At 33.8% G+C, this 72,089-nt stretch overlaps 1 pseudogene; it reads right to left on the bottom strand.

The window, feature by feature from the left end:
• Nucleotides 1-22,774: 22,774 nt before the first annotated feature.
• Nucleotides 22,775-32,627, bottom strand: LOC142620603 (uncharacterized; annotated as a pseudogene).
• Between the last annotated feature and the right edge of the window lie 39,462 nt (nt 32,628-72,089).

The raw sequence follows: 72,089 nt of genomic DNA, 5'->3' as shown, positions 1-72,089 counted from the left end.
ACAGTCAAATGCAAGATCAACCAACATAGGATTAGTAGAAAAAAAGACATCACCAAACCAAACATTTGCAAGCATTTGACAAAAAAGGTAGTAGGAGAAAAGCAGTCATCACCAACAAAACATATTTGCAAAGGTTTCACAGTAAGAATGTGCTTACACAAATAAAATCGAGTCAAGCCTTATAATTTGATAGTTGAGGAAAAAGGGATTTGAACCCTAGATGTCTCTATTCAAAACATCATAAGGTACAATTGAGATACAACTACAAGGATGTTGGCCAAAGCCAAGTTCAACAATTGAGCAAACATTTTAGAAGTCTAAACTGAAAGTTGAGAATGGTAATAGAAAGAGTCAAGGATGAGCTTTGAAAACAAACATAACCCAACTATATATGTTGAGCCTAGACTAGAATGATGAAAATGTTGTCACCTAACTATGACTGTACTTAAAAACTGGGCCATAGAAAGAGGAAAAACATACCTCAAGGATATTGTTATTAATTTTGTCGCACATATGAGGGTTTGGAGGTATAAACATTAGTCTAATCTCATGAAGGTCAACATAAGCTGTCCACAAGAGAAAAAACATGATGCAGCGGATGAGAGGATACCACTAATATAATATTAAACTGTAGTAAAATTTTAGAAGATACATAGCTTTTTCCCACGGTTCAAAACAAAGGAATTGAGAAAATCATAGAAAAAGTGTATTTATATAGATATGTAGATGATAAAGTGGATGGTCTGAAGAGCATAAAGAGCAACAAGGAAATGGCAAAACTTACCCAATGGCTTGCCTTCCTTTGCAGCAGCTTCAGTAGCAGCACCGGTAAGTTTTACAAATCGTAGAGGCTTCTGGTCTCCTGAGGCTATAACATCAAAATTGAAGCCAATACAACAAATATAAATAATTCCATAATTTGATTTTGGCACTGATGATTAACAAACCAATGAACCAACAACAACAATAACACTGACCCTCAGCTTCGTGAGAACGGCGATGAAGATCTTCAAGTTCATTTACCTCCACGTCTTCATTAAAAAAAAATAATAAATAAAATATAATTGATGAAAGTCAAAAAAAAAAAAGAAAAGGAATTGAAAAAAAAAAGTGTGTGTATGTATGATGAGTATGAATGAACATGCATATATGGGAAAAGTATGTAATCTGAAGAGCGTGTATAATAACAAGGGAAGAGTACCCAATGTGTCGCTGTTTCTTGCCCAAAGACCACGAAAACCATAACCAAAACCAAAACCTGAATCTGAAGAGAAGCCTCTGCTCCCTGTATGTAAATTCAACATTTTTTATATGTACGTAAATAGAGACAAACCATACCATGAAACACACGCACAACGATAATAATAATAATGATAATCAATTCATAGTACACTGAGGACAGAATTTCAATTTCATAATGAGGGTCGAGAGACCAAATATCAATAAACCAACCAAATAAATTGAAATAAAGAAACAAACCGCTGGATCTAGAACCGCGAGACATGATGATGATCTAGAGTTCAGATAATCGCTTTTTGCTTCCTTTCTTGGTTTTGAGACGCTGAGTACGAGTGTGACTGTGACGATGAACAAAACAAACTAGTATTTTATTACTTTTTTTTTTTTTAATAATGAAAACAAACATTATATATATAGCCTCTAAGTACGCGTTTACTTATAGGCTTTTCTAGTTTTTTTAGTAAAATTTAATAATTTGCATTAATTATTAAATTTAATATTCGGTACAAACGCATAACACTTATCGCATTTCTAGATTTTTTTTGTGATTAAAAAATATAGTAATCTCAAATTATAATTGATGCAAAATTATTGAATTTTACCCCAAAAAATAGTAACTTTTTAGTTTCTAAATTTTTTTTTTAAAAAAAAATTTTAACGTGGGTTTACAAAAAAAAATATATATATTTCGGTGAATTAAAAAAATAAAGAAAGATAAAAGTTTAAATGTGAAGTTTGTTTCTGAATAAGTGGGTTAGTGAGAGAGTGACTCTATTTTTTAGGCAATATTTTAGTAGGAGTTAAAGGTGTATTTTTATTTTGTTGTTCTTTAGTTTTGTCTCTACTTAAACTTAGGGAAATAAGAATATTTTGGACAAAAAGAATCCGGTCCAAACAAGAGAAGCCCCTTAAATAATCTACTAGCCTCATCCCACGCGCTTCACGCGTGAGATGAGGCTTTTTTTTTTAATGGTAGTAGCTAAAAAAAAATCTATGCTTTTTATTATATATATATATAATTTTTATTTTGAGAATATAATTTATAAGTGAATGAATAAATTTGAAAATCAATAGGAAAATGACCCTATTTTTTAGGCAATATTTTAGTGGAAGTTAGGGTTATATTTTTACCAGATTGTTCTTTAGTTTTGTCCTTACTTAAATATAAGAATGTAAGAGTATTTTAGAACAAAAACAATCCAAATTTTCCTTTAGTTATATATATATATATATATATATATATATATATATAGATTTGTTTTTGGATAAATGCGGGGTGTTTAACTTATTTTTCTATTTTTTAAAAAATAAATGTATAGTTACTTTGAAGAAGTAGGTTAATGGAAGAGTGTTCCTATTTTGTAGGCAATATTTTAGTGCAAGTTAGACATGTATTGTTACCAAACTATCTTTTAGCTCTGCCTCTACTTAAATCTAGGGGTGTAGGGGTATTTTGGAACCAAAAAAAATCTGGTCCAAACAGGTGCAGCCACTTAAATAGTAACTAGCCTCTGAGCACGCGCTCACGTGCATGCTCAGAGGCTCTTCTATTTTTTGGATAAGGGTTAATTTAGAGCATCTATTATAATTTGGGATTACTACATTTTTCAATCACAAAAAAAAACCTAGGGATGTAATGAAAAATAATTTTACCACACATAATACTCATCACACCTCTAGGTTTTTTTTTTTTGTGATTGAAAAATGTAGTAATCCCAAATTATAATAGATGCTCTAAATTAACCCTTATCCAAAAAATAGAAGAGCCTCTGAGCACACGCGTGGGCGCATGCTTAGAGGCTAGTATTCTGTAATTACTATCTATTTTTGCTAATTTTGTTTACGTAGTAATCAATGTGTTATTAATTGGAAGATGATGCTATAATTTAGTATTAACCTATAGGGGAGGAAAAAAAGATCCATTGAATAAATCTTATAAATAGTGCATATAATGAAAATGCATAATGAAATCATAACAATAAAACTACTTACAAAATGCATGTGATGACCTTTACAAAAGCTATTATGAAAAGTTGATGGATCAATGTAGAAAAGTAAAATATTTACATCAGATAAAACTGTAAAATAATTCACTACATTTGAAACATGGAATATGCGAACTTATTAATATTATGCCGGCTACGGTGGAGAAGTTGGTGGAGCAATGTTATTTGTTCCACATTCTAATTGCTTTTCAGCAGCATTTGCCATGAACCTATGATACAAAATGTGTGTGTTTGTGTTATTAATAGAGACTTTAAAACGTACACAATAATGATAAGTACAATAAACATGAAGTATAAACTTGTGAAATGAATTTGAAAATCAATAGGAGAGTAACCATATTTTTTAGGCTAAACGTGGGGTTGCTTGGTTGTTTAACTCGTTTTTCTATTAAAAAAAATGTATAGTTACTTTAAAGAAGTGGGTTAGTAGAAGAGTGTTCCTATTTTGTAGGCAATATTTTAGTGCAAGTTAGATATATCTATACTACTATTTAAGCAGCTGCACCTGTTTGGACCGTATTTTTTTTTTATTCCAAAATACCGTTACACCCCTATGTTTAAGTAGAGACAGAACTAAAGGATAGTTTGGTAAAAATACATGTCTAACTTGTACTAAAATATTGCCTACAAAATAGGAACATTCTTCCACTAATCCACTTCTTCAAAGTAACTATATATTTTTTTTTTTTTTAAATAGAAAAATAAGTTAAACACCTCACGTTTATCCAAAAACAAAATTAATGGACAATCCGGATTGTTTTTGTTCTAAAATACCCTTGCATACTTATGTTTAAGTAGAGAAAAAATTAAAGGACAATCCGATAAAAATAAAACCCTAACTTCCACTAAAACATTGCCTAAAAAATAGGATCACTTTCCTATTGATTTTCAAATTTATTTATCCACCTATAAATTATATTCTCAAAATAAAAATTATATATATAATAAAAAATATAGATTTTTTTTTTGCCACTACCACTAAAAAAAAAAAAGCCTCATCTCATGCGTGAAGCGCGTGGGATGAGGCTAGTATATTTTTACCAGACTATCCTTTAGTTTTGTCTCTACTTAAACCTAGGGGTATTTCAAGCCGAAGCTCTAATCTTGTGTGGGCTGGATCAATGTGCGTTATGCACCCAACAATTTTTCCAAAAAGTGTGTCAGTTTCCATTTAACACGCATGTATTCCATGTGGTGTGGTTTGAGAATCTCTACTCTATTTGCATGTCAAAAGAGAATGAAAGCCCTTTTAAATATACAAATGCATAAATCATCCATAAAAAAATCCCAGCAATAGGACTGCAAATACCCAAACCAATCATCCACAAAATCAAATCAACCCTCTCCTGCTTATCGGAAAAAGAAAAAAAAATAATAAAGCAATGCAAGAAATTAAATCAAATTGCTATATAGTTGGAGTCAGCAAGCCAACTGTCCAGAAAAGAAAGAAGCAAAAGAAAAAACTAAGAAAAATTAATAATAATAAAAAAAAAAACTTTCAAACCTAGAAAAAAAATGGTCCTTTGGCAGACTTGTGCAAACCCAAACCCAGAAATTACTATTGAAGCTGTCATCCAAACTTAGAAGAAGAAAAAAAAAACCACAATTGTTTGCTAAATAAACAAGAACCCACTCTCATTACACTTCTAAAAATATGTGTGTGACTTTTTTTTCTTTTTTTTTTGCCTTAGCATCATGGATTTAGGGTTCCTTTATTTATTTATTTTGATGAGTATTTGGGGTTCTTTTAGAGTACTTGGAATCTGGACAGATGATGGATTCAAAATGGGAGCTACGAGATTCCATTAGATTTAAATTTAAGACCATTTGGGACTTATATGGTACATTGGTAGGAATTAAACTTATATAGATAACTGCTTTGGAATACAAATGCAAGGCACTTGTTGCCATTTTAGTGAGAAAATTAAGATGTAATTTTTTTTTTGGAAGAAGTACAAAGTTGTGTATTTAAATTTAGAATAGCTATTTAACACTCCCTAGGCCAGCGATTTACCCCACTATGGACTCACCCATTGCGAACAATGACCTATTTGCTAAATGTAATATTTACTCAGTAAATATTATACTAAGAATGATAATAAATGTCATTATCTTCTAACAATAAACAACCTAGTTTTGATAAAACATTGTCACAATATATAAAATTTTGCAATGAATGATAATATATGCTACAATTGAAACTCTTAATCAAATGAAATACCTACAATCGTTTACAATGAAGATTTTGTTATCCATACTTCTTTCTTTATTATCATACTTTATGAGCATAACTAATACGATGTTTAACTTAAGTTTTAATATGAAAAGCCCTTTTAAACAAGAAAAATAAATTAAAAAAGAACAAGATAATGAAAGAAAATTTTTGGGACATAAAATTCAAAATACACGAAGAAATATTTTGGGACTTTAAAATTTCGTGGGGTGTATTTTATACATTGCACAATAGAATATTCTAGAAATCATAAAAATTTCATTAGGGTTTATCTAAGGGTGTAATATTAGGGGTATATGCTCCTTTATAAAATATAAAGGTGGAAAATTTTCAACTTTAAGTTAGGGAATGAATGAAACTAACCCAAACTTAAAAGGGTGAAAGTGCTTTTTTGTCTCTTTTTATTTGTGTGTAAAACTGTGTGTGTGTGTTTAAACATTAAAAAATGTGTTAAAAAAAATGTAGCTCTAGAAAATTGTGTATAAAACAATGAATTTTGGTTCAACAAAACTGACTAATCCAAATAAAATAAGTATAGCAATGCAAGGAAATTTCACGATATTTTTACAATATTTTTATTTTTAGCAATGATGGATCCTAGTCTAATATTTTATTATTTTATTTTAAAGTAATGTTATATTCATAATATTTTCACAATAAATCTTAGATGGTAAATTGTTACTGGTTCTAAACTGTGCATTTAAAAAAAAAAAAACACAAATACGCCAATTGAAGAAAATTGTGCTTGAAACAATGAATTTCGGCTTAGCAAATTTTCTAAACCAAAAAAGAAGCCTAGAAACACAACACAATATCAAACATTTTCACAGTATCTTTTATTTTCAACTGTGGTAGGTATTGGTTTGATATTTGATTTTTTTACGTTCACAATATTTTTCCAACAAATCTTAGATAATAAATTGCTACTAATTTTAAATTGGAATTGTAGGGGTATTGGGCCCAGTAATTTATGAAGGACGGCCCAACGAAGTCTTTTGGGCTAGAAACCCAAAACCGAAAACATCAAAATGATCGTGGAGTATTTAAATATCCCAAAACGTCCAAGGAGTAGATTTGTCCTCGGAATGTTAAGCCGAGGATACACAGTATACGTGGAGGACAATAGAAAGAGCGGTGGAATGTCTAAAGTAAAGCTGCTACCACCGCCCATACATTAAAAGCTCTGTAATTGATACGCTGACTGGAGAGATGGAAGGATGGGACCTGAGCATAGAGCTTGGAACTTGGTCCCTAATCCCAGCGGGTTTTAGGGAAGAATGGATGGGACAAGTATCCGAAAATCAGGATTGCAACCATAAAGTGGAAGATGATGAAGAGAAGGAGAGGAGTATAAATAGAAGAGAAGGCATACGAAGAAAAAAAGAGGCTTTTTGAGAAAGAAAAAGTGTATGATAATCAATACTTGTATCCAAACTTGAGAAATACTATTATAAATTATCCTCGGAAACAGTCCGAGGAGGAATTCTCAGTCTTACTCTTTGCAAACGATTCTTTGTTTTGTTCCATTGGGCCCAAAGCCCGTTCTTTTTGTAATTGTCTAAGCCTTCCTTGAAATCTAGATTACAAACCCATTCTCTACAAATTCATTGTGAAGAAAGGCCTTTCAAGCCCATTTCCTCCCAGTCGTGGTTTGGGAATTTGAATTGTGTCCTTACAATTGGCGCCGTCTGTGGGAATTTAGTCTTTAAGGAAGTTTAGGACATCATGGTAGGATCAGGACCACAACGCAGCGCGGAGTCCGTGGGCTCCCAGCATGAGGATCACTCCTTGCATCCTGATCACGGAGAGAACCGAGAAGGAAGTGTACATACTACACACACCATCAGAAGTGCAAGTCATTCGCAAGGAGGAAGCAGAGTTCCTTATGAAAGAAATGCCAGGGCCATGCAGAAGGAGATTGACGGCCTAAAGAGGATATTGCGCCACGAGAGGCGAAGGAGAACTCCTCCGGTCTCTGACCCCTCTTCGGAAGGATCCGAGAATGACAATTACGGGCAGAGATCCAGAACTCCCCCAGGTGAATTTTTCTCTTCCGAAGAAGACAATCTGCATGGGAGGCGTGGCAGGGACTACCCCCCTAGGGGCTTAGGAAATGACGCAATGGGCAGAGCGTTACACCAAATCTCCAGGTCACCCTTCACGCGCAGATTGGAAGAAGGGAGGTTACCTCGGTGCTTCACACAACCGGCCTTCACTCTTTACAATGGTCGGACGGATCCTGTGGAGCACGTTAGCCATTTCAACCAGAGAATGGCAGTGCATTCCAGGAATGAAACTTTGTTATGCAAGATTTTTCCTTCTAACCTGGGGCCCGTGGCCATGAGATGGTTTGACGGCTTAAGGGCAGGCTCCATTGATTCTTTCAAAGAGCTTACTAGAGCATTTGGTTCTCGCTTTATCACGTGCAGTAGAGTTCCTCGTCCATTGGATTCTTTACTATTCATGGCTATGAGGGAAGGGGAAACCCTGAAAACGTATTCGGACAGGTATTGGGAAATGTTCAACGAAATTGACGGAGACTTTGATGATGTAGCAATAAGGACCTTCAAGGTCGGCCTACCAACAGAGCATGACTTGAGGAAGTCCTTAACAAAGAAACCTGTCAGGAGCGTACCTCGACTGATGGATCGCATCGACGAGTACAAAAGGGTTGAAGAAGATCAGCAGCAGGGAAAAGGCAAGGCGAAGGTTATCCCACAAGAAAGAAGGGATTTCAGGTCGGACAGATACAACAATAGGCCTGCGCGGGATTTTTCCAGGCAGGCTGGTCACATACCCCCACAAGTGGTCAACACCGTCTTCAGGGAGCCAGTGCAGCAGCTGTTGGAGAAAATAAGGCATGAGCCTTTTTTCAAATGGCCAAATAAAATGGCAGGGGACCCTTTGAGACGCAACCAAAATCTCCATTTCCATTATCACCAGGAGAGGGGTCATACCACCGAGGATTGTCGCACTTTGTGGAATCATTTGGAACAGTTGGTTAAGGAGGGAAAGCTGAAGCAGTTCCTGTACCAACCCAATGGGCGAGGAAACCAATCAGGAGTGGCAAACCACGACGGCCCTTCGTCGAGACCTCCTCTAGGTACTATCAATGTCATTTTTGCAGCACCTGGAAGGACTGGCTCAGCTCCTTTCAGGGTAATGTCAGTAGCTCGAACATTAGCCGAAGAGTCACGGGATCAGCCGAAGAGGATTAAGGCAAGTATCTTGCCAGTCCTAAGTTTCTCTGAAGAGGACAAGATCGGGACCATCCAGCCTCATGATGATGCCTTAGTGGTAACCCTCAGAATAGGGAACTATGATGTGAAGAGGGTAATGGTTGATCAGGGCAGTGGCGCAGATATCATGTACCCTGACCTATTCAAAGGCTTGAATTTAAGGGTTGAAGATCTTATGGCATACGAATCACCCCTGATAAGCTTCGAAGGGAGAGCTGTCATTCCGAAGGGATAAATTAGACTGCCTGTGAGGTGGTAGACGTAGATTTCATCGTCGTCGATGCTTATTCTCCCTATACGGCCATTGTAGCGAGACCTTGGCTACATGCGTTAGGGGCTGTTTCCTCAACCTTGCATGTCAAAGTCAAATTTCATTCTGGGGACCAGGTGGTGGAGTTACTTGGGAGTCAATCTGTGGCACGACAGTGTGTCACGGCTGCAATTCTGCGTCGACCAGAACCAGACTCCTCGGCCTTGACTAACAAAGAAGCATAGCAATCAAAGTCTCTTGCCGTAGCCGAGGTAGATGAAGCGGTATGCGAAGAATTGGAGAAAATTCTCATACACAATGACCCTGAGAAGTTCTTCCAGGTTGGAGTTCAATTGCCACAGGAAGAGAAGACGGAGCTGATTTCATTTTTAAGGAAAAATATGGATGTATTTGCTTGGAACGCGTATGAGACCCCTGGGGTTGATCCGAGCTTCATATGTCATCATTTAAAGGTCAATCCAACTGTAGTACCGAGGAGGCAACCACCTCGGAGGTCCTCCAAAGAACATTCCGAAGCTGTGAAAGAGGAAGTGCTCAAACTCAAGAAGGCAGGTGCTATCAAAGAAGTGTTTTACCCTGAATGGTTAGCCCATACGGTGGTGGTGAGAAAGAAGAATGGGAAGTGGAGAGTTTGTGTAGACTTCACAGATTTAAACAAAGCTTGCCCGAAGGACTCATTCCCAATGCCTTGGATTGATCAATTGGTTGACGCTACTGTTGGACATCCTCGGATGAGTTTTCTTTATGCTTTCCAAGGTTATCACCAGATACCCTTAGCCGTTGAGGACCAGGAGAAGACTGCATTCGTCACTCCTACAGGAAATTATCATTATAAGGTAATGCCTTTTGGTTTGAAAAACGCAGGGGCTACCTACCAAAGGATGATGACGAGAATGTTTGAGGCACAGCTAGGAAAAACTATTGAGGTATACGTGGATGATATGGTGGTAAAGAGTAAAGAAGTTTCTGCACATCTGGAAGATCTGAGCAACACTTTTCAGAAGCTAAGAGAGTATAAATTGCGGCTCAACGCCTCTAAATGCTCTTTTGGTGTGGGATCGGGTAAGTTTCTAGGATATATGGTGACTCACCGGGGAATTGAAGTGAATCCTGCTCAGGTTAAGGCAATAAACAGCTTACACCCACCTCGGAATCCTAAAGAAGTACAAAGACTAACAGGTATGACTGCTGCTCTCAACCGATTTATATCTCGGTCCGCGGACAGGTGCAGACCTTTCTTTCAATTATTGAATAAATGGAAGGGTTTTGAATGGACCGAGGAGTGCGCGGTGGCTTTCCAACAGCTAAAAGAATATCTCTCGCGACCACCAGTTATGTCTCGACCAGAAGTTGACGAAATTCTGTTTGCATATATTGCAGTGGCTAACCATGCAGTTAGTTTGGTTCTTATCCGAGATGACAATAACATCTAGAGACCGGTTTATTATGTAAGCAAATCTCTGCATGAGGCCGAGCTGAGTTATTTGCCACTGGAGAAAGCTATCTTGGCGGTGGTACATGCTACACGTAGACTTCCCCATTACTTCCAGTCTCATACGGTTGTTGTTCTTACACAACTCCCTCTTAAATCAATTCTGCGAAGTGCAGATTATATGGGAAGAATTGCCAAATGGGGAACTGTCCTAGGAGCTTTCGATATCAAGTATATGCCTCGCACCTCTATAAAGGGACAGGTCATCGCGAACCTTGTGGCGGAATTTGCTGAGCCTTCGTTAGAAGACTATCAAGAAGGCATGGGAAAAAAGTCGATAGGCATGATTTCGTGTGAAGGGCCTCCATTATGGAAAGTCCATGTTGATGGAGCAGCAAATCAGAGGGGATCGGGTATAGGACTAGTTTTGATATCTCCAGAGGGAATTACTTTTGAGAAATCTTTGAGATTAGGGTTCTCGGCCACCAACAACGAAGCAGAGTATGAGGCCGTCCTCGCAGGGATGAACATGGTTCATAAAATGGGAGGAAAGACGGTGCAAATGTTCTCAGATTCACTGTTGGTGGTAGGCCAAGTGGAAGGGAAACTAGAAGCAAGGGATTCCAGAATGCGAGAATACCTAACCCAGGTCAGGTATATGCAGTCTAAATTTGAATCTTTTTTACTATTACATGTGTCCAGATGTCGCAATACTCATGCTGACTCATTAGCCACGCTCGCAACGTCCTCGACACAAAGTCTACCACAAATTATCCTTGTTGAAGATCTGTTGAAACCCACTGGGACGGACGGTAACTCCACTCAAATTCTTCAAATTAGGACAGGGCCTAGTTGGATGGATCAAATAGTAATGTTTCTCAGAAATGACATCCTGCCTGGAGAAAAGGCTGAAGCAGATAAAATTCGCAGGAAAGCCACTCGTTTCTGGTTATCGGAGGACCAGAAATTGTACAAACGTTCCTTTTCGGGACCATATTTGTTGTGTATACACCCCGAGGCAACGGAGCTACTTTTGGAAGAGTTACACGAAGGGATTTGTGGAAGTCACACAGGGGGAAGGTCTTTAGCTCACAGAGCCCTTACTCAGGGCTATTGGTGGCAAAATATGCAGAGAGAGGCGCAAGATTATGCAAAGAAGTGTGACCAATGTCAAAGGTTCGCTCCAAATATACATCAACCAGGGGGAGTCCTGAATCCTCTATCTAGCCCATGGCCTTTTGCTCAATTGGGCTTGGACATTGTTGGACCCTTCCCCAAAGCAACAGGAAACAGACGGTGGCTTCTCGTGGGAACAGATTATTTCACCAAGTGGGTTGAAGCCGAGCCATTATCAAATATCAGAGACGTGGAAGCAAAAAAGTTTGTATGGAAGAATATCGTTACCAGGTTCGGCATCCCTCATACTCTCATTTCAGATAATGGTTTACAATTTGATAGCAAAGCCTTTCGGAAATACTGCTGTGATCTGGGCATTACGAATAGATATTCCACTCCGCCTTACCCCCAAGGAAATAGGCAAGCCGAGGCTGTCAACAAAGTAATAGTGAGCGGACTCAAAAAGAGGTTGGGTGACGCCAAGGGGAGGTGGGTGGAAGAACTGCCACATGTCTTGTGGACGTATCAAACTACACCACGAAGATCCACAGGTGAAACACCCTTCGCCATGACTTATGGAGCCGAGGCAGTAATACCCTTAGAAACTGGGTTCCCAACCCTGAAGAAAAGCTCCTTCATTCCAGATAGCAATGATGATCTATTAATGAGAAACTTAGACTTAGTTGAGGAACGACGAGAAAACGCCATGGTTCAACTAGCTTATTATCAACATAAGCTCAAGCAGGGGTATGATTCTCATGTGAAACTTCGACCTCTTGGACCTGGTGACTTAGTACTAAGGAAAGTTTTGGGCACGACGAAGAATCCTGCGTGGGGAAAATTGGGGCCCAACTGGGAAGGACCTTATCATATCACTTCGGTCGCAGGAATAGGGGCCTACAATCTGGAAGACTTGGACGAACGTGTTGTACAACGTCCCTGGAATGTAAATAATCTACAAAGGTACTATTACTAAATAAAAGGCACTTCGGCCGTTTTTTGTTGTAAACTACATTACGTTCATTATCTTCGTTCGTCTAACTATCAAGCTGAAGCTTGGTATGCCTGGATCCTCGGACCACATACCTCGTCTAAATTGATATTCTTTACTAAGTGTTAAATAGAACCTAAGTTACGTCTGATCCTCGGATCATCTACTTTGGGAAAATTAACATTTCAATTTATTCGTCTAAGTATCAAGCTGAAGCTTGGTATGCCTGGATCCTCGGACCACATACCTCGTCTAAATTGATATTCTTTACTAAGTGTTAAATAGAACCTAAGTTACGTCTGATCCTCGGATCATCTACTTTGGGAAAATTAACATTTCAATTTGTTCGTCTAACTATCAAGCTGAAGCTTGGTATGCCTGGATCCTCGAACCACATACCTCGTCTAAATTGATATTCTTTACTAAGTGTTAAATAGAACCTAAGTTACGTCTGATCCTCGGATCATCTACTTTGGGAAAATTAACATTTCAATTTATTCGTCTAAGTATCAAGTTGAAGCTTGGTATGCCTGGATCCTCGGACCCCATACCTCGTCTAAATTGATATTCTTTACTAAGTGTTAAACAGAACCTAAGTTACGTCTGATCCTCGGATCATCTACTTTGGAAAAATTAACATTTCAATTTATTCGTCTAACTATCAAGCTGAAGCTTGGTATGCCTGAATCCTCGGACCACATACCTCGACTAAATTAATATTCTCTACCAAGTGTTAAGCAAAACCTAGGTTAGGCCTAGTCCTCGGATCATTTACTTGGGAAGAATTAACACTTCTTTTCTTTTTGTCGAAAAACATCAGATCTTTGCATGCCTAAATCAAAAGACCATATGCCTTATTTTTACATAGTTCAACTAGAGATCCAAAGTGAAGAATCAAATACTTAAAGTGCATCACTTAATACTGTTCCCGGCATAATTAAACCTTCCTGGAATATCAATTTCAATTCAAGTTATTGCTATTAACTTTGGTAAAGAACAAAAAGATGGTACTTATGGAATGATATGATCAAAACAAAGCAAAAAAGTAAGAATCATCTAAAACAACATTCGTGCTTATATTAGATTCCAAATAGTACTTTTGCAATCACACTTGGAAATTACATTTAGAGATAAAATAAAATAAAAATAAAAAGGAGAAAGGCAACAAAGCAATCATTGTTTCAGCTTGATCTTCAGAGGGCCTTTGGGGTCTTGAGGAGATGGAAACTGAACCGAGGACTCAACGGCAATTCCTTTGCCTTTGGGATCATCTATCAAGGTTATTGGATTAGCTTGATCACCCAACTCATCCTTCGAAGATTCTTGAAGGTCACTTGAGGGCTGTACATCTTCAAGCGCCTTTTCTTGTGCTGGATCAACTTGCTTAGGAGCATCTTCAGGAAGAGTTGAGTCTTCAGCCAAATCACCCCCCTTATCCTCAGATGATCCCAGGGCAGCTTCTTGGGCAGCTTCAGGAATGGTAGAAGCTCGAATTGCAGGAGGATAGTAGACACTCTCTGCTTTTCAAAGAATGGAAGAGGCATCAACCCCAACTTGGGAAAGTGCCTCATTCCACACTTGGAGGCAGTAATGCCTACATACCTCGGGAACCTGAGCCTTGAAAGTTTCGGTGACCTCCTTCACACCTATATCATAACCGTCTTGTTCAGCTTGGTCCCTTGAGATCTCGGCCTCTTCTTTTGCTTTCTCAGCCTTTTTCTTCTCCTCAAGGGCTTCCTCTTTGCCCTTGATGGCCTCCTCTTTGGCCATCTCAGACTTGTTCAGATCTTTCTTAAGATCCTCAACGAGCCTTCGTGCTGCTGAGAGGTTATCTTCGGCTTGACGAAGCATTAGGCACTGATCCTCGGCCTGTTTAGTCGTTGTTTTCAGATCAGCCTCTAAGCCCGCCTTATCACTCTCGGCCTTGGCCAATTTTGCTGTAACCTCCTGCAGTTTCTTCTTATGAAGGTCCGAGATCTTTTGGGCGGTTTCACGCCTGGACTCCTCGACCCTCAGAGACTTGTAGGAGCTGATGGCAATCTCTTCTGCCCTATGGGCAGATTGAACGGCCTACAAACAAAACATATCAAACTTAGACATATATATGTATACAAATATATATGTAATAAAAATAATAGCCAAGGTATTAGAGGAAAAAACTCACCATTGCTAGCTCCTTCTTCAAAGTCATAAAAACGGTGTGGTCCCTTTTCTTTCTAAGCTCAACCATGTCCTCGGGGAGTAACAGCGCCTGCTCCAAAGCATCTGCGACGCATGCAGCTGTCCCTTCATCGGAGTTTCTAATGGACGCGTCCACGGTGATGGCCTCGTCGTCCATGGACATGTCAGGAAGCCATATAGGGGCGCGCACGGCCACCTGTTGTTCGGTTCTTCTTTCCGACCTAGTCTGCATGGTGCGGGCCTGCTTTCCACCCTTTTCCACCTCGGGCTCCTTGGAAAGAGAGCCTTTTCCTGCCTCCACCACTTCCTTCCCTTTTGGCTGATCCCTTTTTCTTTTGAGATCAGCTATGTTGGTGCGTTGGGTTTGGGAGGATGGGGGAGGAGGAGGAAGCCTAGTTTCAGGGCCTTTGTCAGCACCCTTTTCTTGAGTCCGAGGGCGCACCTCTTTTGGAGGTTCTTGGACTCTGGGGCCCTTGTCAGCGCCCTCAAGAACATCTTTTAGGCTGGGCTTAATCTTACGCTGAATGCCCATGTTGTCAGGTTCTTGAGTAGTAGCCTTTGAGATTTGTGTAGAGGTACCGAGGATGGGAGTTGAATCTTCAGGAGAGTAGGGTTGATTAAAAACCTCAAACTCGTCCTCGGAATCTGATACCTCAACTATTTTTTCTTCTTCTTCCTTTACAGTAGAGTGGGAAGACGCGGCTTCACCAAAGGCTAATTTTGTGGAGAAAGGAACTGTGGGAATCCCAACTGGAACGAATTGTGGTGGTTGGATTGGTTGGGTGACTAAAGTACCTTGAGGAATGGTAGTCCCCTCCGGTAGCAAGAAACCCTCAACGGCAACACTAATCTGAGGAAGACGAGGATCGTGGGCTTTAATCACACACTTCGGCGCTTGAAAAGCTTTAGATATCGGAGTGTAGCCGAGGATCAGATGGGCCGCACGAAGTTGGCTGTCAGTATGCACGAAGATCTCAGCTTGTAGGATCCTATCCAACCGCCCGAAATCAACAAGATTAGGATGACGATCCGCTGCGTGTGGATCTGCAGAGTTATCCAAGTAAAAGTGGGTAAGAATAAGTAAAAAGACAAAATATAATAGTATGTAAAAGAAGCTTCACCTGGAGTCCCTTCCCTTGTCGGACAGGGGAGGCCGTCGTGCCAATTTCCTGATACGGTCAGGAAGTCATTTTTTAGGCCCTTATTTGATTCAGGCAGACATTGAATTAGCCTAACTTCGGGGTATCTAGACTTTAGGTAATATTCGTCTTTTTTGCTTAGATAATGGAGGTTATAAACCCAGTTCACGTCATGGTGAGTGAGCCCTAGGTTCATCTTCTCATTTAAGGCATCTATGGAACCTAGGATCCTAAAGACATTTGAGGCGCACTGGGTGGGAGCCAATCTAAAGGCCCTAAGATAACCCCTAGTCACAGTTCCCATGGGGATTTTCATTCCCCCTTCGATGAACGCAATCATCGGGATTACAACTTCCCCCGTTTTTCTTTTTGTATAATATTCTTCCTCGTTACAGTACCTAATGGATGCATCCGAGGAAATTTTGTACTTAACCTTAAACTGCTCTATTTTCTCGTTTGAATCCACCAGGGACGCAAATCTACCCATTTTCTTTTGAAAAAAGGGGGGGTGTGAAGAAAACTAACTACGCCGAGGATGAAAGATACAGTGAAAAAGAGAAGATGGGAAGGAAAAGAAATAAAAGAAACAAAAAGCTGATAAGGAGGGGAAAGAGTATTGAAGAACTTACTTTTAAAAAAAGAAGAAAGCACGTCACCTCGGACAGGGTACTTGATAGAAAGAGAGAGTACGGGGAGATGGAAAGTGTGGCAGGTACGTTATGAGGTTTCTGTAGTGTGAAGAATTTTGAAGAAAATTAGTATTTATATGTCAAAAGGTGTTTTGAAGCGGGCGAATTCCCGCCTCAACACAGGAATCGCTCTCGACCGTTGGATATGTGTCATATCAATGAAACGTGGGGGACATAGAAGCGCCAATAATTAATTCGGGGGCGTTTCGCATACCGAAGCATCGGGAACACGCGATGGGTAATTCAGAAGTTATTTCCGTCAGCAGTATTCCAGGATTCTGCAGGGTAAAAAGGTCTTCTAAGTCGAGATCCTATTTTCCTCCCGAGGTGAAAAAAATAAAGAATCTCGAGGGGCTATTGTAGGGGTATTGGGCCCAGTAATTTATGAAGGACGGCCTAACGAAGTCTTTTGGGCTAGAAACCCAAAACCGAAAACATCAAAATGATCGTGGAGTATTTAAATATCCCAAAACGTCCAAGGAGTAGATTTGTCCTCGGAATGTTAAGCCGAGGATACACAGTATACGTGGAGGACAATAGAAAGAGCGGTGGAATGTCTAAAGTAAAGCTGCTACCACCGCCCATACATTAAAAGCTCTGTAATTGATACGCTGACTGGAGAGATGGAAGGATGGGACCTGAGCATAGAGCTTGGAACTTGGTCCCTAATCCCAGCGGGCTTTAGGGAAGAATGGATGGGACAAGTATCCGAAAATCAGGATTGCAACCATAAAGTGGAAGATGATGAAGAGAATGAGAGGAGTATAAATAGAAGAGAAGGCATACGAAGAAAAAAAAGAGGCTTTTTGAGAAAGAAAAAGTGTATGATAATCAATACTTGTATCCAAACTTGAGAAATACTATTATAAATTATCCTCGGAAACAGTCCGAGGAGGAATTCTCAGTCTTACTCTTTGCAAACGATTCTTTGTTTTGTTCCATTGGGCCCAAAGCCCGTTCTTTTTGTAATTGTCTAAGCCTTCCTTGAAATCTAGATTACAAACCCATCCTCTACAAATTCATTGTGAAGAAAGGCCTTTCAAGCCCATTTCCTCCCAGTCGTGGTTTGGGAATTTGAATTGTGTCCTTACAGGAACCAACACTTTAAATTGTATATTAAAAACAAAAAAATAAGAAAACTACACATGAAAACTGTGCTTAAAATAATGAATTTTGACTCACTCAATTTGACTAGAATAAAAAAGAAGTCTAGGAGCACAAAAAAATATCATAACATTTCCACGATACTTTTATTTTTAGCAGTGATAGAACCTGATTTGATGTTTTATTATTTAATTCTAGAAAAATGTTACCCTTACAACATTTTCACAACAATTTTTTGATAACAAATTGTTACTGGTTTTAAATTGGTCTCATTACTGATATCATTTTTTTATCCATCAAAAATACTTTGCCACTTAGGATTTGTTTTGAAATTATTGTGAAAGTTTTTGAACTTGACATTTTATTTTATTTCGATCTATAAGGAATTGATTTATCAGCAATTGTGAAAATATTGTGAAAACAACAAGATATTATAACATTTTCACAATACATATGTTTTCAATTGTAGTTGGTCCCAATCTCATATTTTACTATTTTGTTTTAAATAATAAAGAATTAACACCTCAATAATCGTGAAAATATTGTAAAAAAATTTTGAGTCAATACAGCAATATTGTGTTGGCACATCCAAATATTTAAAAAGCCAGCTCAAGCAAAACGGTGAGTTTTGCCTCACTAAGTTGAATAAACCAACGACTATTGTAGATGGAGCCATTGGCTCTTTTTCATATAGTTAGTAGAATTCTATGACCTAAAACATTAAATTGCTTTAGTTTATTCTCCAAAAAAAAAAAAGCTTTAGTTTATGAGATGGACTTGAATACAATTTATCATAGTAATAAAATACAAATAAAGTTATTAAATGGTAAACATTAACAAAATTTTACTAAAAATATGTCTTAAAAAATTTATACAACTTTCAAATGATTTTTCACCATTTTCACAAGATTATTGGAAAATAATAAAGCATAAACAAGTGTAAAATATTTGTCTTTAGTAATCTTTCAAATAGAAATTGTCTAAAATTAAATCATTTTCAACATAAATTTATAAATTGTATATTCCCATGTAAGCATAATTCTTAAACAGGTAATAAAATTATCAAATAATAATAAATTAATCAAACAATAATAGATTAGGTGAGAGGCATTATGATAAATTGAAAAATTATACTCTAAACTAAAAATAAATAAAATAGATATGATGAAATAAACGTTAAAGGCGCTCAACGCAGTGGTTGGCGTGTCAGTATTCTTATTTTGAAAGAGGGGATCAGGTTTTATTCCTCTCATTTTTCACATCTTTTATTCACCTTCTCTCTCATTTCTCTCTCTCATACTCACTCTCTTTTATTTTATACTCGTACTATGTGTAGGCTTTAAGTCTATCACCTTCTACTCTTTCACCTTCTACTCTCTTCTCTTTCATACTCACACACTCTCTCTCTCTCTCTCATTTTTCACATCTTTTATTCACCTTCTCTCTCATTTTTTTTTTCTCTCATACTCACTCTCTTTTCTTTTGTACTCGTACTCTCTGTGTGTAAGCTTTAATCTATTACCTTCTACTCTCTTTTTTTATATACTCATACTCTCTCTGTGTAAGCTTTCTCTTATTTTTCTCTCATAGTTCAAGTCGTTTATCTTCTCTCTCAATTTGCTTTCTTAGTTGATACCCTTAGATCAAATATTACAAACACCAAAAGCTGCAACCCTCAAAACATTAGCTTCTCCTACATTCTCAACCTTAACCTAAAAAATGAAAAGATTCTCTCCTTACTCCGCCGGTGCAGTGTACAAAATACTTCATTTCCTTCAGGGATTTGAAGTATCCGTACAGACTTCTACAATGGTGAAAAGAGGGTCTATTACCATAGGAGTTAATGGAGAGGATTTAGTGGCTAGGAAAGTCACAAAAGAAGAGCTCAAATAGGGCTTTCAAGGTGGTGGTTATGAGAAGCTAGCCACCATCTCTTTGGTAATGGCATCCGTTCAATTGGTTGCCAATCTTACTGCCGTGGCTTCCTCCCTTGCTATTGATGGCCCGGAGGAGACCCTTTCATGTTTGATTCACATGGCAAAACTGCAAGATCCATCGATTAAACTGGTATTTTCTCATTTTATTTTTTCTTCTTACATTTTTTTTTCCTCAAAAAGCCTCATTTTTTAACTTTTTATTTTTACCGTGTAGGATAAGGAAGCTTCTGATTTGCTTCATGGGGTCTCCGAGCTAAAAAGGGATGTTATCCTAAGCTCTATGTTAACTCATGCCGGTGAAGTGCGCGATAATTTGAAGATGGAAGAGGAAAATGAAGAGAAATGTGGTGAAAGCAGGTGATGGAGATACAAAGAAAATGGGAGCTAGAGGTGGGGATGAGAATAAAGAAGATGGCAATGGCAATGGAAACAGTAATGGAAATGGCGGCCGTAGCTCAATTATATAGGGTATTTGGGAATCTGTAAAGGATTTTTTTTTTAAGAATACATAGGGCTTTCTGTTTTTCTTTTAACTATTCTGCTTTAAATCAATAGAAAGTTTAGATATTTTGAGTGCATGTATAGTTTTCTCCAGCTTCTATCTATGCTCTTCATTTTGTGGTAGAATGCAACTTAAAAGTGTGCAAAGATGCTCTTAAAGCTCTTGCAGCTCGGATACTTTTTAATTTTGCTAAAGTTCTTTTCCTGCTTAGATACTTTAATATGAGTTACTTTTTAATTTTGTGAAAGTTGTTTTCCTGCTTAGATACTTTAATATGAGCAAGTCTGTAATATGTTTTCCTGTAAATGTATGGTTATATTTGGATCAGTCCTGATGCTATTTTAGCAGTTCCTCAACTTTTTTTTTTTTTATAAATTTTATGAACGCAGTTCCACAACTTTAACCTTACTAAATGCTCTCATTAATCGTTCAAATTTTTAGTGCTATTAGCCTAGGTAATTACCATACTAGATTTGCCAATTGTTTTGGAAGAAGTTGAGTTGTAGTTTGAATAATTTCTTACACTATTTTAAACTAATAATAACATTGATTATCCTTTCAAAAAAAAAAAAGTGTTACAAAGTTTTCAACCTCTTTTTCAAATTTTGGGAATAAGATTTGCACATTGATTGGAAATAATAAATAGCGGAGGGTTGGAGGGGTGAAGTTATCTTTAGGAATTAAATTAGTAGTTTTTGAAGTGTCTTAAATCTTGATGATATTAATCCAAATTTCAGAATATATTATCCACTAAATAAAAAGAATATGAAAAGTGTCCACTTCTTACCCTAGCTTGTCAATTCTTTTTTGTTTCTCAAAAAAAGAAAAAAAAGAAAAAAGAAAGCTTGTATAAAAACCTGTATCTTTGAAAATTGGGGAATTATTGTATTGAATTTATATTATGGCAAAAAAAAATGTTGTTTTTTCTTTTTTGTCATTATCAACAAAATTGTTTTGAACATCATTAAGAAAAAAAAGAGTGCATATTTTTTCTAATTTTTCTTAAATAATGGTTTATTTTGAAATTGCTGATACTGCCTACATAAAAATGAATTTTTTATCAATGGAATTTGTTACGAGTATCCATCCTATGCCTATTATATCATTGTATTGTGTAGACTGTAGACTGCCCAGAAACAATAATGACACGCTGATGTAAGCATAGTGATTATTGTAGTAGTACTGGTAACTAAGTGGCTTTGGCTGCTCGCATAAGAACTTTTTTGTGTTTGCTTTTTCCTCAAGAAAATCAATCAATCAAATTTGATCATCAGTTGTCAAATAATGCCACCGGAGATAAGTTGGTTTAGTTCCATAAAATACATTTTTTTTAAAATTATCTGACTGTGTCTTTTCACTCTTTTAGATTGACAAGCTGTCACGTCAAATTTATTTATTATTAAAAGTAAAACATCCGTTTTTATATTTATCAAATTTAGGTTGTGTTTTATCATTCATATGATATCACACTGGTCAAAGTGGTTAGCGACTTTGCGTGGGTGGCATTCTAAAAAACCAAAAAGAAAAAAGACTTGCATGGGTGAGGGTCTTCAACAGTGCAATGCATTTCTAGAGATATTCTATATGGTAATGGGTTTTAAACAATAATTTTTAGTATTTAAATAATAATAACATTTTTAACACATATTTTGTATTTCTATAATACTCAAATACGTATTTTCATCACACTAAAAAATGAACAACAATACTTAAACATTACTACCAATCGGGCCCTAATAGTTTTTATTTTAAATTGTATATTTTTGTTCCTACATTTTGAGGCATATTTGATAGAAAGAAAATTTATTTTTTTGTTTTCAAACAATATAAAATTAATTTTCAAATAAAATATTTTTTTGAAAATAGTTTTCACTTTTCAAATAATATTTTTTACATTATAAGTGTTTGACTCAACATTTTTATTCTTGAAATTTATTATAAAAGAATTACAAAAATTAATGTGTAAAATATATAATTTACTTTTTTTTTGTGAGTAATAATAAGGGAATAATAGAGTTCATGTACCTCATTGTTATGATGGTTTATACTTTAGGGAAATTTCTATAAGTTAAGTTTCAAATAATTTAGTGAATTAGAGCTTTTATAAAGAAGCACCTCTCTTTTAGTCATTTAGCAGCAATTCCAATGGTTAATCTTTTAGGGAACCTTAATCTTGCTTACTAGTTAACACACCCAAATTTGCATTTGGGATGCTTTATATACTAATTTGACAAATCTTTTCCCCCCAAAAGTAGGCCTAGATAAAATAGAAAGGCCTTTTTACATTACATATTAGTAAGATCATTGCTAAGAGCCCAGTTTAGTGGCATTTCTGCGTTCCTTTACGAGGAGAACCAAGGCTCAAATCCCCTCTCTCATTACTGTAAATATCAAACAATAATACACACACACACACACACTAATGAGACCACCTACATGACAAGTAGACGATAAGCCCTTGTTTTGTTAGCATGTTAAAATTCTTTAAGCTACAATATTATTTACAATTAAGTTAGAAACAATTTTATGACAGAACGAAAGGAGGAATAAAAGAAAAATGAGAAGAAAAAAAGAAGGGGAGGGAGAGTTTGGGGGGAGGAATATGCATAAAAATGTAAAAAGAACAAGGCTTTTCATATTCAAAAATAAAAATCATAAACAACAAAAAAAGGAAGAATATGCCACAAACTGATCACTATCTTACAAAAGCCATGTTTTCCTCTGGAATGTAATTTAATCCAGTGCAATTCACACCACGAGCACCATCACATTGCAAAACCCTAGGCTTCCCTTTTCCTGTATTCAACAATAAAAAACAATTTTAATTATATCAACACTAATTATAATCAAGATTTCTCTGAACGTACCCAGCCACACCTTTCTTCCATCAAATAGACCTCCTCCAGCAAATGGATGAAAGCAAACACATTGACCAGACCTCATCCTCTGCACTTGGAAGCACTCCCACGAGTTCCATATCTAAAACTCTGTAGAGAACTGAGTCTAACAGAGAAATTTTCTAGCATAGTAAAGTAGTAGTTAAAGGAAAATTCATGAAAGGAATCTATTGAAACAAATAAAGCCAAGAAAATGTTTTTACCTCCAGAATAGTGTAATATGTAATGTTGTTTCCCCATCATTGACAATGCTTTTAAGAAGAGAACCATGATGTCGACCTTGGGCAAGTGATGTGTACTCAAATGTAGGTGAGAATTGCAAATACAACAAATGCACATGTTCAGCTCACAATAATATGAAGTTTTTTGGTTGTACCAATCCTTTGGGATCTTAGACAACAATGCAAACAGGACACTGAAGCATCAACACTTCAATCAATTAAATAAACCAAATGAACATTCACAAAGTATGTCAAATTTTAGAACTAGATTTAGAAGGCAAAGAAAGGACCACCCACGGGGACGGGGTTGGGGTTGTTTTTTCGCACAATATGCAAAATCCCACACAAATTTTGAGCATCCTCAATTAAATCCTCTCTTTATAAAATTCATTAATTTGGCTTGTAAAATTCTATGAAACAATCACTTTATATGGCAATTGCATTACTCATACTAATTAAGAGTGTTCAAAATTAAGATAAAGAAGCAAGGGGAAAAAGCAGTATACAAAAACAAACCTATGTCCACTAGCCTTTAGAATTTGTAACATAAACATTTTGACCTTATTACAAACTTTATGCCATTCCAGAAACAAAAGGGCCAAAGACTTCCCTATTATACTATATAGGTCACAGTTGTAATGAGCAATGTCTTAACCCAGAATTGGACAGTTGGACTACTTAGACTGTTGACCATTCTCTCATTGACCAGTCTTGATTTAGTTCTGGTCAAACTATATTAAACAATTTGAATCACCGATCAAACTGGTGGATTACAATTAAACTACAGAGACGTCTTGCATCCTGCAGTTCCTTTTGAAGCAATGTTAACACAAAAATGTCAATGAACATGGGGTATAAACTTAAACTAGTATAATATATGTGAACAACTCGTGCATAAAACACTGAACTGTGTCACTAGTGAAATCACTGGTACATCATTGAGGTCTCTAAATTTCCTTTTTTCCTATTATGAATACACTTTCAAATAAAATGTAAACTTTTAAGTAAAAATTAATACATTTGTTGAATAATGGACCCATTGCAATTGCCTAAATTGTTGGATTGGTGACATGCAACCTAGTTATTTTATGGATCAATGAAGAATTGTGGTTTAAAAGACTGAAATAAGAGAACTTGACACAAATTTCCAGCCAATAGGACAATGAATTCAGATGCACATTCCATTTATTTATGAAAGACAACTGACCTAGATAGAAGTCAAACCCTGAGCAGCTCTTATGGCTTGTGATACAAGCACAAAACCAAAGCTGCAAAAGTAAAATAGACAAGTTCATAAGGTGACACACCAACATAAAAATTTAACAGGAAAAACAATAACATAAGGGAAATGTTGAATGCATGACGAGTTGATGATGGGAATGAAGCTTTATGCTACCTTCTCAAGAGAATAAGTGTGAAGCTCGTATATGACTTGGTAAGCTGAGACCAAATGTTGTGTTGGGGATATTCCAGCTCCAGGATCTTGATGGATTAGAGTCTGATATCTTGGATCAGCCTCCATATGAGGAAGAGTGCATGCCACATATGCCGCTAAAAATCTCCTACAAGGCGAAAAATGGGCACTCATTTCACTTCAAATACAATTGCAGCCCAAAAAAATGTTAAATGCAACACCCTGTTTAAAATGACATCACTCCTAATAAAGAATATTACAGATCCATAAAAATGGTGGCCTTTGTCCAAAAGAAAATGCAATAGATATTTGAAAATTGAAAGCCATGCTATGGCACCCTTTTTTTTTTGGTTTGTTAAGTTACACACACACACAATGGGACTTGAACCCATGACCTCACCCATGCCACAATACTAATACTTATTACAATACTAAAGCACCGTAACAGTTGTATCTGAATATTAAAATTTCCTGCTTACCTACATAGGACGGCATGGGGTAAGGTAAGCAACATCTTTTAGCATTAAGTGGGGAAAAAGGATTTTCAACATCATGTGGCCATACCCTTAGCTTCGCAGTGTAAGGTAGCTCTGCAGTAGCTACAGCAACCAGTGAGGTGGTGATTTTTGACTGGATTCTACTGATAATGGGTTGAGTACCAACCGAATCACTTGGGGCATTAACCAAAGCAGCACCCTCCAAAGAACCAAATACAGAGAAGTGGGAGTTTGAAAAGTAATATTGCAAGCTAGATCTTCTAGAAATGCCAGGCAGGCTGATGTCGTTTTGCGTAGACAGATGAGATGCCAAGATGGAAAAATTTATATATTGAATTGATGGCTCACGACTACTGCCATCATCATTAAGAGGTAGCACTGAAGGAAGACCAGCTTGGCTTTAACCCACAAACCGTTCTTGCAAAAAAGGTAGCTCCCAACCACTTGGATCTCTCTTAGGTAAGAACTGATGGTGTCCAATCTCAGCAAGATCCAAGCTGTTTGGAATATACACAGGTACTCCACGAATCACGGTATTGACCACCAGTAGTATCTAAGTTAGTAGAGCTTCCCCGTTGGCTTCTCCCAATAGGCGATATTTAATAAGTTTCCATTGCATCCACTGTGGGGTCATTACAAGGTAAATGATTATTAGTAGCATTGTATGAGCCAGTAGGAATAGTTCAAAATGTTTCCATAGGAGAAACCTTACTATGATAATGTCGCTGCACTTCATTTGCATCCACTTGAAACTGCATTGAAGCAAAAGACTTGCATGCTAGTCGAACCATCTATGGCAAATGAAGGCACAGAGAAGAAAGGTAAGGATATGAGAGGTAGTTCAGCAGTCATTAACACATTCACGGGAATGAGCATTTGCCATAAAAACAGCTAGAGGAGGATATCACAAGTAAACCCAAAGGTGTTGAATGTTTTTTGGATAATTGACCTCAGCAGTAAACAAAAATGGAGCATCATGAGGGTGAAAATGCACTTCTCAATGCAAATGCCTTGTCTTTAATATAAAGTTTGGTTGTGAAGCTTCTCCTCTCTTTTATACTGCCATATGTATAACTAAACAGGATTTGATTTGTCAGCGATAAGCTGATAATAGATCTACAAAGTCATGACTTATGAACTTAAATATAAAAGAAAAAATTAGGATCAAAAGAAAAACCTTTAAGCATGATAGAACTACAGAAAAGTTGTACGACAAAAATCAATACCTTGTGTCCTGTGCAATAGCAAGGATATCCCATTTAGCATGGAAAGCAATGGATGCAATACGGCGATCTGTTACAAGAAAAGTAGCAGTAAGATCCACATGAGTAGTAATATAAGCTTAAAGAATATTATTAACTGAAAACTGCAGCCACTATTGCAGAAGGTAACTAAACAAGAGAGTTAGTAAAATATACAAAAATCCCGTGATCCTATACACTCTGTTGTGTTTGCATCCCATAATCGAAGCTCCCACTTGCAATTATTTCAGGATGCAAAGGATGGAACCTAACCTATAAAAGCTCCATTAGTACTTTGATATGGAGACTGAACTTTAGAGATTGTTTGTCATACACGACAAAGCAAAAGATTTGAAATTACATCCGGTTGACAATTTAGAAAAAGATTTGAAATTACACCAGGTTGACAAGTTAGAAAGCATTATTATTGAGGAAAAGACGAACAGAAAGAAGGAGAGGGAGGAGGAGGGTGTTACAAACCCATGAGCATAACTCACTCTTGAAAACCAGCTTGCAAGGAAAGTGTCCCCAAGAGGTTACCTCTAATACCAAATGTTATAAACCCATGGCTAGATCTCACCCTTGAAAACCGGCTTACAAGAGGAGGGGCAAGAGCTTATAAACATATGGTTAAGCTTATACTTAATCCATATGAGACACTAAGATTACAACTGAGGGCGACAACAATGCAAACATAAGCCAAGCCAACAACTGAAATCCTACAGTATTGTGACATGTGGAGACAGAAAATCAAAGAAAAACAATAGAAAAAGGAGGTGGCTGCTGACAAGATATAGATTTTTAGAATTAATACACATGTCAAATAGAAAGTATCCGGTTAATCAAAGAAACCATAAAATTTGAACAATTACTCAGCAGATATAAATGACCAAAATTAGTGACGAATAAAACAAGTAACAAAAAGAATTTACTTATCTTGAAAACATGCAGCCTCTTCACAAAAATGATTCACAACCCTCCTCTTTCTTCCTGAAATCCTACTTTGTTATTCAAGCAGTCACTCCTATCCCCAGAAGAAGTTACAGACTGAAATCATAGTAATTGTCAAAACAACTAACCAACCAAAGATGCATAGGTACACAAAACATTAGAAAATTTAACAAAACACATTACAAGTGGTTTGAACCATTGGGAAATACAATATAATACATACTCATGAGTTACTATAAAAACTATCTTCACTCGTTATTAAAAACTATTTTAATAAATTTTTATGATATTTTGTCAACTGCAAGTTACTGATTTTTCTTTGATCATTGCTTTTTGGATGATGGTCGGCAACCAACCCATGTCATGGCATTCATCATGTCATATTGCCAATGCTGGAGTTTGAATCTATTAGTTAAGGGAGCTGGTCCCATGACATGTCTAAACAAGATATGAAGTTCATGCTAAAAGTTGTGACACTTTTAACGAAGTAGAAAGATCTGATTGTGGAGATGTCTAGACTACTCATATTTCTGTTAAAATCAATTTGGTCATGGTGTACAATAAAGCATAAAATGATAAAGCCAATACTTTTAAATTTTTTGAAGTCTTCATTTTTTATAAGTAAATAACTTAATTAGATAAAGGAGATGATCAAATACATAGGAAGATTTACGACTGTATTAAAGCCACTCCTAAATTATTACAATATAAACTTCATAAGATCCAAGTAAATAAATAAAAGTTATGGGAAGAGACACTATCTAAAGCAATCATCCATTCATACCATGATCTAAAAAAGAACAACCTAATATGTCAAGGATCAGGGACGGGAGGGAGACTTGGACTAGGGGGGGCAATGGCCACCCCTATTTTTTTTATAAAAAAAATTAATATATAAATAGGCACTAATTTTAGCATTTTTGTTCTATAAAATCACACTTTGCCCCCTTAACATTATAATTGATTCTTTTAAGAGTACTATTCTAGCCACAAACTTTTCAATAACATTTTTACAAGCTATTAAAGTAGTAAAAATTTATTAGTTTACATCTAGGTCTCTTACTTATATCACATTTTTACTTACTAATAACCACTCACCACATTGATAATTTTTTTAAAAAAAAAATTGTATTTCTAGCCTTTTACTCCTTTTAAAGGACAGGTCTAAAATCTAAAGCAAATAAAGAAGTCCAAAAAAATTATTCAACAACAAAAATTACCAATAGTAAAGCTAAATTGTGTAAAGCTAAAAACAATTAAACTCAATCAACCAATTTTACTCAAATCAAACAACTTGACCATTTAAAAAATTTTAAACAAAATAATTTTGTCCAACAACAAAGTTGTCCCCCCTAACTTCAAGTCCTAGCTCCGTCTCTATCAAAGATGTTCTATGCCATCAAAATTCCTATACTTTCCTTCTTTTTTAGGGTAAGTTACATAACCCCATGATCTTACCCTCCACCTTGTTTTTACATGGTAAAGAAGTGCTATTTGAGCAAAAGCTTATTGAAACATGGTTGAAGCGCAAGTTGATTGCCACCTTTGATTTGTGCTTTGGAACTTTCTAGAACCATAGGTCCAAGTGTACAGAAGAGAACCAAGCTTCTGTGACGTTCTTGTTCTTTTTCCAGAAAGAAAAATAAGATCAACAGATCAGAACCTTTTTTTGTTTTTTCTAATATTACCTGGCGGTTATCAACTAGCACACAGCATTAATTCACCAAAAATAACCTATTTGAACCTTTTTATGAATAAGTAATGGCATGCTATTTGCCTTTTGTTCTTACAAAGAACGAAAATATTCAAAACTTTGCTAAATTACCTCTTCCATTGTTCTTTGTTACATCATTATCTTTAGATGAATCATTTGAATTTGTTTTGTCCAAAGAAGTGTTAGCTTTTATACATATAAAATCCGGAAATGATACACCGGTATGGTATTAACAACTTTGAGGAAAACACAACCACCACGTCTCCCCTGCCACCAAACAATGGAGAAAAATACTTCGAGGAAAACACAACCAACATATCTCCCCTGCAACAAACAATGGAGTAAAACATGATAAACTGACTTTCCTACTTCTGCACAAACAACACCAATTTATCATCAATATCCTCCGAAGAACCTCAAACTTTTGAGGCACCTTACCAACCCCCGTGAAACTTCACACGATCAGACCCTCTCAAGGCATCATAAAACAAACAAACCCCCAACTCTCCAAACCAAACTTCCAATAGATTTTAATTTATCTTCACCTCCAATAGGAAAACTGATAATCCAAAAATTTAAGAGAATTAGCCACAAATTCAAATTTGCAATCTGAAAGGCATTGGCAAATTGAAGGATTTCAATGGCTGAGCCACCTAGATATGAAGCAACTAAAGCATCATTGTTTGCAGCAAAAAGAAACAAGTCAGGGAACTAAAAAAGACTCACCAAACTATAATCATGCCAAACACAGCCTCAGGCCAGCATCAATAACAAACTTAACATGTTCAAAAAAATAAATCCAACCTCCTCTAAACTTCAACAAAATCACCTTAAATGACCTTCTAACCACAACAGATGTCCATCCACTCTATACTCCCCCGTACTTAACTCTACTAGTACACCTCAACATAAGAAACCTTAATCCTTTCTTGTTCAATGGAGAACACCCCCCCCCCCCTCCCCCAGCTCACCAAATGAAATTTTGATTCATCTCTCATCCTGGCTCACAAAAAATCTTTCTCAAGTTTTTCTAGTATATTAGCAACATAAATGCAGATGATAAAAGAAAGAAAAAAATGCAATTAAATTCAAATGAAGTATTCTTCGTAAGAGTGATATTCGCTCCTTTAGTTAAATAAAATCTTTTCAAACCTTCATGTCATATTTTCACTGCTACATTTCCAAACCACTCAAACATTAAAAGTTGACCACAAAGACAAACCCAAATATGTCTAGGCTATACTCAACTTACAACCCAACAATTAGGCTAAAATTCCATTGTGTCCCCACCTCTCCCCTAGGAGATTGTGGTGCTGACACCAAATTAATGTTGATCGATTCCGTTGGACCACAGTTGTTTCTAATTAGATTTTATTTTTATTTTATTTTGAGGATTCTATGGGAAAAAACAATAAAAAATATAATCGTGTTTTGTCTTAAACATCCTAATAGCCTGACTCCAAACTTATCCACCAACCCACCCACCAAAATGAACTACATCTTCCAAGAGGCAAGAGCCCCCAATCCATCTAATCTCTATCCTAGACAAAAATTTGCACCATTTAAATCTTGTGAGCCCAAATAACCCTCAAAACCCATCTTGGTTCATACCTAAACACACTCTAGAAAGAATATGTTGTCAAGAGGAGCAAGTATTCTTTAACTCAAAAACAATGACCTTAATCCTCTAATCCCAAGATGTCCAAATGGCCTAGGCGGCAAGCCTTACTAAGCGACTTTAAACCCCATCAATCGCCATGAGAATCCGAGGATGGAACTATCAAGGTGTTTGTAAAGCTTCAATAGTTAAGGCCCTTAGAGCCTTAATAAGGGCATGTAAACCAAGCTTATCTTCCTTTGTGAAGTTAATCAAGATAAAAGTGCATGTATAAAGTCAAAAAGATAAGGGTGATTTGAAAAAAGATTGGAAGTGGTTGGACATTAATATATAAGTTTTTGCTTTTAAGGAAGGAGATCTAACATGTTATGTTTTAACCAAAATGTCTGTGTACTTAGATTAAGGTTGATAGAAAAGTGGCTTATATTTTTGTGGTTAATATGAATTTTGATTTTAAATGGAGGAGGATTGTCATGTACTTTTTACAATTTTAATCCACACTTCTTGAAAGTTCAAGAGTAACTAGTTAACTAGACTTGTATCTTTGAGTAACTAGTTACTAGACTTGTATCTTTTAAGTAATGGCTAATTTTCATTTTGATTCCAAATAATTTAATTTTGTTGATTGCATTTCTAAACTATACATTTATATCAATTTTTGGTGGAGAATTATATGGTACATATTTTTGCAAGAACCATTTTTACTTAATTTCAACATTAACATATGGCGTCTTTGGTTTAGGCAAACCAATACATGATAATACAGGTATAGGTCAAGTGTATGCGAGCTCAATGAAGAAATAAAAAGGAAATAATGGGATGGTCTTTTGTCCTTAACATCCTAAAGAAGTTGGGTTTAACACAAATAGCCCAACTCCAAACTTGTCCCCACCAACCCACCCATTAAATGAACTACCTATCTCAGAGAGTTCAAAAAATTTTAATAACCCACTTACAAATTTTGTGCACCCACCCATCTCTATCCAAAAAGAAAAAGAACTCAGCCCATCTAGATCTTGTGAACCCAGATAACCCTCTAAATAACCTGACTTGGCCCATACCCAAATACATTTTGAAAAGAAGACCTAATGAAGAATGGGAAACCATCATAAGTAAAAGACCAAAAATCTGCCACTACTTAGAATAGGAGGTATTCTTTGACCTAGAAACATCAACCTTGATCCCCAGTGTAACATGCTCAAGTACCCAAAAACTAAACAACAAAGGACACATGAAGAAGGAAGTAGAAAGAAGGCTAATGTGTCTATTAAGGGAAAGACAAGTTAGCATAGAGTTGATACAAAATCAATCCACATGTACAAACTCTTTTGACATACGAGTTCATGAAGAGAATCTCTCAAAAGTATTTGTCACTCTATTCCAAGATGTCCAAATGATTAAGGAGACGGGACTTATTAAGCCCCACGCATTGTTACAAGAATCCTAAGATGGAACTGTCAAGGCATTTGTAACGCCTTAGTAGGTAGGACTCTAAGAGTCTCAAGGCCTTAATAAGAACATGAAAAACAAAGTTAATTTCCATTTTTGAAACTATAGCATGAGAAAAGTGTATGGATAAAGTGAAAAAAAAAATAATAAAAAGAGGTGAAATTTTAAAGGGATATGTGCAGTAAGTTCAAAAGGGAAACTCTGGTAGGTTATGCTTGTTTTACTATAATTAATCAAAGGCAAAGTTTTTGAAATTTAATAAAGATATGATTTTAGTGAGATTAGGAGTGGAGCAGTCTGATTGGGATTCGTAAAGTTTTAGGGCCTCTTTATACATCTATAAGAAGAAATGCATGGTAAAATTTGGGTGTTTTGCTTATGTCTTTCAGCTGGACTTTAGCTGTGTTCAGGGATGAGAAAGGGGGGAGAAAGGCTGGGGGCTTGTGAAAGACCATGCCCCCGAGCCCTTGGTAGAAAATTCCTTGCTAGTTTCTTAGACATTTCTCTTCCTGTAGTGCCCACTGCCTGGCCATTGTCTTTCTTCATGTGTCCTCCTTGTGCCCGGCCCAAGGTTCTCTTTCATGCTTTTCTAGTCTTTGGGCTTGGGGGCCTATGATGTCCAACCCATTCCCCTCCAAAGTCTAAACTCAACTGGAACTCATCTTCTATTTTACATCACATTTGGCAAGCACTATATTTTGAATCAATATGTCTGTAAATATTTGTAATGTTTATTTATGTAATGAACGCACAATGCAACGAAATAAAAATAACAAAATTTATTTATAAATAAATAAAAAAACTCTATATCATGCCTACTTGTGTGCTCCTTTACCACTCAAATATATATATAGTTTAAGTGGAGTTGTGGTATATGTTTATGTTAGAACCCATTTTCCTCTTTTGTGTGTGTGTTTGTTTCTAAAAAAACAAAAAGTTAAAGGCCCATGCGTTGCACGGGTTTATCATAAACTTATAAGATATATTTTTTTTTTATTTGATAAACAATAATGAAATAAATAAGTATTGTAAATTTCAAAAGGAATAAATGGTATTGACATAATAATTATCAAATATAAAATGATAACACCTAAATAAAAAAATTAATTATTTTGTAACATACCAATTGTGCTCTAATGAGAATTTTGTATCTTTAGGAGATTGTTCTAACGACCGGATCAAAATTAGAGTTTCTAGGGCCCACCTAGGGTCAACTCCGGGTCAAACTTGGTCAAAGTTACTAAAAGTCTCCAAGAAGCTCAGGTTTGATGTAAGATCATGAAAAGTGTTGTTCGTAAGTCAACTCTGAATTTGTTCTGGTATTTGTTCTGAATTTTCCACTTTTTGCAATACTATATGTATAATCGTAATGCAATTGTTTAATTGTTATTGCAATACTTTTCTCTCATCGTAATGCAATTGTTTTATAGTGATAATTCTGAAACGGTACACCAGTATCAACTGGTATTGAAATATTTCATACCTATGATCAAACCGAAACAGCACTGGTACGGTATTAACCTTCTTGCTTGCACGTGCCACCCAAATGGTGCAGCCTTTGTTTGTTTTGTTTTGGGAGTAATGGTGGTGGGGTTTGGGTTTTTTCAATAGACTACGTAAACTTTTGTTTGGAACGATCCCTCCTCATCTTGGGAATCTTTCTAACTTGCTTTATCTTGATCTCTCCTTTAATTTTCTTGATGGAACGATCCCTCCTCATCTTGGGAATCTTTCTAACTTGCTTTATCTTGATCTCTCTTGGAGTTTTCTAACAGCTTCAAAGTTAAATTGGCTCTCCGGTCTCTCTTCCCTAAAATACCTCGATTTGGATTACGTGAACCTTTCCGAAGCAACTACTGATTGGCTTCAAACTGTTAATTTGCTCCCTTCTCTGTTGGAGTTGCACTTGTCCTGGTGTCAACTTCATTATCTCCCTCAAATTTTTCCCTCTGTCAACTTTACGTCACTTCAGTACTTGATCTCTCTTTTAATGACTTCAACTCTTCTTCAATTCCTCAATGGGTGTTCAATTTCACTTCCCTCACAAAACTCCAACTTCACAATTGTAATCTCAAAGGCTCCATCCCTAAGATTGCAAAGGGGAACATTTGCAATTTGCGGACTTTAGATTTATCATATAATTATTACTTAAGTGGCGAAATAACAGAATTTTTCCAGGCCTTATCGGAATGCAGTAACAGTAGCTACAATTTTTTTTGTAATTTAAGGCTATAATCTTATTCAATAAAATAAATATCACTACATATTTTGAAAATATAACTATTGAATTATATGTTCTTTACGCTCTTAATACGCATGTCAAATTATCAGATATTATTTACTATATAATCTATAAACTTATATTTTATGCATAATTTTAAACTACAAAAAAAAAAAAAAAGTTTCAATTTAAACAATTATTTGATAATATAACTATCGATATTTAATTTTTTAAAAGTTTTGCAAGCATGGAGAATATAAGAAGAAGGTGTTATCTAATAGTAGATTTGTCAAAATTCACATTCAATACACTACAACAAAAGTGGACTATGGTGACAAAACCTTTCGTCACAATATGTTCTTATTCCGTCACCAATATAAAAATGATAGGTGACGAAATTTTTTCGTCACCAATAAAAAATGATAAGTAATGAAAGTTTTTGTCACCTAATATTTTTGTCACTAAACCTTATTTCAGCGACTGAATATTTCGTCACCAAATGTTTTTTTTTTTCCCAATTTCAATAGATTAGGTGACAAAGTTTTGCGTCACCGATTTTATTTATTTTTTTAAAGTTCAATAGATCAGGTGACAAATTATTTCGTCGTCAATTTCTGCTTATAGTCAATTATGGCGACAAAAATTATCGTCACCAATTTTATTTTTCTATTAATATTCTTTACATTTACTTGCCATTACATTAACCTATTCATTTCTAACCAAATCCATTAAAAAAAATCCATTCATTTCTAACCAAATCCATTAAAAATAAAAAAAATAAAAAAAAACATCCATACAATCTAAAAATGCAATAAAGATGTTCGCAAAGTAATTACAACCATTTATATACAAATGATGTCTAAGTTTCCAAACTTTACAAAAAATATTTGAGTTCAAGTAGTCCCACAAAAGCTATCATTTTGCCACCAATCCTATATCTGCACAAGTATAAAGGAAAATACATCAATAACAAACTTGATTGCAAACCTAAATCCCTGATAAGATGTACTACAACAAAAAAAATATTATTATTAGTAAGACAATTCAAAAAATGTCCATAAAATACCAAATAACAAACTAGACAAAATAATCATAATGCAATATCATATGAAGCCAAACTATCAAAGAAAGAAAACCCACAACATTCTCATCAAATAAAAACCAAACCCACATTACAAACCGTGGAGAAATCATAAATAATAATAAAAAGCAGAAAAATCCCAATTAAAACAAAACAAATAAAGTGAAATCCAAAAAAAAAAATCCAGTTACCATCATAAACACAAACCCAACCACCACAACGAATAAAAAATTCAGCCAACACTATTAAAAAAAAACTAATCATCACCATTAAACAAAAACCACAGCCACCACCATAAACAAAAGCCACAGCCACCACCACCATTAAACAAAAAACCCATCCACCACCATTAACACAAAAACCCAGCCACTACCACAAACAAAAAACCCAGCCATCACAATAAACAAAAAACTCAACCACCATCATAAACTTAGGTTTTTAGACATTTATTTTAAGATTTATTTAATTTTAGAAATCATTCGTTTATGAACTAATTGGTTTTCTTAAACTAACAGATTATTCTTTTAAGGGTAACCCTTCATTTCTCTGTTAGAAAATGGAAAATTTCAATAGCTATAGTCATGTATTATTCTTTTAAGGGTACCCCATATTTTTCTTATATATATATATATATATATATATATTTTTTTTTTTTTTTTTTTTCTATTGCATAGTACATATAATTTTGTTTCAATAATTTGTAAGTACCGAATCTTCTAATTCTTTAGTTTAATCTGAAATTTTGGGTTCATATTTTGCATTATCCGAAATTGACTGGCATATTTCAATGGCAGCTTTCTCTTATATTTCTTTTTTGTGCGTAGTCAAATATCTTTTCTAGTGTTTCAATAATTCTAGGCTCATAATCTTCTAATTCTTTATTATTTTTTGACATTTTGAAAGTTTTAACTTCTGAATTTTTGCATTAGTTTTAGCAATATCTGAACATGTTTGGTAGATTTCAACAGCTATACCATGAGTTATTCTTTTGATGGTAACTAATTTTTCTATTATATTTCTCGATTGTGTAGCTATATATATATATTGTTTTGTTTTAACAATTCCTAGGCAATGAAACTTATGATTCTCTATTATTTCAAGCAATTCATCAAATTGTAACACAAATTCAAATCAAATAGGAGCAATTCATATATGCATTGGTATAGTTTTACAATCAATTTAATATTTCGTAAAATTATTTTAGTTTACCACACAAACAAGTAGGTTCCCGTGTACCAGTTAGAGACTAGTTATTAACTACGTGCAAACTACCAAAACTCCCAAAAAGTCTACTCTAGATGGGTGACAAATAGCAACCTAATACTTTGATCACAACTATAATACTAATCTGCATCAACTACATTCCACTTTCAAGGATTAATGTCTTATCACAGCAATTATATAGTGATTTCGTCTTCTTCTTCTTTTTTTCAAATGAAGTCTCTTTGCTTCTCTCTCCCCACAAAACAAAAGGCATCACAAGAAATACTAGATATGGAAGACTAAAATGGATCACTCCCATAAAGTTAAAAAAGTGAAAAAAAAAAAAAAAAAACTTTAAAAATTTATTAGGGATTACAAATAATTACTTTAAACTTTTAAGTAATTTTGCACTAACCTTGATTGTGTGAACCTTTTTATTTATTTAAACTAGGTATATATGTAATTGTGAAACTTTGCTAGTAATTTTGTGAAAGTTATTTATGTATGAAGGTTCATGTGCCATCTCATGATACCAAGTTTGCATGTATGCTAGAAGAGGAATGATCAACTATAGTCTAGAAATACCGTACATTTAGTTTGCTTGTTGGCTATGGCAAAGCACTAGCACAAGGGTGATATCGGGGCTAGTAGGGAAAGACAAAAAATGTATGCCTTTGACTAACACAAAGTCTCTTTCTATGGGCCGGGTTCAGCACTTCAACCTACACAACAACGTAAGCTTGCAGCTGCTGTAGGGTTTGATGCGCAACAGTACATTTTGTTTGTTAAACAATAGAAACAAAGTTAGAGAAATTCTTTCTATTTTTGTTACTAGCACTCTTGATTTAGTAGTTTTGAGACAATCGGTTTTAACTATAATGTACTTAACAATTTGGAAGTTACTTGCAGTGAGTGAAAGCGTCTTTTAATGGAAGATTTCTTTTGGCTCTCTCTCTTAATTATAATCTAAACTTAAAATAAATAAAATATAGAATTCAAGAAAGTCTCATCAATTGTGGTTAGCGTGTCGGTATTCTCTTTTTGAAACTAGGTTCTATTCACATGGCTTTCAAAAAAAAAACTTATTAAACATAGGCTGAAATTGAGCACACCTTCTCTCTCATTTTTCTCTCTATCAAGCCCTTCCTAAAACATCTTCTCTCTCATTTTGCTCTCTCACTTCAAGCCCAAAACATCATCTTTGTTTCTGTTTTTTTGCTCTCCACAAAATATGTCAATGAAAACGTTCTGAATCCTTTGACTGCTCAACAAAGCAGTGGTCGAAGAAATGCCCTTTTTACGTCAAAATATTGTCACCGTTTTTGTGCACACGGAAGATTTGTTGAAACATAACCTAACCGCAAACGATCTGAAAATCTTTTTTTCAAAAAAAGTTGACGGAGGCAAATTTGCTAAAAAATCAACTCTTGCCATGACCACCTTGGAAGACACAGTGAAAGTGTCTTAAGGGGTGGAATCTTTACTTGCGGTACGTCTAACCACAACAGGCATGAAGTTATGGGAAATCATCAAACTTCAGAGTCCTAGCATTTTACTGGTAAGTCTTCTAGTTAGTTAGTTTTTTTTTTTTTTTTTTTTTGCATTTTTAATAAATTTTAAGCTTAATCTAATCTAATGCTTTCTTATTTTTCAATTTTAGGAACCAAAAATGATGGATAAGCTGGGACAGAGAAAAATGAACCGAGACCAAGCTTTGTCCACCACCTACTCGACGATATTGAAGATCCCTAAGAAGGTGGTTGGCCGCCAACCGCCTGGGTCGATTGGAGCAGCCACAAAGGGTGTGGAAAAAAAAAATGGGGGAAGCAACTCCGAGGAAGATGAGAAAGAACATACCTATGAGTCGCCAACTTTTGACGACTACTAATAAGGTAACTTCTTAGAAATACTTCCTTTATAGCAAAAGTTATTTAGGGTTTTTGGTTTTTTATTTTTTGGTTTTTGGTGTCTCCTATCTTGGATGATTGCTTCTGTTTTTTAGGATGAACTCAATAGGATGTAACTAATCAAACTTTGCTATGAGATTTCTATTCTTGTTTAGTTTTAATATATATTCCTCACATTTATGTGTGTTTGTTTCTCAAAAAAGAAAAGAAAAAAGGAAGTAAATTCAAAACCAAGACTCTAAATGATGGCTTTGGCATGTGATAGGCTTGGGCGTCCTAGGAGAAAATAATGACCATATTATAAGACAAGGTCTAGAGAGAGCTCCTATGCTGTCATCTTCTTGACATAGTCACATAGATTCAACAATCACATTTGCAATGTGATTGACTTTCAACTTTTCTCATAACAATTTCTTATAACTCAAATTAGACACACCCAATAGGTCTAATGCCCAAGACCCTACCGTTCATTCCATAACTTTAAGAAGAGGATGATTTGAGCTAGACGTCATAGGCACAACTAATCACCGAAACATTTGACAAATAAACGAGATATGAAAAATTATGGAAAAAATAAAGGCATAAGGCACATAGGATATCTAAGAATTCAAGATTTCATTGCAAGCACAAGTGTCCCCCTCACCATAGGGAAATATTTTCATCAAGAGGAGATGAACACAAGGCAAAACCAAACAATCCTAAGGACAAACAAACATACACACAAAATTTTAAGAATATGAATCTCCAAGAGAAAACCCAAATAAAAAAAAATGTAAGTAAAAAAGAAAGAAAAATTGAACATTCTCCCTAATGGTGGTAGTCATTAGTGTACACATTCTTCAGTATTTCTTTAATAGAGCATAAAAAAAAATTTAAAACCCAAGCACACCAACCCAAATTACATAAGATTTGTACCAAATACAAATATAAAGCTAGAAGTATCAATTTGAAACAACCGGTACGTATAATTCTTTGATCTCATGTATAATACTAACATGCATCAACTATGAACTACTTCCAAGGGTTGATGTCTTATCATAGCTATTATATAGTGACTTTGTCTTTCTCTCTCTCCTTCTCTTTTTTTTTTTTTTTTTCAAATGAATTCTCTTTGCTTCTCTCCACAAAATAAAGGCATTACAATAATTACTAGATATGGAAGACTAAAATTGATCACCCCCATAATTTATTTATATTTTAAAAAAACACTTTAAATACCTTAGGGATTACAAATAATTACTTTAAACTCTAAGTAATTTTGTATTAACCTTGATTGTGTGAACTTTTGTATTTAAACTAGGTATAAACAATTGTAAAACTTTGCTAGTAATTAGTTTTGTGAAAGTTATTTATGTATGAAGTGGCATGTGACATCTCATATGATACCAAGTTTGCATGCATGATAGAAGAGAAATAGTCAATATAAATAGATATTGTACACATTTTGTATATATGCGTATTGCTGAGCACTAGCACAGCACAAGGGTGATTTCGGGGACAGCTAGCAAGCTTGGGCATCCTTCAGTATTTCTTTAATAGAGCAGAGAAAAAAGAAAAAAAAAACCAAGCACACCAACCCAAATTACATAAGATTTGTACCAAATACAAATATAAAGCTAGAAGTATCAATTTGAAACAACTGGTACATATAATGCTTTGATCTCAAGTATAATACTAACATGCATCAACTACGAACTACTTACAAGGATTGATGTCTTATCACAGCTATTATACAGTGACTTTGTCTATCTCTCTCTCTTTCTCTTTCTTTTTTTTTTCCTAAATGAATTCACTTTGCTTCTCTCCACAAAATAAAGGCATTACAATAATTACTAGATATGGAAGACTAAAATAGATCACCCCCATAAATTTTTTTTAAAAAAAAAAACACTTTAAATTCATTAGGGATGACAACTAATTACTTTAAACTCTAAGTAATTTTGTATTAACCTTGATTGTGTGAAATTATGTATTTAAACTAAGTATAAACAATTGTGAAACTTTGCTAGTAATTAGTTTTGTGAAAGTTATTTATGTATGAAGTGGCATGTGACATCTCATATGATACCAAGTTTGCATGCATGCTAGAAGAGGAAAGGTCAATATAAATAAATACCGTACACAGTTTGTATATATGCTTATTGCTGAGCACTAGCACAACACAAGGGTGTTTTAGGGGACAGCTAGCAAGCTTGCGGTTAAAACAAAAGAGTATAGATCTGTGCCTCTGGCTCTGAGCCTCTGAGACTCTCTGTGTCTCTAGCCCAACTGTCCGTTTTGTTTTGTGTGCTAAAGAATGAAAACAAAATTGGTAGGTGGTAGCAATTCTAGCTGATCTTGTTGCACAATTTGACGTAGTACTCCACCCTAGCTCATTCAATGCTGATTCTTTTTTTCTTTTGCTTTTTTCATCTTTTTTAATTTTGGCTCTCTTCATTCTCTATTAATTTTAGCATTGGGTTTTAAGACTTCTAACAACTTGATGGGTATAGATACAGACTATATATAGTCGAAGAACCTCATTTAACACCAACCTCATCTGCATTATAATTACATTTGTAAGATTCCGATGTGGTGCATTAAAAAATCAAACTATATAAAAAAATACTATAGAAGGTTGCTAACTTTGTCACCATGGAAAGAACTTCACTATGCATTTATGTTCTCTCTAATTTAAATTTTCAATAAATTTAAGGAGCTTTTCTTAATCTTAAGTATTGTACTTTGACTTCTTAATTTAAATTCAAATACACGCGCGCGCGCGCGCGCACACACACACACATATATATAAACGAAATTATCTTCCAAAGGATACTAAAATTGACTAATGTAACTCAATGACTAATATATTACAATAACATAATTAAATTTAATTAGAGAATTTTAGACATCTTACTTAAGGGACTATGTTTAAGTTTTTTTTTAAGAAGATTATGTTTAAGTTATCTCAAACAAATTTTATACTTTACTCTTTCGAAATATATAATAAAAAGGAAATAACATAAAATTCTTGGTTGTTGTATCTGGACTAGAGCTGGCATATAGTAGAATTTTATGGACATTCACGGTATTAGGGTAGGGTGAATGGGTGATGCCAAATGCAAAGTTAGGGCATGAGGGAATGAGAGAAGTATCCTTAAAAAAAGACTGGTTTCTATGCACAAGGGCCACCACTAACACCGCCACTAGCACAAAATAAACAATGCCCTTGAGGACACGGTACCTATCAAAATATATGCATGTTTTAGAGTAGGGGGACATAAAACTGCCGCAATAGACATGTTTTAGAGGCAGTAACTACAATATAGTGACGCTCCAAAATCCCGCCGCAATAAATATTTCATTTTGCGCATTTTCTATGGTGGCGGTATAGAGAACCGCCGTAATATGTAAGTTATAGCGGCGGTGAGATGACCACCGCAATATGTACTCCTTTTTGCGGCGGGTTGGACCACCGCAATAAACCTTTAAATTTCCTAGCCCCAAAATTTCTCTCTATTTTTTTCGACTTCCCATCTAAAGATCAAATGGTAAATTACACCTGATTGACATGAAAATTGGCATACATGTTAAGAACATATAGAACATGTGATCCAACGGTTGAATCTTCAAAATATGAATTCAATAATAAGTTATTGGTTGGTGTAACATTTTTTAGAGTTAAATCAAGTGTAACTTGAATCCAACCCTACATTTCTTAATTCAATGTGAATTTTGACAAATCTACCGTTAGATTACATTATCTTCATATATTTGTCATGATTACAAAATTTCAAGATAATCAAAGATTAATAGCCCCGTCATCAATCAATTGTTTAAATTCAAGTTTTTGTAATTTAAAATAAGGCATAAAAGATGAATTTAAGGATCATAAGGTAAATTACACCCGATTGGCATGAAAATTAGCATGAATTTTAAGAACATATAGAAAATATAATCCAACGGTTGGATTTTCAAAATATGAATTCAATAATAAGTTATTGGTTGGTGTAACATTTTTTAGAGTTAAATCAAGTCTAATTTGAACCCAACCCTATATTTCTTAATTCAATGTGAATTTTGACAAATCTACCTTTAGATTATATTATCTTCATATGTTGTTCATGCTTACAAAATTTCAAGGTGATCAAACCTTAATAGTCATATTATCAATCAATTGTTTAAATTCAAGTTTTTGTAATTTAAAATAATTCATAAAAGATGAGTTAAACATCAAATTGTAAATTACACCCGATTGGCATGAAAATTGGCACGCACATTAGGAAAATATAGAACATGTAATCCAACGGTTGGATTTTCAAAATATGAATCTAATAATAAGTTATTGGTTGGTGTAACATTTTTTAGAGTCAAATCAAGTGTAATTCGAACCCAACCCTATATTTCTTAATTCAATGTGAATTTTGACAAATCTACTGTTATATTACATTATCTTCATATATTGCTCTTGCTTACAAAATTTCAAGGTAATCAAAAATTGATAATCATGTCATCAATCAATTGTTTAAATTCAAGTTTTTGTAGTTTAAAATAAGGCATAAAAGATGAGTTTAAAGATCAAATAGTAAATTATACTCGATTGGCATGAAAATAGGAATGCATGTTAAGAACATATAGAAAATTTAGTTCAACGGTTCAATTTTCAAAATATGAATTCAACAATAAGTTATTAGTTGGCGTAACATTTTTTAGAGTTAAATTAAGTGTAACTTGAACATAACCCTATATTTCTTAATTCAATGTGAATTTTGAAAAATCTACCGTTAGATTACATTATCTTCATATATTGTTCATGCAAAATTTCAAGGTGATCGAAGATTAATAGCCATGTCATCAATCAGTTATTCAAATTCAAGTTTTTGTAGTTTAAAATAAGGCATAAAAGATGAGTTTAAAGATCAAATGGTAAATTATACCCGATTGGCATGAAAATAGGCATGCATCTTAAGAACACATAGAAAATGTAATCTAACTGTTGGATTTTCAAAATATGAATTCAATAATAAGTGATTGGTTGGTGTAACACCTTTTAGAGTTAAATCAAGTGTAATTCGAACCCAATCCTATATTTCTTAATTTAATGTGAATTTTGACAAATCTACCGTTAAATTACATTATATTCATATATTGATTATGGTTACAAAATTTCAAGGTGATCAAAGCTTAATAGTCATATCATCAATCAATTGTTTAAATTATAGTTTTTGTAATTTAAAATAATTCATAAAAGATGAGTTAAACATCAAATTGTAAATTACACTCGATTGGCATGAAAATTGGCATGCACATTAGGAGCATATAGAACATGTAATCCAACGGTTGGATTTTCAAAATATGAATCCAATAATAAGTTATTGGTTGGTGTAACATTTTTTAGAGATAAATCAAGTATAATTTGAACCCAACCCTATATTTCTTAATTCAATGTGAATTTTGACAAATCTACTGTTATATTACATTATCTTCATATATTGCTCTTGCTTACAAAATTTCAAGGTGATCAAAGATTGATAGTCATGTCATCAATCAATTGTTTAAATTCAAATTTTTGTAATTTAAAATAAAGCATAAAAGATGAGTTTTGAGATCAAATGGTAAATTACACCAGATTGGCATGAAAATTGGCATGCACATTAAGAGCATATAAAACATGTAATACAATGGTTGGATTTTCAAAATATGAATCCAATAACAAGTTATTGGTTGGTGTAACATATTTTAGAGTTAAATCAAGTGCCATTTGAACCCAACCCTATATTTCTCAATTCAATGTGAATTTTGACAAATGTACCGTCAGATTACATTATTTTCACATATTATTCTTGCTTAAAATATTTCAAGGTGATCAAAGATTAATAGTCATGTCATCAATCAATTGTTTAAATTCAAGTTTTTGTAGTTTAAAATAAGGCATAAAAGATGAGTTTATACATCATAAGGTAAATTACACCCAATTGGCATGAAAATAGGTATGCATGTTAAGAATATTTAGAAAATATAGTTCAACGGTTGGATTTTTAAAATATGAATTCAATAATAAGTTATTGGTTGGTGTAACATTTTTTAGAGTTAAATTAAGTGTAACTTGAACAAAAACCTATATTTTTTAATTCAATGTAAAGTTTGACAAATGTACCGTTGGATTACATTATCTTCATATATTGTTCACACTTACAAAATTTCAAGGTGATCGAAGATTAATAGCCATGTCATCAATGAATTTTTTAAATTCAAGTTTTTGTAGTTTAAAATATGGCATAAAAGATGAGTTTATAGATCAAATGGTACATTACACCCGATTGGCATGAAAATAGGCACGCATGTTAAGACCATATAGAAAATGTAATCCAACTGTTTGAATTTTAAAATATGAATTCAATAATAAGTTATTGGTTAGTGTAACATTTTTTAGAGTTAAATCAAGTGTAACTTGAACCCAATCTTATATTTCTTAATTTAATATGAATTTTGATAAATCTACCGTTAGATTATATTATCTTCATATATTGTTCATGCTTACAAAATTTCAAGGTGATCAAAGATTAATAGTCATGTCATCAATCAATTATTTGAATTCAAATTTTTGTAGTTTAAAATAATGCATAAAAGATGAATTTAGAGATCATATGGTAAATTACACCCAATTGGCATGAAAATAGGCATGCATATTAAGAACATATATAAAATTTAATTCAATGGTTGGATTTTCAAAATATGAATTCAACAAAAAGTTTTTGGTCAGTGTAACATTTTTTAGAGTTAAATTAAATGTAACTTGAACAAAACCTATATTTCTTAATTCAATGTGAATTTTGACAAATTTAACGTTAAATTACATTATCTTCATATATTGTTCATGCTTACAAAATTTCAAGGTGATCGAAGATTAATAGCTATATCATCAATCAATTATTTAATTTCAAGTTTTTGTAAATTAAAATAAGGCATAAAAGATGAATTTAAAGATCATAAGGTAAATTACACCCGATTGGCATGAAAATTGGCATGAATTTTATGAATTTTAAGAACATATAGAAAATATAATCCAAAGGTTGGATTTTCAAAATATGAATTCAATCATATGTTATTGATTGGTGTAACATTTTTTAGAGTTAAATCAAGTGTAACTTGAATCCAACCTTATATTTCTTAATTCAATGTGAATTTTGACAAATCTACCGTTATATTACATTATCTTCATATATTATTCATGCTTACAAAATTTCAAGGTAATCAAAGATTAATAGTCATGTTATCAATCAGTTGTTTAAATTCAAGTTTTTGTAGTTTAAAATAAGGCATAAAAGATGAGTTTAAAGATCAAATGGTAAATTACATCCGATTGGCATGAAAATAGGTGTGCATGTTAAACACATATAGAAAATGTAATCCAACTGTTGGATTTTCAAAATATGAATTCAATAATAAGTTAATGGTTGGTGTAACATTTTTTATAGTTAAATCAAGTGTAATTTGAACCCAACCCTATATTTCTTAATTCAATGTGAATTTTGACAAATCTACCGTTAGATTACATTATCTTCATATATTGCTCTTGCTTACAAAATTTCAAGGTGATCAAAGATTAATAGTCATGTCATCAATCAATTGTGTAAATTCAAGTTTTTGTAGTTTAAAATAAAGTATAAAAGATGAGTTTAAAGATCACACCGTAAATTACACCCGATTGGCATGAAAATAGGCATGCATGTTGAGAACATATAGAAAATTTTATTCAACGGTTAGATTTTCAAAATATGAATTCAATAAAAAGTTATTGGTTAGTGTAACATTTTTTAGAGTTAAATTAAGTGTAACTTGAACATAACCATATATTTCTTAATTCAATGTGAATTTTGACAGATCTACCCTTATATTACATTATCTTCATATATTGCTCTTGCTTACAAAATTTCACAGTGATCAAAGATTAATAGTCATGTCATCAATCAATTATTTAAATTCAAATTTTTGTAGTTTAAAATAAATTATAAAAGATGAGTTTAAAGATCATCCGGTAAATTACACCCGATTGGCATGAAAATAGGCATGCATTTTGAGAACATATAGAAAATTTAATTCAACGGTTGGATTTTTAAAATATGAATTCAATAAAAAGTTATTGGTTGGTGTAACATTTTTTAGAGTTAAATTAATTGTAACTTGAACATAACCCTATATTTCTTAATTCAATGTGGATTTTGACATATTTACCGTTAAATTATATTATCTTCATATATTGTTCATACTTACAAAATTTCAAGGTGATCAAAAATTAATATCCATGTCATCAATCAATTGTTTAAATTCATGTTTTTTTAATTTAAAATAAGGCATAAAAGATGAATTTAAAGATCATAAGTTACATTACACCCGATTGGCATGAAAATTGGCATGAATTTTAAGAACATATAGAAAATATAATCTAACGGTTGGATTTTCAAAATATGAATTCAATAATAAGTTATTGGTTGGTGTAACATTTTTTAGAGTTAAATCAAGTGTAACTTGAATCGAACCCTATATTTCTTAATTAAATATGAATTTTGACAAATCTACCGTTAGATTATATTATCTTCATATATTGTTCATGTTTACAAAATTTCATGGTAATCGAAGATTAGTAGCCATGTCATCAATCAATTGTTTAAATTCAAGTTTTTGTAGTTTAAAATAAGGCATAAAAGACGAGTTTAAAGATCAAATGGTGAATTACACCCGATTGGTATGAAATATGACATGCATGTTAATAACATATAGAAAAGGTAATCCAACGGTTGGATTTTCAAAATATAAATTTAATAATAAGTTATTGGTTGGTGTAATATCTAATAAGTTGGCCTTTTTTACATTTATGGGTTTTCGGGGTGTTTCAGTCATTTTCTTTAAGTTTATGGTGTAAGTTGGCCTTTTTTTATATTAACTATTAAAATATCTTTTACTAATTTGTAGTGCTAAATTATATTTTATGAATTTGAAGTATTAATTTAAATATATTATATTAATTGGAAGTATTAAATTAAATTACATTGTGTTAAATTGAATTATTATAATATCTTTTCTTAATTTGTAGTATTAAATTATATTTTATTAATTTGAAGTATTATATTATATTTTATTACTATTTAAATTATATTTTATTAATTTTTAATATTAGAGGGTATTTTGGTTATTTTTAGGTTTAGGAGTACATTTTAAGTTTACTAAAATAATTTTAAAATAAAATAATCAAGAAAATATTAAATATTACTATTTATAAAATATTTATGTATTAAATGTTAAATATTACTATTTATATTAAATATTACTATTTATAAAATATTTATGTATTAAATATTAAATATTACTATTTATAAAATATTTATGTATTAAATATTATATATTGCTATTTATAAAATGTTTATGTATTAAATATTAAATATAACTATTTATAAAATATTTATGTATAAAATATATATTTATGAAATATGTTCATAAACCTAAGTTACCTTTAGTGGTCAACACGCGTGCCATGTAGATTTTCAGGGTCTCGTCTAAGGTTCTAACCTCCACAATAGCCTTTTTTTTCTCTTCATTTTTTAAGTTACTACAATTAAAACTACGTCGTTTTGATGGTAACTAATTTTTCTATTATATTTCTCGATTGTGTAGCAATATATATATATATATATATATATTTTTTTTTTTTTGTAACAATTCCTAGGCAATGAAACTTATGATTCTCTATTATTTCAAGCAATTCATCAAATTGTAACACAGATTCAAATCAAATAGGAGCAATTCATATATGCATTGGTATAGTTTTATAGTCAATTTAATATTTCTTAAAATTATTTTAGTTTATCACACAAACTAGTAGGTTCATGTGCACCGGTTAAAGACTAGTTATTAACTACGTGCAAACTACCAAAACTCCCAAAAAGTCTACTCTAGATGGGTGATAAATAGCAACCTAATACTTTGATCTCAACTATAATACTAATCTGCATCAATTACATACCACTTTCAAGGATTAACGTCTTATCACAGCAATTATATAGTGATTTCGTCTTTTTTTTTTTTTTTCCAAATGAAGTCTCTTTGCTTCTCTCTCCCCACAAAACAAAGGCATCACAAGAATTACTAGATATGGAAGACTAAAATGGATCACTCCCATAAAGTTAAAAAAATGAAAAAAAAAAAACACTTTAAAAATTTATTAGGGATTACAAATAATTACTTTAAACTTTTAAGTAATTTTGCACTAACCTTGATTGTGTGAACCTTTTTATTTATTTAAACTAGGTATATATGTAATTGTGAAACTTTGCTAGTAATTTTGGGAAAGTTATTTATGTATGAAGGTTCATGTGACATTTCATGATACCAAGTTTGCATGTATGCTAGAAGATGAATTATCAACTATAGTCTAGAAATACCGTACATTTAGTCTCTCTCTCTTAATTATAATCTAAACTTAAAATAAATAAAATATAGAATTCAAGAAAGTCTCATCAATTGTGGTTAGCGTGTCGGTATTCTCTTTTTGAAACTAGGTTCTATTCACATGGCTTTCAAAAAAAAAAAAACTTATTAAACATAGGCTGAAACCGAGCACACCTTCTCTCTCATTTTTCTCTCTATCAAGCCCTTCCTAAAACATCTTCTCTCTCATTTTGCACTCTCACTTCAAGTCTAAAACGTCATCTTTGTTTCTTTTTTTTTTTTAGCTCTCCACAAAATATGTCAATGAAAACGTTCTGAATCCTTTGACTGCTCAACAAAGCAGTGGTCGAAGAAATGCCCTTTTTATGTCAAAATACTGTCATCGTTTTTGTGCACACGGAAGATTTGTCGGAACATAACCTAACCACAAACGATCTGAAAATCTTTTTTTCAAAAAAAGTTAACGGAGGCAGATTTGCTAAAAAATCAACTCTTGCCATGATCACCTTGGAAGACACAGTGAAGGTGTCTTCAGGGGTGGAATCTTTACTTGCGATGCGTCTAACCACAACGGGCATGAAGTTGTGGGAAACCATCAGACTTCAGAGTCCTAGCATTTTGCTGGTAAATCTTCTAGTTAGTTTGTTTGTTTGTTTTGTTTGTTTTTTTTTTTTTTTTGCATTTTTAATAAATTTTAAGCTTAATCTAATCTAATGCTTCCTTATTTTTCATTTTTAGGAACCAAAAATAATGGATGAGCTGGGACAAAGAAAAATGAACCGAGACCAAGCTTTGTCCACCACCTACTCGACGATATTGAAGATCCCTAAGAAGGGGGTTGGCCGCCAACCGCCTGGGTCGATTGGTGTAGCCACAAAGGATGTGGAAAAAAAATTGGGGAAGCAACTACGAGGAAGATAAGAAGGAAGACACCCACGAGTCGCCAAGTTTTGACAACTACTAATGATGTAACTTCTTAGAAGTACTTCCTTTATAGCAAAAGTTATTTAAGGTTTTTGGTTTTTGGTGTCTCCTATCTTGGATGATTGCTTCTGTTTTTGAGGATGAACTTAATGGGATGTAACTAATCAAACTTTGCTATGAGATTTATATTCTTGTTTAGTTTTAATATATATTCCTCACATTTATGTGTGTTTGTTTCTCAAAAAAGAAAAGAAAAAAGGAAGTAAATTCAAAACCAAGACTATAAATGATGGCTTTGGCATGTGATAGGCTTGGGCGTCCTAGGAGAAAGTAATGACCATATTATAAGGCAAGGTCTAGAGAGAGCTCCTATGCTGTCATCTTCTTGACATAGTCACATAGATTCAACAATCACATTTGCAATGTGATTGACTTTCAACTTTTCTCATAACAATTTCTTATAATTCAAATTAGACACACCCAATAGATCTAATGCCCAAGACCCTACCTTTCATTCCATAACTTTAAGAAGAGGATGATTTGAGCTAGACGTCATAGGCACAACTAGTCACCGAAACATTTGACAAATAAATGAGATATGAAAAATTATGGAAAAAATAAAGGCATAGGGCACATAGGATATCTAAGAATTCAAGATTTCATTACCAAGCACAAGTGTCCCCCTCACCATAGGGAAATATTTTCATCAAGAGGAGATGAACACAAGGCAAAACCAAACAATCCTAAGGGCAAACAAACATACACACAAAATTTTAAGAATATGAATCTCCAGGAGAAAACCCAAATAAAAAAAAATGGAAGTAAAAAAGAAAGAAAAATTGAACATTCTCCCCAATAGTGGTAATTATTAGTGTGCACATTATTCAGTATTTCTTTAATAGAGTATAAAAAAAATTTTAAAAAAAAAACCCAAGCACACCAACCCAAATTACATAAGATTTGTACCAAATACAAATATAAAGCCAGAAGTATCAATTTGAAACAACCGGTACGTATAATGCTTTGATCTCATGTATAGTACTAACATGCATCAACTATGAACTACTTGCAAGGGTTGATGTCTTATCACAACTATTATACAATGACTTTGTCTTTCTCTCTCCCCTTTTCTTTTTTTCTTTTCTTTTTTTCAAATGAATTCTCTTTGCTTCTCTCCACAAAATAAAGGCATTACAATAATTACTAGATATGGAAGACTAAAATTGATCACCCCCACAATTTATTTATTTTTAAAAAAAACACTTTAAATTCCTTAGGGATTACAAATAATTACTTTAAACTCTAAGTAATACTGTATTAACCTTGATTGTGTGAACTTTTCTATTTAAACTAGGTATAAACAATTGTGAAACTTTGCTAGTAATTAGTTTTGTGAAAGTTCTTTATGTATGAAGTGGCATGTGACATCTCATATGATACCAAGTTTGCATGCATGCTAGAAGGGGAATGGTCAATATAAATAGATACCGTACATTGTTTGTATATATGCGTATTGCTGAGCACTAGCACAGCACAAGAGTGATTTCGGGGACAGCTAGCAAGCTTGGGCATCCTTCAGTATTTCTTTAATAGAGCAGAAAAAAAAAAAAAAAAAAAAAAACCAAGCGCACCAACCCAAATTACATAAGATTTGTACCAAATACAAATATAAAGCTAGAAGTATCAATTTGAAACAACTGGTACATATAATGCTTTGATCTCAAGTATAATACTAACATGTATCAACTACGAACTACTTGCAAACATTGATCGCTTATCACAGCTATTATACAGTGACTTTGTCTATCTCTCTCTCTTTCTGTTTTTCTTTTTTTTTTTTCCCGAATGAATTCACTTTGCTTCTCTCCACAAAGTAAAGGCATTACAATAATTACTAGATATGGAAGACTAAAATAGATCACCCCTATAAATTTTTTTAAAAAAAAACACTTTAAATTCATTATGGATCACAAATAATTACTTTAAACTCTAAGTAATTTTGTATTAACCCTGATTGTGTGAACTTTTGTATTTAAACTAAGTATAAACAATTGTGAAACTTTGCTAGTAATTAGTTTCGTGAAAGTTATTTATGTATGAAGTGGCATGTGACATCTCATATGATACCAAGTTTGCATGCATGCTAGAAGATGAATGGTTAATATAAATAAATACCGTACATAGTTTGTATATATGCTTATTGCTGAGCACTAGCACAACACAATGGTGTTTTTGGGGACAGCTAGCAAGCTTGCGATTAAAACAAAAGAGTATAGCTCTGTGCCTTTGGCTCTGAGCCTCTGAGACTCTCTGTGTCTCTAGCGCAACTGTCCATTTTGTTTTGTGTGCTAAAGAATGAAAACGAAATTGGTAGGTGGAAGCAATTCCAACTGATCTTGTTGCACAATTTGATGTAATACTCTACCCTAGCTCATTCAATGCTGATTCTTTTTTTTTTTTTCTTTTTTTTCATCTATTTTAATTTTGGCTCTCTTCATTCTCTATTAATTTTAGCATAGGGTTTTAAGACTTCTAACAACTTGATGGGTATAGATATAGACTATATATAGTCGAAGAACCTCATTTTACACCCACCTCATCTGCATTATAATTACATTTGTAAGATTCCGATGTGGTGCATTAAAAAATCAGACTATATAAAACAATACTATAAAAGGTTGCTAACTTTGTCACCATGGAAAGAACTTCACTATGCATTTATGTTCTCTCTAATTCAAATTTTGAATAAATTTAAGGAGCTTTTCTTAATCTTAAGTATTGTACTTTGACTGCTTAATTCAAATTCAAATACGCGCGCGCGCACACACATACACATATAAACCAAATTATCTTCCAAAGAATACTAAAATGTACTAATGTAACTCAATGACTAATATATTACAATAACATAATTTAATTTAATTAGAGAATTTTAGACATCTTACTTAAGGGACTATGTTTAGGTTTTTTTTTAGAAGATTATGTTTAAGTTATCTCAAACAAATTTTATACTTTACTCTTTCGAACTATATAATAAAAAGGAAATAACATAAGATTCTTGGCTGTTGTATCTGGACTGGGGCTGGCAAATAGTAGAATTTTATGGAAATTCACGGTATTAGGGTAGGACGAATGGGTGATGCCAAATGTAAAGTTAGGGCGTGAGGGAATGAGAGTAGTATCCTTAAAAAAAGACTGGTTTCTAGGCACAAGGGCCACCACTAACACTGCCACTAGCACAAGATAAACAATGCCCTTGAGGACACGGTACCTATAAGAATATATGCATGTTTCAGAGTGGTGCGACATAAAACCGCCGCAATAGGCATGTTTTAGAGGCAGTAACTACAATATAGTGACGCTCAAAAATCCCGCCGCAATAAATATTTCATGTTGCGCATTTTCTATAGTGGCGGTATAGAGAACCGCCGTAATATGTAAGTTATGGCGGCGGTGAGATGACCGCCGCAATATGTACTCCTTTTTGCGGCGGGTTAAACCACCACAATAGACCTTTAAATTTCCTAGCCCCAAAATTTGACTCTATTTTTTTCGACTTCCCATCTAAAGATCAAATGGTAAATTACACCCGATTGACATGAAAATTAGCATGCATGTTAAGAGCTTATAGAACATGTGATTCAACGGTTGAATTTTCAAAATATGAATTCTATAATAGGTTATCGATTGGTGTAACATTTTTTAGAGTTACATCAACCCTATATTTCTTAATTCAAGGTGAATTTTGACAAATTTACCGTTAGATTACATTATCTTCATATATTTATCATGATTAAAAAATTTTAAGGTAATCAAGGATTAATAACCATGTCATCAATCAATTGTTTAAATTTAAGTTTTTGTAATTTAAAATAAGGCATAAAAGATGAATATAAAGATCATAAGGTAAATTACACCCGATTGGCATGAAAATTGGCATGAATTTTAAGAACATATAGAAAATATAATCCAACGGTTAGATTTTCAAAATATGAATTCAATAATAAGTTATTGGTTGTTGTAACATTTTTCAGAGTTAAATCAAGTGTAACTTGAATCCAACCCTAAATTTCTTAATTCAATGTGAATTTTGGCAAATCTACCGTCAGATTACATTATTTTCATATATTGTTCATGCTTACAAAATTTCAAGGTGATCGAAGATTAATAGCCATGTCATCAATCAGTTGTTTAAATTCAAATTTATGTAGTTTAAAATAAGGCATAAAAGATGAGTTTAAAGATCAAATGGTAAATTACACCCGATTGGCATGAAAATAGGCATGCATGTTAAGAACATATAGAAAAAGTAATCCAACTGTTGGATTTTCAAAATATGAATTCAATAATAAGTTATTGGTTGGTGTAACATTTTTTAGAGTTAAATGAAGTGTTATTTGAACCCAACCCTATATTTTTTAATTCAATGTGAATTTTGACAAATCTACCGTTAAATTACATTATCTTCATATATTGTTCATGCTTACAAAATTTAAAGGTGATCAAAGATTAATAGTCATGTCATCAATCAATTGTTTAAATTCAAGTTTTTGTAGTTTAAAATAAGGCATAAAAGATGAGTTTAAAGATCAAATGATAAATTACACCCGATTCGCATGAAAATAGGCATGCATGTTAAGAACAGAAACAAAATGTAATCCAACTGTTGGATTTTAAAAATATGAATTTAGTAATAAGTTATTGGTTGGTGTAACATTTTTAGGGTTAAATCAAGTGTAATTTGAACTCAACCCTATATTTCGTAATTCATTGTGAATTTTGACAAATCTACCGTTAGATTACATTATCTTCATATATTGTTCATGCCTACAAAATTTTAAGGTGATCAAATATTAATAGTCATATCATCAATCAATTGTTTAAATTCAAGTTTTTGAAATTTAAAATAATGCATAAAAGATGAGTTAAATATCAAATTTTAAATTACACCCAATTGGTATGAAAATTGGCATGCACATTAAGAGCGTGTAGAACATGTAATCCAACAGTTGGATTTTCAAAATACAAATCCAATAATAAGTTATAGGTTGGTGTAACAGTTTTTAGAGTTAAATCAAGTGTAATTTGAACCCAACCCTATATTTCTTAAGTCAGTGTAAATTTTGACAAATCTACCGTTATATTACATTTTCTTCATATATTGCTCTTGCTAACAAAATTTCAAGGTGATCAAAGATTAATAGTCATGTCATCAATCAATTTTTTAAATTCATGTTTTTGTAGTTTAAAATAAAGTATAAAAGATGAGTTTAAAGATGACACGGTAAATTACACCCGATTGGCATGAAAATAGGCATGCATGTTGAGAACATATAGAAAATTTAATTCAACGGTTAGATTTTCAAAATATGAATTCACTAAAAAGTTATTGATTGGTGTAACATTTTTTAGGGTTAAATTAAGTGTAACTTGAACATAACCCTATATTTCTTAATTCAATGTGAATTTTGACAAATTTACCGTTAGATTACATTATCTTCATATATTGTTCATGCTTACAAAATTTCAAGGTGATCGAAGATCAATAGCCATGTCATCAATCAATTGTTTAAATTCAAATTTTTGTAGTTTAAAATAAGGCATAAAAGATGAGTTTAAAGATCAAATGGTAAATTACACCCGATTGGCATGAAAATAGGCATGCATGTTAAGAACATAAACAAAATGTAATCCAACTATTGGATTTTCAAAATATGAATTCAATAATAAGTTATTGGTTGGTGTAACATTTTTTAGAGTTAAATCAAGTGTAACTTGAATCGAACCCTATATTTCTTAATTTAATGTGAATTTTGACAAATCTACCGTTAGATTACATTATCTTCATATATTGTTCATGCCTACAAAATTTCAAGGTAATCGAAGATTAATAGCCATGTCATCAATCAGTTGTTTAAATTCAAGTTTTTGTAGTTTAAAATAAGGCAAAAAAGATGAGTTTAAAGATCAAATGGCGAATTACACCCGATTGGAATGAAAATTGACATGCATGTTAAAAACATATAGAAAAAGTAATCCAACGGTTGGATTTTCAAAATATAAATTTAATAATAAGTTATTGGTTGGTGTAATATCTAATAATAAGTTGGCCTTTTTTAGATTTATGGGTTTTCGGGGTGTTTCAGTCATTTTCTTTACGTTTATGGTCTAAGTTGGCCCTTTTTTATATTAACTATTAAATTATATTTTACTAATTTGTAGTGCTAAATTGTATTTTATGAATTTGAAGTATTAATTTAAATGTATTATATTAATTTGAAGTATTAAATTATATTATATTGTGTTAAATTGAATTATTAAAATATCTTTTATTAATTTGTAGTATTAAATTATATTTTATTAATTTGAAGTATTATATTATATTTTATTCCTATTTAAATTATATTTTATTAATTTTTAATATTAGAGGCTATTTTGGTCATTTTTAGGTTTAGGAGTACATTTTAAGTTTACTAAAATAATTTTAAAATAAATTAATCAAGAAAATATTAAATATTACTATTTATATTAAATATTACTATTTCTAAAATATTTATGTATTAAATATTACTATTTATGTTAAATATTACTATTTATAAAATATTTATGTATTAAATGTTAAATATTACTATTTATAAAATGTTACTATTTATAAAATATTTATGTATTAAATATTAAATATTACTATTTATAAAATATTTATGTATTAAATATTATATATTACTATTTATAAAATGTTTATGTATTAAATATAACTATTTATAAAATATTTATGTATAAAATATATATTTATGAAATATGTTCATAAACCTAAGTCACCTTTAGTGGTTAACACGCGTGCCATGTAGATTTTCAGGTTCTCGTTTAAGGTTCTAACCTCCACAACAGCCTTTTTTTCTCTTCATTTTTTAAGTTACTACAATTAAAACTACGTCGTTTTGATGGTAACTAATTTTTCTATTATATTTCTCGATTGTGTAGCTATATATATATATTTGTAACAATTCCTAGGCAATGAAACTTATGATTCTCTATTATTTCAAGCAATTCATCAAATTATAACACAAATTCAAATCAAATAGGAGCAATTCATATATGCATTGGTATAGTTTTATAGTCAATTTAATATTTCTTAAAATTATTTTAGTTTATCACACAAACTAGTAGGTTCCTGCGTACCGATTAGAGACTAGTTATTAACTGCGTGCAAACTATCAAAACTCCCAAAAAGTCCACTCTAGATGGGTGACAAATAGCAACCTAATACTTTGATCTCAACTATAATACTAATCTACATCAATTACATACCACTTTCAAGGATTAACGTCTTATCACAGCAATTATATAGTGATTTTGTCTTTTTTTTTTTTTTTCCAAATGAAGTCTCTTTGCTTCTCTCTCCCCACAAAACAAAGGCATCACAAGAATTACTAGATATGGAAGACTAAAATGGATCACTCCCATAAAGTTAAAAAAGTGAAAAAAAAAAAAAAAACACACTTTAAAAATTTATCAGGGATTACAAATAATTACTTTAAACTTTTAAGTAATTTTGCACTAACCTTGATTGTGTGAACCTTTTTATTTATTTAAACTAGGTATATATGTAATTGTGAAACTTTGCTAGTAATTTTAGGAAAGTTATTTATGTATGAAGGTTCATGTGACATCTCATGATACCAAGTTTGCATGTATGCTAGAAGAGGAATTATCAACTATAGTCTAGAAATACCGTACATTTAGTTTGTTTATTGGCTATGGTAGAGCACTAGCACAATGGTGATATCGTGGCTGGTAGGGAAAGACAAAAAATGTATGCCTTTGACTGACACTAAGTCTCTCTCTATGGGCCGGGTTCAGCACTTCAGCCTACACAATGACGTAAGCTTGTAGCTGCTGCAAGGTTTGATGCGCAACTGTGCATTTTGGACGTGAGAGGTGCTACGTCCACAACATTTTTACAACAAATCATAGGTGGTTAGTTGTTATTGGTTCAAATTTGAACCTAACATTAAGATTACTTTTTTGCCCCAACAATAACAACCAATAACAACCAATAACATCCTGCCACTTAGGATTTGTTGTAAAAATGTTGTAAAAATGTTGTGGACATATCATTTCTCTTTTGTACGTTAAACAATAGAAACAAAGTTAGAGAAATTCTTTCTATTTTTGTTACTAGCAGTCTTGATTTAGTAGTTTTGAGACAATCAGTTTTAATTATAATGTACTTAACAACTTGGAAGTTACTTATAGTGAGTGAAAGCGTCTTTTAATGGAAGATTTCTTTTGGCTCTCTCTCTTAATTATAATCTAAACTTAAAATAAATAAAATATAGAATCCAAGAAAGTCTCATCAATTGTGGTTAGCGTGTCGCTATTCTCTTTTTGAAACTAGGTTCTATTCACATGGCTTTCAAAAAAAAAAAAACTTATTAAACATAGGCTGAAACCGAGCCCACCTTCTCTCTCATTTTTCTCTCTATCAAGCCCTTCCTAAAACATCTTCTCTCTCATTTTGCTCTCTCACTTCAAGTCTAAAACGTCATCTTTGTTTCTTTTTTTTTTTGCTCTTCACAAAATATGTCAATGAAAACGTTTTGAATCCTTTGACTGCTCAACAAAGCAGTGGTCGAAGAAATGCCCTTTTTACGTCAAAATACTGTCATCGTTTTTGTGGGAAACCATCAGACTTCAGAGTCTTGGCATTTTGCTGGTAAGTATTCTAGTTAGTTAGTTAGTTAGTTAGTTAGTTAGTTTGTTTGTTTTTTTTTTTTTTTTTTTTTTGCATTTTTAATAAATTTTAAGCTTAATCTAATCTAATGCTTTCTTGTTTTTCATTTTTAGGAACCAAAAATGATGGATGAGCTAGGACAGAGAAAAATGAACCGAGACCAAGCTTTGTCCACCACCTACTCGACGATATTGAAGATCCCTAAGAAGGTGGTTGGCCGCAAACCGCTTGAGTCGATTGGTGTAGCCACAAAGGATGTGGAAAAAAAATGGGGGAAGCAACTCCGAGGAAGATAAGAAAGAAGATACCCACGAGTCGCCAAGTTTTGACGACTACTAATGAGGTTACTTCTCAGAAGTACTTCCTTTATAGCAAAAGTTATTTAGGGTTTTTGGTTTTTGGTTTTTGGTGTCTCCTATCTTGGATGATTGCTTCTGTTTTTGAGGATGAACTCAATGGGATGTAACTAATCAAACTTTGCTATGAGATTTCTATTCTTGTTTAGTTTTAATATATATTCCTCACATTTATGTGTGTTTGTTTCTCAAAAAAGAAAAAAAAAAAGGAAGTAAATTCAAAACCAAGACTATAAATGATGGCTTTGGCATGTGATAAGCTTGGGCGTCCTAGGAGAAAATAATGACCATATTATAAGACAAGGTCTAGAGAGAGCTCCTATGCTATCATCTTCTTGACATAGTCACATAGATTCAACAATCACATTTGCAATGTGATTGACTTTCACCTTTTCTCATATCAATTTCTTATAATTCAAATTAGACACACCCAATAGGTCTAATGCCCAAGACCCTAGCCTTCATTCCATAACTTTAAGAAGAGGATGATTTGAGCTAGACGTCATAGGCACAACTAGTCACCGAAACATTTGACAAATAAACGAGATATGAAAAATTATGGAAAAAATAAAGGCATAGGGCACATAAATATCTAAGAATTCAAGATTTCATTGCCAAGCACAAGTGTCCCCCTCACCATAGGGACATATTTTCATCAAGAGGAGATGAACACAAGGCAAAACCAAACAATCCTAAGGACAAACAAACATACACACAAAATTTTAAGAATATGAATCTCCAAGAGAAAACCCAAATAAAAAAAAAATGGAAGTAAAAAAGAAAGAAAAATTGAACATTCTCCCCAATGGTGGTAATCGTTAGTGTGCACATTATTCAGTATTTCTTTAATAGAGCGTAAAAAAAATTTCAAAAAAAAACCCAAGCACACCAACCCAAATTACATAAGATTTGTACCAATACAAATATAAACCTAGAAGTATCAATTTGAAACAACCGGTACTTATAATGCTTTGATCTCATGTATAATACTAACATGCATCAACTATGAACTACTTGCAAGGGTTGATCTCTTATCACAACTATTATACAATGACTTTGTCTTTCTCTCTCCCCTTCTCTTTTTTTTTTTTTTTTTCAAATGAATTCTCTTTGCTTCTCTCCACAAAATAAAGGCATTACAATAATTACTAGATATGGAAGACTAAAATTGATCACCCCCACAATTTATTTATTTTAAAAAAAAACACTTTAAATTCCTTAGGGATTACAAATAATTACTTTAAACTCTAAGTAATACTGTATTAACCTTGATTGTGTGAAATTATGTATATATGCTTATTGCTGAGCACTAGCACAACACAAGGGTGTTTTCGGGGACAGCTAGCAAGCTTGCAGTTAAAACAAAAGAGTATAGCTCTGTGCCTCTGGCTTTGAGCCTCTGAGACTCTCTGTGTCTCTAGCGGAACTGTCCATTTTGTTTTGTGTGCTAAAGAATGAAAACGAAATTGGTAGGTGGTAGCAATTCTAGGTGATCTTGTTGCACAATTTGACGTAATACTCCACCCTAGCTCATTCAATGCTGATTCTTTTTTTTCTTTTTCTTTTTTCATCTTTTTTAATTTTGGCTCTCTTCATTCTCTATTAATTTTAGCTTTGGGTTTTAAGACTTCTAACAACTTGATGGGTATAGATACAGACTATATATAGTCGAAGAACCTCACTTAAGACCCTCCTCATCTGTATTATAATTACATTTGTAAGATTCCGATGTGGTGCATTAAAAAATCAAACTATATAAAACAATACTATAGAAGGTTGCTAACTTTGTCAACATGGAAAGAACTTCACTATGCATTTATGTTCTCTCTAATTTAAATTTTGAACAAATTTAAGGAGCTTTTCTTAATCTTAAGTATTGTACTTTGACTTCTTAATTTAAATTCAAATACACACGCACACGCACGCGCACACACACATACACACACATATATTAACGAAATTATCTTCCAAAGGATACTAAAATGTACTAATGTAACTCAATGACTAATATATTACAATAACATAATTAAATTTAATTTGAGAATTTTAGACATCTTACTTAACGGACTATGTTTAGGTTTTTTTTTTTAGAAGATTATGTTTAAATTATCTCAAACAAATTTTATGCTTTACTCTTTCGAACTATATAATAAAAAGGAAATAACATAAGATTCTTGGCTGTTGTATCTGGACTGGGGCAGGCAAATAGTAGAATTTTATGGACATTCACGGTATTAAGGTAGGGTGAATGGGTGATGCCAAATGTAAAGTTAGGGCGTGAGGGAATGAGAGTAGTATCCTTAAAAAAAGACTGGTTTCTACGCACAAGAGCCACCACTAACACCGCCACTAGCACAAGATAAACAATGCCCTTGAGGACACGGTACTCATCAAAATATACGCATGTTTTAGAGTGGTGGGACATAAAACCGCCGCAATAGGCATGTTTTAGAGATAGAAACTACAATATAGTGACGCTCCAAAATTCCGCCGCAACAAATATTTCATTTTGCGCATTTTCTATAGCGGCAGTATAGAAAACCGCCGCAATATGTAAGTTATAGCGGCGGTGAGATGACCACCGCAATATGTACTCCTTTTTGCGGCGGGTTGGACCACCGCAATTGACCTTTAAATTTCCTAGCCCCAAAAGTTCTCTCTATATTTTTTGACTACCCATCTAAAGATCAAGTGGTAAATTACACCCGATTGACATGAAAATTGGCATGCATGTTAAGAACATATAGACCATGTGATCCAACAGTTGAATTTCAAAATATGAATTCTATAATAAGTTATCAGTTGGTGTAACGTTTTTTAGAGTTACATCAACCCTATATTTCTTAATTCAATGTGAATTTTGACAAATTTACTGTTAGATTACAATATCTACATATATTTTTCATGATTAGAAAATTTTAAAGTAATCAAAGATTAATAGTCATGTCATCAATCAATTGTTTAAATTCAAGTTTTTGTAGTTTAAAATAAGGCATAAAAGATAAGTTTAAAGATCAAATGGTAAATTACACCCGATTGGCATGAAAATAGGCACGCATGTTAAGAACATATAGAAAAAGTAATCCAACTGTTGAATTTCCAAACTATGAATTCAATAAAAATTTATTGGTTGGTGTAACATTTTTTAGAGTTAAATTAAGTGTAACTTGAACATAACCCTATATTTCTTAATTCAATGTGAATTTTGACAAATTTACCGTTATATTACATTATCTTCATATATTGCTCTTGCTTACAAAATTTCAAGATGATCAAAGATTGATAGTCATGTCATCAATCAATTGTTTAAATTCCAATTTTTGTAGTTTAAAATAAAGCATAAAAGATGAGTTTAGAGATCAAAAGGTAAATTACACCCGATTGACATGAAAACAGTCATGCATGTTAAGAACATATAGAAAATTTAATTTAACGGTTGGATTTTCAAAATATGAATTCAACAATAAGTTATCGGTTGGTATAACATTTTTTAGAGTTAAATTAAGTGTAACTTGAACATAACCCTATATTTTTTAGTTCAATGTGAAATTTGACAAATTTACCGTTAGATTACATTATCTTCATATATTGTTCATGCTTACAAAACTTCAAGGTGATCGAAGATTAATAGCTATGTCATCAATCATTTGTTTAAATTCAAGTTTATGTAGTTTAAAATAAGACATAAAAGATGAGTTTAAATATCAAATGGTAAATTACACCTGATTGGCATGAAAATAAGCACGCATGTTAAGAACATATAGAAAATGTAATCCAACTGTTGGATTTTCAAAATATGAATTCAATAATAAGTTAATGGTTGGTGTAACATTTTTTAGAGTTAAATCAAGTGTAATTTGAACCCAACCCTATATTTCCTAATTCAATGTGAATTTTGACAAATCTACCGTTAGATTACATTACCTTCATATATTGTTCATGCCTACAAAATTTCAAGGTGATCAAAGATTAATAGTCATATCATCAATTAATTATTCAAATTCAAGTTTTTGTAATTTAAAATAATGCATAAAAGATGAGTTAAATATCAAATTGTAAAGTAGACCCGATTGTCATGAAAATTGGTACGACCATTAAGGGCATATAGAACATCTAATCCAACAGTTGGATTTTCAAAATATGAATCTAAATATAAGTTATTGGTTGGTGTAACATTTTTTAGATTTAAATTAAGCGTAATTTGAACCCAACCCTATATTTCTTAATTCAATGAGAATTTTGACAAATCTACCGTTAGATTACATTATCTTCATATATTGTTCATGCTTACAAAATTTCAAGGTGATCAAAGATTAATAGCCATGTCATCAATCAGTTGTTTAAATTTAAATTTTTGTAGTTTAAAATAAGGCATAAAAGATGAGTTTAAATATCAAATGGTAAATTACACCTGATTGGCATGAAAATAAGCATGCATGTTAAGAACATAAAGAAAATGTAATCCAACTGTTGGATTTTCAAAATATGAATTCAATAATAAGTTAATGGTTGGTGTAACATTTTTTAGAATCAAATCAAGTGTAATTTGAACCCAACCCTATATTTCCTAATTCAATGTGAATTTTGACAAATCTATTGTTAGATTACATTACCTTCATATATTGTTCATGCCTACAAAATTTCAAGGTAATCAAAGATTAATAGTCATATCATCGATCAATTGTTTAAATTCAAGTTTTTGTAATTTAAAATAATGCAAAAAAGATGAGTTAAATATCAAATTATAAAGTACACCCGATTATCATGAAAATTGGTACGAACATTAAGGGCATATAGAACATCCAATCCAACAGTTGGATTTTCAGAATATGAATCTAATCATAAGTTATTGGCTGGTGTAACATTTTTTAGAGTTAAATCAAGTGTAATTTGAACCTAACCATAAATTTCTTAATTCAATGTGAACTTTGACAAATATACCGTCATATTACATTATCTTCCTATATTGCTCTTGCTTACAAAATTTCAAGGTGATCCAAAATTAATAGTCATGTCATCAATCAATTGTTTAAATTCAAGTTTTTTTAGTTTAAAATAAAGTATAAAATATGAGTTTAAAGATCATACGGTAAATTACACCCGATTGGCTCAAAAATAGACATGCATGTTGAGAACATATAGAAAATTTAATTCAACGGTTGGATTTCCAAAATACGAATTCAATAAAAAGTTATTGGTTGGTGTAACATTTTTTAGAGTTAAATTAAGTGTAACTTGAACATAACCCTATATTCCTTAATTCAATGTAAATTTTGACAAATCTACCGTTATATTAAATTATCTTCATATATTGCTCTTGCTTACAAAATTTCAAGGTGATCAAAGATTGATAGCCATGTCATCAATCAATTGTTTAAATTCAAAATTTTGTAATTTAAAATAATGCATAAAAGATGAGTTTGGAGATCAAATGGTAAATTACACCTGATTGGCAAGAAAATAGGTATGCATGTTAAGAACATATAGAAAATTTAATTCAATGGTTGGATTTTCAAAATATGAATTCAACAATAAGTTATTGGTTGGTGTAACATTTTTTAGAGTTAAATTAAGTGTAACTTGAACATAACCCTATATTTCTTAATTCAATGTGAATTTTGGTAAATTTACCGTTAGATTACATTATCTTCATATACTGTTCATGCTTACAAAACTTCAAGGTGATCGAAGATTGATAGCCATGCCATCAATCATTTGTTTAAATTCAAGTTTATGTAGTTTAAAATAAGGCATAAAAGTTGAGTTTAAAGATCAAATGGTAAATTATGCCTGATTGGCTTGAAAATAGACATGCATGTTAAGAACATATAGAAAATATAATCCAACTGTTGGATTTTCAAAATATGAATTCAATAATAAGTTATTGGTTGCTGTAACATTTTTTAGAGTTAAATCAGGTGTAATTTGAACTCAACCCTATATTTCTTAATTCAAGGTGAATTTTGATAATCTACCGTTACATTACATTATTTTCACATATTTTTCTTGCTTACAAAATTTCAAGGTGATCAAAGATTAATAGTCATGCCATCAATCACTTGTTTAAATTCAAGTTTTTGTAGTTTAAAATAAGGCATAAAAGATGAGTTTATAGATTATACGGTAAATTACACCCGATTGGTATGAAAATAGGCATGCATGTTAAGAATATATAGAAAATGTAATTCAACGGTTGGATTTTCAAAATATGAATTCAATAATAAGTTATTGGTAGGTGTAACATTTTTTAGAGTAAAATTACGTGTAACTTGAACATAACCCTATATTTTTTAATTCAATGTGAATTTTGACAAATCTACCGTTGGATTATATTATCTTCATATATTGTTCAGACTTACAAAATTTCAAGGTAATCGAATATTAATAGCCATGTCGTCAAACAATTTTTTAAATTCAACTTTTTGTAATTTAAAATAAGGCATAAAAGATGAGTTTAAAGATCAAATGATAAATTACACCCGATTGGCATGAAAATAGGCACGCACGTGAAGAACATATAAAAAATGTAATCCAACTGTTGGATTTTCAAAATAAAAATTTAATAATAAGTTATTGGTTGGTGTAACATTTTTTAGAGTTAAATTAAGTGTAACTTGAACCCAATCCTATATTTCTTAATTCAATATGAATTTGGATAAATCTACCGTTAGATTATATTATCTTCATATATTGTTCATGCTTACAAAATTTCAAGGTGATCAAAGATTAATAGTCATGACATCAATCAATTGTTTAAATTCAAGTTTTTTTAGTTTAAAATAATGCATAAAAGATGAGTATAGAGATCATACGGTAAATTACACCCGATTAAAATGATAATAGGCATGCATGTTGAGAATATACAGAAAATTTAATTCAACGGTTGGATTTTCAAAATATGAATTCAGTAAAAAGTTTTTGGTTGGTGTAACATTTTTTAGAGTTAAATTAAATGTAACTTGAACATAATCCTATATTTCTTAATTCAAAGTGAATTTTGACATATTTACCGTTAGATTACATTATCTTCATACATTGTTCATGCTTACAAAATTTTAAGGTGATCGAAGATTAATAGCTATGTCATCAATCAATTGTTTAAATTAAAGTTTTTGTAAATTAAAATAAGGCATAAAAGATGAATTTAAAGATCAAAAGGTAAATTACACTCGATTGGCATGAAAATTGGCATGTATTTTAAGAACATATAGAAATTATAATCCAACGGTTGGATTTTCAAAATATAAATTTAATAATAATTTATTGGTTAGTGTAATATTTTTTAGGGTTAAATCAAGTGTAACTTGAATCCAACCCTATATTTCTTAATTTAATGTGAATTTTGACAAATCTACCGTTACATTACATTACCTTCATATATTGTTCGTGCTTAAAAAATTTCAAGGTGATCAAAGATTAATAGTCATGTCATCAATCAGTTGTTTAAATTCAAGTTTTTGTAGTTTAAAATAAGGCATAAAAGATGAGTTTAAAGATCAAACGGTAAATTACACCCGGTTGGCATGAAAATAGGCATGCATGTTAAGAACATATAGAAAATGTAATCCAACTGTTGGATTTTCAAAATATGTATTCAATAATAAGTTAATAGTCGGTGTACCATTTTTTCGAGTTAAATCAAGTGTAATTTGAACCCAACCCTATATTTCCTAATTCAATGTGAATTTTGAAAAATCTACCGTTAGATTACATTATCTTTGTAAGTGCACAATTGCACCTGGACCCAAAGACAATCACGGGCTCAGGCCCAATGAGCCTTAAACTATAAAAATTTGTAAAGTGTGGGCTTGAAACCTAGGTTAGAAGTACTGGGAGCTTGATAACAAACTTTTATAAATAAACACAAGTAAATAACAAACGATAAAGGCAAATGAATCTCCTCGGACTTGAGCCGAGGACTACTTCTTTATTATTTCTATTTCTTCCTTAAAGATTACACTTTCTCAATTTCTTTCTTAGCTACCGCCCCTTTTTCTTTGGCCTTTACCCCCCTTTTATACTTCCTTCCATGATACTTTTTGAACAGTGACTAGAAGTTTCCCCCTCACTGTTCAGGGGTCACCTCCCCATAAATGCGGCCAGGGAGGTAGGTGCAGAGCCTTTAATGCGGAAGTGGCAGCCTTTACTCTTGATATTTTCTTTAATACTGGTGCATCTAGAAGATTCAGGATGTCCCCTTTTAACCACTGGTCTTTCCAGAGTTGTGCTTTGACCTTCATAATGAAACTTTGAATTCTCTAGGGCTTTTCCGAGGAGAAGACTCGTCCTCGGCTGTATCCCCGGACCCTCGGCGTATGGGCCAAATCATAGAGCCTAATCCTGGAGCAGGTCGGCCCTCTATATCGCAGCCCAATGGCCCGTATGCTCACTTGGGTTCTTTTACTCCCCACAATAGCCCCTCAAAACTCTAATTTTCAACATCCGAGGAGAAAATTAGGGTTTTGATCCGATGAGAACTAACTCTGCAAACTATGTGAATGATTGCACGTGTGAAAACCGTTTCGCGTTCCAGAAGACGCCACTTGGCGGTTGTATTTTTAGAAACGCGCGCATTTATTACCATGAGTTACACCTTGTCCCCTACGTTCGACGGTGAGATGGGCATCCAACGGTTCTCGTTATTTCACGAAAAACTGTGCGGGACAAATATAATTTCGAGGCCGCTTTCCGCACACCATGACGCTTCGGGAACCTGTGCCTTTATTTAATTTATCAGGGACTAATCCCATCAAAACATCAGTAAACATACCTGACCCGCAGAAAACCGTGGAACTCTGCACAACTTGAGATTCGTAAGTTTTTATTCTCCTTTTCTTAACCTTTTCTCCTCGGAAATTGTCCTCGGCTATACTTGCAGACTTTTTCCCTTTTAGAGTTTAGTCTTTCGTCCCTCTCTGATGGGAAGATTTAAGTGTCTAGTTGATACCGCCGCTGGAATGGAAGGCTTCAGAACCAAGTATCACATTCCCGGCGATGTAGGTTTAAAATATTGCCCGGCGGAAGCCGTGGCCGGCTCTAGAAAGGAGGGAGAGGTTATCATCCCGATGATAGCCTTTGTAGAGGGTGGGATGACCCTCCCAATGAAGCCTGTAACCAGGGAGTACCTTCGCAACCATCGGTTGTGTCCCGATCAGTGCCTCCCAAACGTTTTTAGAGTTTTGGGTAGCGTCGATGCTCTAAACGAGCAAATGGGTCTAAACCTCACCTGGCACGACGTCGTCTTTCTGTACGAGTCCCATAAACTCTCCAAAGTAGGTTACTACATTAAATCCCGCTCCAGCGTCGTTAGGCTAATCTCCTGTCTGCCCAAATCCAACAAAGGCATGAAGGATGACTACCTGATCGTCTCTGGGAACTGGCACGACGGCCTTCACTGCCCTGTTGAGTGGGGAGATCCAGGTGCGACACCTTAGGATTAACCTCCCCCCCCCCACACAAACTCCTCTAACACTCACAAAAAATGCGTATTCACTTGTATTCATGTTTATTTAGGTTTATTGTGTGTTATGTGAGTCTGACCATGTTCGTTTGCTTTAATGCCTTTCTTTGCAGATAAGCAACACGTGCGCCCACGCTTAAGCCACTGCAACGTTGCAGATCTCAACCGAGTACTGCGTTCCGAGGTGTTTGTCAGCGAGGACCTACAACTCAGGGCTGCTCATCTGATTTCGGGATACAATCCCATTTCCTCGGACTTCCAGGAGATAGAAAACGCCATAGTCGCGGGTGACCGAAGGCGAAAGAAGATAAACGTAGCCCGGCCCCACTTTTTGGACGACCACGATCTCCCTGACGCCCCTCACACCATTTTGTACCTACAACCGATCGCTGCGGTCCCTCTAGCTACACACTCCCAGGCAACTGTTGTCCCAGAGGAGCAAGTGTCTTCTTCAAACACGCTAGACGAGGAGATAGAACAGTTCCAACTTGAAGACACCGAAAGACCTCGAGGGAACCAGTTCGTCGTACTCTCTGACGAGGAAGAAGAAGCCACTGAGGCCTCTGGAATTGCAGGATTAATCGTTGCCCAACCAGAGGACGAATCCGAGGAGGAAATGGACAGGATGAAGGGTCTCCTGACCAATAGAACTACGAAGGTTGTTGAGAGAAAGACGGGGGGGTCCCAAGCTCTTTCATCCTTGCCACCTCCCCCTCCTCCAGCTGAGCCAAAACTTCCAGCCGAGGATCCCAAAAAGAAAAGAAAGGGGGAGGCCGAGGGGACAGGCGGCAAGGAAACAAAGAAACCGCGACAACAACCGCCAGCCGTTCAGCAGCAGAAGCTGGATAAAGGCAAAGGCAGGGCCCGCTCAGTTGAAAGCGGGGAGATCAGGGATGAGGCCGAAGTGCGCCGAGCACCGACCACCTAGTCCCCTGACTTAAGGCTGGACGGTGCACCCATCTCCTGCCAATCTAGTATAAAGGCGGTTCAACAAGGCCATGCCCACCACTTGGCCGAAGTGTTGGAGCGCCCTCTTCTGCTGCCCAAGGACATGGAAACCTTGGAAAAAATGAGCTAGCCACAACTATTCCTCTCTTTAAAAAGGGATTTAGCGCTGGTAAGTTTAACCCTTTTAGGAAGATTCCACTTTTAACAATATCAGATTATTCATAAGTGCCTTGCTATATCTGACTTCCTCGCACTTTACTGCAGGCCATTCAAGAAGTCTTCGTAGCCGAGAAATTTATAGAAGACACTCAGAAGAAGGCCAGAACTGAGTTTGAAGTCAGGCTGGAGACTGAGAAGTCCTTGGGCACAGCCCTTGCTGAAAATGAGAAGCTTACCTCAGAGGTGGTTGAGCTAAAGAGAGAGAAAAATGGGGCCGAGGCGAACTTGAAGACCATGAAGACCTAGATAGAAGGGCAGCGCAAGCTTCTTCACGAAAAAGATGACGAGCTCTCCCAAGCCCAAAAGGAGCGCTCGGATTTGGAGAAGGAACTTGCGCGAATGAAGGAGGAAGCCGGCGCATTCCATCGTTCTCTAGAAGCCGCCAAGCAGGCGAGTTATAAGGAAGGGGTAGCGGTCACCGAGGAGCAACTGACAGAAGCCTTTGCGGCCTTGTGCCGGGAGTACTGTCAAAAGGTCTGGGGGGAAGCTCTGAACGTAGCAGGAGTTCCTCTATCCTCGGATCTGAGGAAGTCTGAGAATGTTCGGCTTCCCCTGGAGATACAGGAGATTGAAGAGGCTCTTGCTGCTACCCCTACCCCTGAAACAACTCTTCCTACTCTTCCTCCCATGGTCCCAAAGCTAATTCCAGATCCTACAGAACCTTCGGGTTCCAATAAAGAAAAGGAAGGAGATGGGGATGCCAAGAAGGACCTGAGCCAGAATGTGGAGTCCAACGCCCCTCCAACAAAGGCAGCAGACAAAGGAAAGCAAGTGCTGTCTCCCTTTGAGCTGGAGTTGAGAAAGACCGAGGCCACCAGCACTTTTCAGCAAGACCCCCCTCCAAAAGCTTAGGACCTAGCTTAGGACTTCTCTTTTTCCATATTTGAATTAAATATGTAATGTATATTTGAATGATTAATGAAGAACAATTTCATTTAATTCTCACCTATGTTGCATCCATTTTACTTTATTCTTTTTGTATTTGTCATAAAGATTACACAATCATAACCTCCACGCAGTCATTCGCATGTTTTAGTATTAAAAACTTAACAGCAGATGACATGGTTGAGATATTTTAAACAATGCCTTGGTAAAAAAAAAAAAAAAAACTTCATATAACGGTTAAACCCTTATAATGTGTGGTTTTGTTTTTAGTAGGATGTAAGATCCAAGGACCATTCCTTATATAAATTTGCTTAACACTTAAAGATACGGAACTTTAAGATCCGATCTAACAAACAGTAAGGCACTAATTTCCAGACGCAATAAGAAATTAACTTTAATCAAGTTTGCGGTCTGAGAACAAGACTTAACCAAGTTGCTGTTTGATTATTTAGATCAGTAACTTCAAATGTTAATTTCCCCAAAGTAGGAGATCCGAGGACCCGGCATAACTAAGGTTCTGTTTAACAAATGACAAGATATCAATTTCCACAAGGTTTGTGGTCCCGAGGACGACACTTAACCAAGTTTCTGTTTGATTCTTAAGAACAGTAGCTTCAAATGTTAATTTCCCCAAAGTAGGAGGTCTAAGGACCCGGCATAACTAAGATTCTGTTTAACAAGTGACAAGATATCAATTTCCACAAGGTTTGTGGTCCGAGGATGACACTTAACCAAGTTTCTGTTTGATTCTTAAGAACAGTAGCTTCAAATGTTAATTTCCCCAAAGCAGGAGGTCCGAGGACCCGGCATAACTAAGGTTCTGTTTAACAAGTGACAAGATATCAATTTCCATAAGGTTTGTGGTTCGAGGACGACACTTAACCAAGTTTCTATTTGATTCTTAAGAACAGTAGCTTCAAATGTTAATTTTCCCAAAATAGGAGGTCCGAGGACCCGGTATAACTAAGGTTCTGTTTAACAAGTGACAAGATATCAATTTCCACAAGGTTTGTGGTCCGAGGATGACACTTAACCGAGTTTCTGTTTGATTCTTAAGAACAGTAACTGCATGCGTCAGAGGTACTCATAACTTTGAAATGTTAACTGACAAAAGCACATTTTATTAATAATAATACCTTCTAAGATTATTTACATTCCACGGACGTAGTACAATTCTTTCATCTAGATCAGCTAGCCGATATGACCCTATGCCTGCTACTGAAACAATACGATAGGGGCCTTCCCAGTTGGGTCCTAGCTTACCCCAAGCTGGGTTTTTAGAAGTCCCTACGACTTTTCTGAGTACAAGATCACCAGGTGCAAGCGGCCTTAGCTTCACATGGGCATCATATCCCCGTTTTAGCTTCTGTTGATAATAAGACATTTGGACCATAGCTGCCTCGCGCCGTTCCTCAAGTAAATCAAGACCTTTCTCCAAGAGTCCATTGTTATTCTCCGGGCTAAAAGAACTTGTCTTTAGGGTGGGGAAACCAGATTCCAAAGGTATCACCGCCTCGGCCCCATAAGTCATAGAGAATGGCGTTTCTCCAGTGGACCTGCGCGGTGTGGTTCGATACGTCCACAGAACATGAGGGAGCTCTTCTACCCATCTGCCTTTCGCATCGTCCAACCTTTTCTTAAGCCC

Source organism: Castanea sativa, chromosome 12 (genome assembly GCF_040712315.1).
Source record: "Castanea sativa cultivar Marrone di Chiusa Pesio chromosome 12, ASM4071231v1".
NCBI lineage: Eukaryota > Viridiplantae > Streptophyta > Magnoliopsida > Fagales > Fagaceae > Castanea > Castanea sativa.
The sequence above is the reverse complement of the archived record's forward strand: the minus strand, read 5'-3'. Positions and strand labels throughout refer to the sequence as shown.